The sequence below is a fragment of the Thalassophryne amazonica genome, chromosome 1 (genome assembly GCF_902500255.1).
Source record: "Thalassophryne amazonica chromosome 1, fThaAma1.1, whole genome shotgun sequence".
Classification (NCBI taxonomy): domain Eukaryota; kingdom Metazoa; phylum Chordata; class Actinopteri; order Batrachoidiformes; family Batrachoididae; genus Thalassophryne; species Thalassophryne amazonica.
The window spans coordinates 58,146,841-58,203,484 of record NC_047103.1 but is presented as its reverse complement, the minus strand read 5'-3'; the positions used below and the strand labels follow the sequence as shown (position 1 = coordinate 58,203,484).

The following is a 56,644-nucleotide window of genomic DNA, read 5'->3' as shown; positions in this document are numbered from 1 at the left end:
CCCTGGTAAAGTCTACTCCAGGGTGCTGGAAAGGAGGGTTCAGCTGATAGTTGAACCTCTGATTGAAGAGGAACAATGCAGGTTCCATCCTGGTCGTGGAACAACCAACCAGCTCTTTACTCTCACACGGATCCTGGAGGGTGCCTGGGAGTATGCCCGCCCAGTCTACATGTGTTTTGTGGACTTGGAAAAGGTGTATGATCAGGTACCCCGGGAGATACTGTGCGAGGTGCTGCGGGAGTATGGAGTGAGGGGGTCCCTTCTCAGGGCCATCCAATCTCTGTACTCGCAAAGCGAGAGCTGTGTTCAGGTGCTCGGCAGTAAGTCGGACTCGTTTCCGGTGGAGGTTGGCCTCCGCCAGGAATCCTGTTTGTAATATTCATGGACAGGATATTGAGGCGTAGTCAGGGGGAGGAAGGCTTCCGGTTTGGTGTGCTCAGGGTCTCATCACTGCTTTTTGCAGATGATGTGGTCCTGTTGGCTTCATTGGCCAGTGACCGCCAACACTCACTGGATTGATTCGCAGCTGAGTGTAAAGCGGCTGGGATGAGGATCAGCACCTCTAAATCTGAGGCCATGGTTCTCAGCAGGAAACCGATGGATTGCCTCCTCCGGGTAGGGAATACGGCCTTGCCCCAAGCGAAGGAGTTCAAGTACCTCGGGGTCTTGTTCATGAGCGAGGGGACGATGGAGTGTGAGATTGGCCAGAGAATCGGCACAGCAGGGGTGGTATTGCATTCGCTCTACTGTTGTGACGAAAAGGGAGCTGACCCAAAAGGCGAAGCACTCGATCTACTGGTCAATCTTCGTTCATACTATCACGTATGGTCATGAGGGTTGGGTCATGACCGAAAGAACTAGATCGCGGGTGCAAGTGACTAAAATGGGCTTCCTCAGGAGGGTGGCTGGTGTCTCCCTTAGAGATAGGGTGAGAAGTTCGGTCATCCGTGGGGAGCTCAGAGTAGAGTCGCTGCTCCTTCTCATTGAAAGGAGCCAGCTGAGGTGGTTTGAGCATCTGGTAAGGATGCCTCCTGGGCGCCTCCCTAGGGAGGTGTTCCAGGCACGTCCATCTGGGAGGAGACCCCAGGGAAGACCCAGGACTAGGTGGAGAGATTATATCTCCACACCGGCCTGGGAACGCATCCGGATCCCCCAGTCAGAGGTGGTCAATGTGGCATGGGAAAGGGAAGTCTGGGGTCCCCTGCTGGAGCTGTTGCCCCCGTGACCCGAACCCGGAAAAGCGGTTATATGATATAGCCTAATCATATATTACATTACAATCAAATTACTAAAATTGTTGACTTTACTGCCACTATCTTCTTCTCTATCATATATATATATATATATATATATATATATATATATATAGGGATTTTATTAAAAAGAAGACCTGATAGTTCGGCTAAAATTTGCCAGAAGGTACATCTGAGCTGCAAGCCTAGATTTAATGTTTTCGTGAAAAAACCCTCCTCTGTACCACTTCATCACAAAGCTGTATAACTGGGGATACAAAATGCAAAACATGCAACCCATCATCTGGGCTATTATATTTTTAATTGATTTATATCAAGTTGTAGAGATTTACTTTCAGTTTAAGGAAGATCATTTTAAAAATGTGTATATTGAATAGCCTGATTTACTTTTTGTGTTTGAAATGTCATAAACAAATTAAAATGCTTGAAATACCAAGGCATATGAATACTTGTGCAATCCACTGTAGTGTGTTTAACAAACTGATGGTATTATTTTATCTGGACTGGGAGACGAACAGTCCCAGTCTATTATATAAATGTCTGATCCTCTTCTGTATTTGTTTGACAAATATTGGCTGTACAAATGTGGGACTGAGTTTGAACAAATGTAACAGCACAGTAATAACACGGAAAATGCAGATTTATGGTGAAACTCTCTTAAAAACATTGATCATGCCCACATTGATTTCTATTTATGTCTGAGTGTCTGACGTTAACCAAGATGGTGGTGCTCTGGCAACAGTCAGCAGATGAGGGGATTGCTGCGGCTCTCTTTTACCGAGTAAAAGAAACTGATGGCTTCGCTACACCCCGTAATCTGACAGGTCTCGGTAAAGTAGTCTTCTTTTTCTTTAGTTGGCATCCTTATTGGTACATTACTGTCACCTTTTGCATCGGTCCATTACAGTTGTACTAAATCCTCTTGAGTCCAGTGTTGTTCAGGTATTTAAAAATCCTAACCCTTGACCCTATGGCTACGGTACATTCGTCATCATACACTTGGTGTTTTTAGTGACAGTGAAGCATAAGACACAATCAGTGGCATTTCTTCTGACAAGTTTGGAGTAATTGTACAACTGATGGCAGAAACAAGACTTTTTATTTTTATTTTTTTTAAGGGGTTGAAGCAACTGTTTTGTTGAATCTATAAGCCAGTTTCGAGTTTAAGCGCTGCAGGGGCTGCTGGATAAGTTCAAAGGTCAACCCACCTAAACATTGCACATTCCCAAGATCATGGCGGCAAATTATGGACAGGCATGCCTGTGGAAACGGGAAAGACTACAGCAGTTCCTTCATGAAAGTGCTTTGTCAGTGACATGGACAGTGGAGGAGCTTAAGTATACGGTGCTCAGTTCTTCAGTGTACCACTAAAACCCACGGAAAATAAAGAGAACCAACTTCAAGCAGATCACCCCCGTGAAAATATTTTCCCATTCTCGAAATATATCTGTGCATATAACTGCTTATGATATATACCAAATGCATAATACAAGTGTACAATTTGAGAATGAATTATTGCATAATAGGGACAACATTATTATTGTATGAAAATACTTTATGATAATTATGTCATGCAGTCTTTTCAAAGATTGTATGTTGGTAATAGGAGGGAAAAGATTTCATGATAATTAAGTCATAAGTTTTTCCCGTTCTTTGGGCAAAAAGAATAATTACAGTACAATGGATTCAGGTGGACCAACAAATTTTGTCGGTTATAATTGAAATCGGCTACATGTATAAAACAGACAAAATCTGATATGTATAAAACTGATCTGTTATACGTATAAGATGGATAAAATCCATTATATACAGTGAGGAAAATAAGTATTTGAACACCTTGCAATTTTGCAAGTTCTCCCACTTTCATGGAGGAGTCTGAAATTTTCATCTTAGGTGCTTGTCCACTGTAAGAGACATAATATATATATATATATATATATATATATATATATATATATATATATATATATATATATATATATATATATATATATATATATATATATATATATATATATATATATAAAAACGGAAATCAATGTATGATTTTTAAAAAAATAATTTATTTGTATGTTACTGCTACAAATAAGTATTTGAACACCTGTGAAAATCAGTGTTAATATTTGGTACAGTAGCCTTTGTTTGCAATTACAGAGGTCAAACGTTTCCTGTAGTTTTTTCCACCAGGTTTTCACACACTGCAGCAGGGATTTTGGTCCACTCCTCCATACAGATCATCTCTAGATCTTTCAGGTTTGGAGTTTCAGCTCTCTCCAAAGATTTTCTATTGAGTTCAGGTCTGGAGACTGGCCAGGCCACTCCAGGACCTTGAAATGCTTCTTACGGAGCCCCTCCTTAGTTGCCCTGGCTGTGTGTTTGGGGTCATTGTCATGCTGGAAGACCCAGCCATGACCCATCTTCAATGCTCTTACTGAGGGAAGGAGGTTGTTTGCCAAAATCTCACAATACATGACCCCCATCCATCCTCCCTTCAATACAGTGCAGTCGTCCTGTCCCCTTTGCAGAAGAGCACCCCCAGAGTATGATGTTTCCACCCCCATGCTTCACATTTGGGATGGTTTTCTTGGGGTTGTTCTCATCCTCTAAACATGGTAAGTGGAGTTGATTCCAAAAAGCTCTATTCTGGTCTCATCTGACATGACCTTCTTCCCATGCCTCCTCTGGATCATCCAGATGGTCACTGGTAAACTTCAAACAGGTCTGGACATGTGCTGGCTTGAGCAGGGGGACGTTGCTGCTCTGCAGGATTTTAAACCATGACAGCATCATGTGTTACTAATGTAATCTTTGTAACTGTGGTCCCAGCTCTCTTCAGGTCATTGACCAGGTCCTCCTGTGTAGTTCTGAGCTTTCTCAGAATCATCCTTACCCCACAAAGTGAGATCTTGCATGGAATCCCAGACTGAGGGAGATTGACAGTCATCTTGTGTTTCTTCCACTTTCTAACAGTTGCTGTCTTCTACCAAGCTGCTTGCCTGTTGTCCTGTAGTCCATCCCAGCCTTGTGCAGGTCTACAATTTTGTCCCTGGTGTCCTTTGACAGCTCTTTGGTCTTAGCTATGGTGGACAGGTTGGAGTGTGATTGATTGAGTGTGTGAACAGGTGTCTTTTATACAGGTAACAAGTTCAAACAGGTGCAATTAATACAGGTAAAGAGTTCAGAATAAGAGGGCTTCTTAAAGAAAAAATAACAACAGGTCTGTGTGAGCCAGAATTCTTGCTGGTTGGTAGGTGTTCAAATACTTATTTGCAGCTGTAACATACAAACAAATTATTAAAAAAAAAAAAAATCATACATTGTGATTTCCGGATTTTTTTTGTTTTTTTAAGATTATGTCTCTCACAGTGGGCATGCATCTAAGATGAAAATTTCAGGCCCCTCCATGATTTCTAAGTGGGAGAACTTGCAAAATCGCACAGTGTTCAAATACTTATTTTCCTCATTGTATATGTAACAGATTAGTTAGTCAGGAGGCACTGAACAATCTACGGGGAATCCCCAGCCCTAATTTGGCTTGTGTTTATTCTTGATTAATCACCTGACCTTGAATAGGTCTGGGCCAAAACTTCATCTGAAGAAAAAAAAAACAAAAAAAAAAACCCACAAATACCTGCCTTAAACGCTGAACATGATGTCCATTAAAAAGATGACATTTGGTCGTGTCACTCTTTTATAAGCTGCGGAGTGGTACCTTAAAATCCTAATGCCTGATTTATGCTTCTACAACTTAACTCTGTGACCATGCAATGGCACTGATGTGTGCGAGACCCTTTTAAATTTCTCCATTGTGTCTTTATGCAATTTACCACAGGAACAGTGGATTTTTTGGGATTAATTTGTCCCTCAACGAGCTCCCCCCCCCCCCTTTTTTTTTTTTTTTTTTTAAATACAATCATCAACCTCCAAACCAACGACACGGTACGTATAATTTCCTCCATGAATTGCGGGTCATTTGAGTGTCTTTTTCTAAATCAGTGTTGTAAAATTGGTCATATTCGCGAACTTCTCTGCCAAACATATTTGATCTATGATTAAAATGTAATCAGCAAGCACACTGCAAAGACTATTAAAATATGCCGCAAGAACAGGAGTGAAAATGTAAAAGTGACCACTCACAACCCTTTGTGGTCTCAGTCACTGAGCAGGTGTGCGAGTTCTTAGCCACGCAGAGGGCTCTGATCTGAAGCGGTTGTCTTTGGTTCACCACTGTGAAAATTAACACCATATTACAGTGCCTGCCTCATTTAGCTGCCAGTGTCGCAGACCGAATGGTCCCCCATAAAATTTAGTCCGCCCTGCTTCCACTGCACATCCATCATTTGTTAACCATCAGATGACAAGGTAAAACCTCTTAAATCATTTTGAAGTCAGTTTTAAGCCAAAATTAGGCCATTTTAAGCAGAAACAAGGCAATATTCAATGACACTTTGAAATGACGGACATGTAGTGAACCCAGCAGCTAGCAGCCCATGTAGCTGTGGTGCTCTGATCGCTTCCTCAGTCGTTTATGATGAAATAATGCTGAATGTATGTGGAAATGATTGTTGTACAAAAGCTTCAGATATCTGTCGCTGAGACAGATGATGACTGTTGTGCAGTTTTAAGTAGAAATGAGTTGATCGGTGAACTGCGGCTGATGACAGATGCGCAGTGAAGGCAAGGCAGGCCGATTTTTAGGGGGGGACCATTCGGTCTGCAACACTGGGCCTGAGCACCATTTGCAAAACATAAATGCCCGGTCTTTTAATCAAGGAACTATGGTACCTCAAATCGACAAGTAGAGTGTCAGTGCTGAACTTCTTTTCTTACCTCTAGGCACAACCAGACTGCTCTGTCCAGTACATGTGAGGTGTTATTAATGGAAGTGCATTGTGATAGGACAGGACGATGTGTCACTGCCAAGGCGTTGACTCATATGTCCAATGATTGGTTCAGAGAGGTTGAAAAGAAGAATATAGTTGGTACCGTGTTTCTCGATTTCTTTGCTGCTTTTGATATCATTGACCATGAATTGTTATTGGAAAAACTTGCTTGTTACAGTTTTGAGCCACCATCTCTTACTTGGTTTTATAGCTATCTAACACAACACAGTGTTTTTTAATGGCAGCTTCTCTAGCACAAGGAGTGTTGTAGTTGGAGTGCCACAAAGGAGTTGCCTTGGTCCATTATTAGTTACAATTTTCACGAATGATTTACCATTTACTATTTTAGATTAAGCTAGTGTTGTGATGTATGCTCATGATTTAGCCATTTATACATCAGCACGCTCACACAATGAATTAGAAACTGTTTTAAATATGGAACTGCACAATGTAGTGGACTGGGTAACATCTAATAAGGTAGTGTTAAATACAGTAAAGACTAACTGTATGATTATTGGCTCCAGTTGTGTTATGAAAAACCCCATATTAAACATTAAAATTAATAATACAATAAATCATGTACATGAGACCAAGCTGCTGGGCGTAACAGTAGACTCAAAATTATCATGGAAAAAATCATATAAATAATATTTTTGTAAAAATGGGCAGGGGTATATCGATTAGAGAAGACATGCAAGGTTTTTAAGTTGTACTACAACGAATTATGCTACTAAAGCATTAATATCAGTATACCTGGCCTATTGTCCAGCAGTTTCGTCAAATGCCACTGGAGAAACGATAAATGAATTTCAGATTATTCAAAATAGGGCTGCTTGTACAGCACTAGTGCAGTTATAGGACAATTATTACAATGCATAAAAAATTAAACTGGCTGTTAGTCAAAGGCAGACTTTTATATTCACTGATCATTTTTACTAGAAAGATTACTGTCACCAAGTCACCTTGTATTTTGTTTAGGAAGTTTTCTTTTAGTTCAGAAAATCATAGATACACAACCAAACATGCTGTGGCAGGAAACTTGGCAGGAACTAATGCCATTCAGAACACTTTCATCTTTAGGGGTATGAGTGACTGGAATTTATTACCTGATCACATCAAACTCACTTCAAATGAATGTTTTTTTTTTTACTTCTAAATCTGCATTTATAACAAGTAATCTGGGTTTAATCTGTTTATCTCTACATGGAGAGGTTGTATCTACTGATGCAGGTTTACACATATATAGACTATTTTTTCATATGTGTATAGACTTGACCATGTATGATGATTAATTTGACGGTAATTTTTTTTTTTTACTTTTCATTTTATTTTATACTTTTGAATACATTTTAATTTATGTTCATTGTGTTTGTAAATATGTGTGGACCCCAGGAAGAGTAGCTGCATCTAATGGGGATCCTAATAAATAAACGATGTGAGCGAAGATCAGTTATATAAAACCCGGTTTATACAATGACTGTTTTGGCAGGTTTTACTGTATAATCAAACAATATTTCGCCTTTGGGGGAAAAGATTGTATGCTGATAATAGGGGTAATAAAGTATGTGAGACTGGCCTCCCGTACGGTTGACTAGGTAAGTTACTGCAAGGCTGGCACTTCCAATAACTCACACGTCTTGTGTTGTAACCCAGCAAACTGCATACCAGGACAGGGCTGTCTCTTACTCGGAAGCTAGTCAACTTACACACATTTTCAGTTTAAATGTCTTCTGCAATATTCACTGTTCAGTTTGTATCTGAACCAGACTACATGCATGGTGATAAATACCAGACTTCATTTCAACAGTTTATATGTGGACTGATAAATCAGTGTTTCTGACAACGTTCATTCATTCATTCATTCATTTGTTGCACGTTAATCATGTCCATGATGCTATGCTAGTAGTGCTATGTGACTAGAAAGATTAATCCAGGTTTTGAGTATATTTCTTATTGTTACATGGGAAACAAGGTACCAGTAGATTCAGTAGATTCTCACAAATCCAAGAAAACCAAGCATTCATGATATACACACTCTTAAGGCTATGAAATTGAGCTATTAGTAAAAAAAAGTAGAAAAGGGGGTGTTCACCATAATAGTAGCATCTGCTGCTGATGCTACAAACTCAAAACTATTATGTTCAAACTGCTTTTTTAGCAATCCTGTGAATCACTAAATAAGTATTTAGTTGTATAACCACAGTTTTTCATGATTTCTTCACATCTGCGAGGCATTAATTTTGTTGGTTTGGAACCAAGATTTTGCTCGTTTACTAGTGTGCTTGGGGTCATTGTCTTGAAACACCCATTTCAAGGGCATGTCCTCTTCAGCATAAGGCAACATGACTTCAAGTATTCTGACATATCCAAACTGATCCATGATACCTGGTATGTGATATATAGGCCCAACACCATAGTAGGAGAAACATGCCCATATCATGATGCTTGCACCACCATGCTTCACTGTCTTCACTGTGAACTGTAGCTTGAATTCAGAGTTTGGGGGTCATCTCACAAACTGTCTGTGGCCCTTGGACCCAAAAAGAACAATTTTACTCTCATCAGTCCACAAAATATTCCTCCATTTCTCTTTAGGCCAGTTGATGTGTTCTTTGGCAAATCGTAACCTCTTCTGCACGTCTTTTATTTAACAGAGGGACTTTGCGGGGTATTCGTGCAAATAAATTAGCTTCACACAGGCATCTTCTAACTGTCACAGCACTTACAGGTAACTCCAGACTGTCTTTGATCATCCTGGAGCTGATCAATGGGTGAGCCTTTGCCATTCTGGTTATTCTTCCATCCATTTTGGTTGTTTTCCATTTTCTTCCACGCGTCTCTGTTTTTTTTTTTGTCCATTTTAAAGCATTGGAGATCACTGTAGATGAACAGCCTATAATTTTTTGCACCTGCGTATAAGTTTTCCCCTCTCCAATCAACGTTTTAATCCAACTACAGTTCTTCTGAACAATGTCTTAAACGTCCCATTTTCCTCAGACTTTCAAAGAGAAAAGCATGTTCAACAGGTGCTGGCTTCATCCTTAAATAGGGGACACCTGATTCACACCTGTTTGTTCCACAAAGTTGACGAACTCACTGACTGAATGCCACACTGCTATTATTGTGAACACCCCCTTTTCTACTTTTTTTTTTTTTTAAACTAATAGCCAAATTTCATAGCTTTAAGAGTGTGCATATCATGAATGCTTGGTCTTGTAGGATTTCTGAGAATCTATTGAATCTACTGGTACCTTGTTTCCCATGTAACAATAAGAAATATACTCAAAACCTGGATTAATCTTTTTAGTCACATAGCACTACTATTATTCTGAACACTACTGTATATATACACGAGGTCTATTAGAAAAGTATCCAACCTTATTATTTTTTTCAAAAACTATATGGATTTGAATCACGTGCGATTACGTCAGACAAGCTTGAACCCTCGTGGGCATGCAAGAGTTTTTTCACACCTGTCGGTTGCGTCATTCGCCTGTGGGCAGGCTTTGAGTGAGCACTGGTCTACCCCTCCCGTCGGAATTCCTTTGTCTGAAAACTTGCTGAGAGACTGCCGCTTTGCTTGATCAAAATTTTTTCAGAAACTGTAAGGCACATCTGAGGGGACACCATTCAAGCCACAGAGAAACACCTCCGTTGGAAGCCTTACGGGAAAGTTTGAACATGCCCATCTGTTAAACAATTTCTCGGATACTCACTCGACTGAAAACCATCGAAAGCCGCCTGAATTTTACGAATGGTTATCAACACGGAGGTGTTTCTCTGTGGCGCCGGGCCATGAGCGGCTGGGTGCCGACGCACGAATCCGTCCGCACGTCTTTCATTACAAAATCTCCTTTAACAGTGGAATGTCCGGATAAACTACTGATCCCGACCTCTTCTGAAACTTCTCTGTTCTCTCACGACGTCCTGGGTCAACAGAGGCTTAAATTTGTAAGTTTTCAGCTCAAAACAGGCTGACGACGGCGGCTCGGAGCACAGCGCGCCGTCCGGCTCCGTGGGTTGTCCTTAAAGCGACAGTAACACTCCATAATCTCTTATCAGCCCTTAAAATTTTCACCGAAAACCAGCTGAATTTCTCGAATGGTGTCCACTCGGATCTGCCTCACAGTTTCTGAAAAAATTTTGAAAAAGCAAAGCGCCAGTCTCTTAGCACGTTTTCAGACAAAGGAATTCCGATGGGAGGGGTGGACCAGTGCTCACTCAAAGCCTGCCCACAGGCGAATGATGCAACTGACAGGCGTGAAAAAAAACTCATGCATGCGCACGAGGGTTCAAGCTTGTCTGATGTAATCGCACGTGATTCAAATCCATATAGTTTTTGAAAAAAATAAAAAGGTCGGTTTCTTTTCTAATAGACCTCGTATATATATATATAAATAAGTTAATAAAAAGCAAAATTAATAATTAAAATAAGATATCATAAATAAAGTTTATGACACGCTTAGAACAGTCATTCAAATCCAACCAGCCTGTAAACCTGCCTCAGAGCAGGTTTGGCTTAACCTTGATTTAAACTGGTTGAAAAGGAGATTAACATCAAGTAAAGTGATATTCAGATTAAGAAGTTAACAAAACTTATAAATTTAACACGAAATGAGTTTTTAGCCAACAATAGTAAAAACAGCCATTTGACCAGTTCAAGTCAAGTTAAACCTGCTCTGAGGCAGGTTTCCTGGCTGGTTCAACAAATGCAACTGATGACTGCATAAAACATATAGGAGCGATGAGTGTTCTCAGCAGTTCATAAGATTTATTTCCATCTATGTCTATATTTTAATGATGATTTTTGATTATATTTTTATCCTTTATTCTTATTTCCGCTTCTGTTTACATTTTATGTATATTGTCGTGCAGCCATTTACATACAATGAAAGAAAGAATGAAGTCAAATCAAAATTTTCAATAAGATATTGTATTTGTATCTTTTTTAAAATCTTTCTTGTCTTTTAGGGAATCTATAAGCATTTAGTGGATGAGGAAACAGATTAGGAAAAAACTAATAAAATGTTTATCTTGTTAACCTTGATTAAATTTCATCTTCAGTTCCACACAAGCAAGAAGACAAATATTTATGCTTTAAATAAAAAGTTAATATCAATTATTTTAATTATTCAAGCAAGTATTTTCCAGCTGCTAGGCGCCTCAGCTGGCGTCTAGCAGCTTAGAACTGGTGCGGACCAGGGGAATCTGTTTAATTAAAGCAAAGCATCATCATTCTCATTTTTTAAGGAAAAAATAACCATCAGCACATGGATTTGAACCTGGGTAGTGTTTGGATTACTCATCAATCACACATAGTGTATGTACTCTAAACACATGGATTACTGCTCACAAGGTTCAAGGTCTGACCTAAATTTTACTGCCAGAATGGCCAAATTTTCAACATTACATAATCAATGAAATTTAATTGATTCGAAAGTGAAAACTTCTTAGGAATTCAGATCTGAAAAGAAAAATGCAAAAATGTTGGTAGTTTAATCGCCATTAACGATTTATTAAAGGCACTGACAATATAACAAATGTAAATGCACATCTCTCCTTTTAGATCAATAAATGTCAATACATGACAACTAGACACATTTAACATACTTGATAGAGGAAGAGAAGTAAGAGTAAGCATTAGGTTAAAAAAAATGAGTTAATCTATTCTTAAATCAGACAGTGCTTCTTGATGCAATAGCATGTATGTGACTTAGACGCACAAGGAGTCTACATGATTCTCCGACAAAGGATCCAGTAGAGAAACATCCTTCCTACTGAATCTTTCCTCCCCATACCACTTCACAACTAATTCATTAAACTTGTTCCTAAACAGAGATTTGTTTCTTAGCACAATGTGAGAGATACTAATGATAGTACATATATTGTGATTTTTTTTTTCAGGTGGGCGTCACAACCCAAAATTCAATTCTAAAAAACAAAAAAAACAAACAAACAAACAAAAAAAACACCTTGCATTTTCCCCCTCAGGACTAGATAACAATACAATAATCTAACTTGTGATACAGCATATTGTTGGGTTCATCATGTTAGGTTTTCAGGCATCTATGATAAAAATTGACAAAATGCAAGTTTTTAAGAAAATGTCATTTTTTTCCACACATTTGCATTTCACAGTCGGTGGTGTCACTCTTTGGACTCCAGCTTTTACAAAACTCGGGCTACATCACTTCCCAATGGCTTATCTGCTTTATCTTTTGTTGATTAAAGGGGTATATAACACATGCATGTCAGTACCATACTTAGTGCCGCCACTTTTGTCATCAGACTTTATGAGACACCAGGTCATTTAGAAATAGTAAAGTTAGTGGAATCCTTAAAAACTAGATACCATGCAAAACAAGATCTTATACACAATAGGTTAAAACCTTAAAATACATCAATGTTTGATGATGCTGTGTGATACAGACCTTCTGACATCATGAAGTGCAAATCTTTGTTACAAAAAATGCAATTTTTTGCCTTTTTTTTTTTTTTTTTTTTTTTACATAAATTGCCAATTAATGAGTACAAAAATGCACCATACATACTTTTTACGCACACCATTGGAAAAAAAAAAAAAGTTTTTTTTTGCTCTAGATAAGCATGTTGATTATTAGTTTGGTCTATTTATATCACACAGAATTTTTTTTTTCCACACTTGTGGCAGTAACTTCTCAGACCTTGAACCTTGTCATCTGTGGAAATGGGGGGAAGGGGCAACTTATATGAGCATGTTAGACATTCTTGTGTTTGGATTATAATATACAGTAGTGTTAGTACCAACCACCCACAATTCAGAAGAAAAGGTCCAAAGCACAAACGACAATGAAAATCAAGATGATGTGTCCCATCTACGTTTGCCAGGTATGTGAAGACCAGTGCAAAGAATAACAGTCCATCACAGAATCTGAGGGCTACATTTTTGGCTGTGACAAATGTGGTTTCACTGGGGTTATGTTAGTTTTGACACTGAAGTGGATGCGCTTTGATTACCAGCCAAGCGATTAAGAACTGTAGTACAATTTGCTGTAAGACTCTGCTTGCCCAATCGCCCATTGTTGTCTCCTGCTTCCACGGAAATGCTGATGTACAACTATAATATTCCATTCCAAATTATATGTACAGTACAATGAAGGTGTAAAGACGATCGAGATCTCACCAGCTTGACCTTCTTGCAGACCTCTCCCCCATCGTCATGTAAATAAAAACAGTTATGATAAATATTTCTGACTTTCTATACAGTGCTAATAAGAATGCGTGAACTCAGTTTCATTGAAATGGGGCCACAAAATATCTCTTGGACTGTAAACCACTATCTCTCACATTCAGTATGGCAAGCATGAAATGTACAAAAAAAAAAAGACAAAACTTTGTGGGAAGACAAGTTTTAATGAATGGGGCTTTTACTTACATTTAGGCAAAAAAATTTCTGTATTCCATTAATGTTATATTGGGTTATGCCTGTATAGCAAAACCTGGGCATTTAAAAAATTGCAAGACAATGCAACACCATGTAAACAAGAATAAATGTCTTTAAAATAAGATAAGAAACATTCTATTTTTTAATGCAACATATGTTGTCATTTGTTAACAATTGTACAAATATCATTATTAATAAAACCAAGGCCAGTCAATCATAGAATTCCCACACTCAACTTCCACAATCCGAATCTTAGTCCTTGGGAGATTTTATTTACAGGGGTAGTCATCCTTAATTATAGTGTTTAAAGTCTCAGCACACGAGTGGGGGTAGCAAATTACAAAGTGCTGCACAGACTAACACAGTGTCATTCAGGAGTGGAACAAAAGTAATTGGCACAGTGTTTCTTAATATGGCAAACCATTTCATCCTCCCAATAGCCCGTTTTACGTGAATCCTGGCATTTGCAATTTTTCTTGTCTTTGCAACATCAGCAGTAGTTTGTTGATCAATGCTTAAGCTGGGAGGAAGGATGTGCAGTTTAGCATGGTGCATCAGAAGTTCACCGTTTATAATGAAACCACGGTCAGCAAGGATTTCATCACCAGGATCCAAAAGGTCCAAAAATCCAGAGGCAATGACAATGTCTTTGTCTGATCCTCCCCCTCCGTAACCTTCAGACAAGAAAGTAATCATGCCATTAGGTGCAATGGCAATGAGGTATTTCACCGTACTGTGCTTTTTGCAGTCTGACCATGTCATAGCCTGCAGTTCTAAATGGTTCGGTCTTTCAATGAACACTTCCATACAGTCCAGTGTGCATCGTAATGATGAATATTTTGATGCCAGGCTTGGTGGAAGCAATTTCCGTATTATGTCTCCGGATGGCCAATAAATCAGTGGTTTCAGTTCTTTAGCAAGGAAGCGTATCCATGTGTTGAATATCTTGGAGCAGGTACTCACGCTAATGTTAAACAGGTCACTCAGGAATATGTTTGAAAGTCCCAGTCTAAGCTTCATTAACACAAGCACAAATTCACTCTTCCCATTCAATTTTCTCTGTGGCTCACGCTTATTTGATGATTTTTTACATCTCCTGAAAATCTTGGTACTGGTCACTTTTTTCACTCCACCCCAATACCGCATTTCTTTCAACCTTGGCTCAAGGTGACTGTATAATGAGTCCAAAGTACTTTGATTTGGCAACCCTGTATTTTGGCGTACCTTCTTATCAGTTCTGATGAATTTGTTTATCACAGTAGTATTACGAACATTCTTGTTCTTAGACTGGATTTCCAATTGATCTGTGAGTGTTTCAAATTCTTGAACTGCGCACTTCAGCTCTTTGGCTAATTTGTTGCATCCTTCACAGCCCTTATCATGAATACAGTAATTATGCCAATTGTGCTCACTGGCATTCTCAGGGACTTTGTGATCATCTACTGGCACTGAATCAAAAGTGTCTTCAACCTTGATTTTTATGGGTTCTTCTGGTTCCGTCTTCTTAACTTGTAACATGTGTCGTTCTGCTAGTGGCTTACGTGGTTTGCCCCCCCTCCCTCGGGTGACATAACCAAGATTCAGGGTGGGGTATGGGTGCGTGTCTGTTGGGCTGCCATCTGGAAAGTGAACAGAACACACTCTGGAGAAATGTCTTGGCATCCAGTTTTTTCCCGTCTTTATATCTTTCCTATTAATGAGTCGAATCCAGTGTTTGCGGGCATTTGGGTCCTTCCTCTCTGTTGGAAAGGGGTATAACACAAAAGGGGGAGGGCAAATACAGCTTCCACATCCCTTTTTTGTCCCTGGATGAACATCACATGCATTTAATTTCCATTTGTCAAGCTTGTATTTCCCATTGCTACATCCCTGTACAGCACAAATCACCATTTCTGTAAAAAAAAAAAAAAAAAAAAGTGAAAAACATTAGACTTCACTTAAACCTCTAGAACCTCAAGGGATAGACAAGCCGCAGCTGGCAATGGGTCAACCCAACCTTTGTTTTAGTCAACCCTAAATTCGTGGTCAATTGTTATATATATGAAAAAGAGCAACACTCAAAACAAAACCACACTAAACTTTCAGTTCTGATTGTTACGGGTCTGTTACAATTCTCAGGGTTCTCCCCAGACAATGGAACAACAGCGTTACACCCTTATAGTGTTATGACAGTGCCGTTATACTGTGCCCTGCTCTCAGGTAGTTTTTTTTTTTTAAATCCAGCAAGGCTGTGTTTGTGCTGGACTGCCTGCTTGCCCCTCCCCTACCGGCAGAGAAATGAGCAGAACAGCGCTGCAGCTCAGAGTAAGAGATCACAGCATTTCAGTGAAAAGAAAAAAAAAAAAACTCAATGTCTTCCAATAAAAAGAGCTCCTTCTGCCTGCATAGCCAGCGAGAGAGGGAAGGAAGGGAGGAGGAAAAAGCGTGAACAGCAAAGCTACATGCTGTAAAAAAGCAGCAATGCAATTTTACCATACAGCCTCAGTGAAACATTAAAGTGTGGAAAAACTGATTCAGCAAGTTTTTCATCCAGGGTTTCATCATTAAAGAGCAGATTTTCTTCTTTACTTCTTCCTGTTACATCTTGCAGAATATTTTTTGTTTTCTTTTTATTATTGTTGTTTATGCACCAATGACCCCACATCAAATTACTTGTATGTGAGAACTTACATGGCAATAAAACGGATTCTGATTTGACAATAAAATCAGTGCAAATTTAGCTCTTGTTCAAACAAGACAATTCGGGGTTATATTGTTTTTTAAAAAAGTGTGCAATCCCACTCAAAAATGTTGGAGGAAAAAACAAACCCTAAACTGTCAACATGACATTAAAACCTCTGCCTGTCTTACTGGATTAAAGGTACAGTGTGTAATTTTTGAAGAAGAGAGCAAATGCTATGTCCATCAAATAATGTGTTTTTAAACTTTTCAACGTTCTTTATTTTCTTAACTTAGACTGGAAAAATGCAAAAAAAAACTTTGATATTACAACATAAGTGTCATTTTTTTTATCTATTATTCTTGCTTTCAATGCATCTAAAACCAGTCAAAATGACTCACTACGCACGCCATCTCTGGTATTAACTGCCAACAGCACCGCCATACTAAAGATTTCTGGGGAAAACCCTGATTCTACATTCTCTGATTCCTAATTCACTTTACACGTTGACCAGGTTGGGTGCAAGATGACTAAGGTGGGAGTGTGCCAGGTGCGAGTTGACTTAAATTTGAAAGCATTCATACTACCACTGAAAATGAAACATCCTGTTTAACTTAATATGGCTAAAAAGGAACAAATTTGTTCCTCTGTGTTGTGAAAATGCAAACATTTTTTAATGTTTATAAAACTAAAAGAAACAGATTAAAAATGTAAAAAGTGTGATGTGCTATGTTTTGGAAATGACACCAATCTTATTTCAATGTAACTATAGGAAACAGACCAGGATTGTAGAAATTCTTGACCACTCATCTGAAAGTGAAGCAAGCTTCTTATTTCAACAACACAATGTCACAATTAAATGTGGCTCTCAATGTTTTAAAAATAAAACATCCTTTTAATTTTTCTCATCTGTTTCTTTTAACATAAGAAAAATGCTTCCTTTTTCATAACATTCAAGTATGTTGTTAGTAGAAAAATTTCCTTGCATAAGTGAAAAGCTAGACTGAAAGAATATATATATATATATATATATATATATATATATATATATATATATATATATATATATATATATATATATATATATACACACACACATTTTCAACATTAAATAAGCCAGTTTCGAGTTTAAGTGCCGCAGGGGCTGCTGTTCAAAGGTCAAGTCATACAAACCATGGATTCCCAGGACCACAAACAAAGTGAACGCATGATAAATAAATAAATAAATCCCAAAACACTGTTATCTTTATCAAAAGCAGTAAATCACAGTATTAGAAGCCACAGTTTCTCTCTATATGATATTTATAAACCATTAACAGAGCTAATGACACAAAAAAACACAAGAAAAATTAACACCACAAAGTAAAATCCCAAACATGGTCATCATCTTTATCAAAAGTGGTAAACTGCAGTATTAATAGTCACAGTTTATCACTGTATTATATTTAAAAACTGTTACAGGAACAGCTCACCTATGTTGTGTTCGTAAACATTACACAAATTGAATGCACAAAAAATAAAATCCCAAACACTGTCATCTTTAACAAAAGCAGTAAACTGCAGAATTAATAGTCACTGTATCACATTTATAAACCATTAACAGAGCTAACGGCTCACCCATATTACATAAGTCCTTTCCTGGGGCCCGTTCCATAAAACAGGATTACCAAACAAGCCAGGCTTATTTCATTAGTCTGTCTTATTTTCCAGTGCACCCGGTTCCATAAAGCAAAGCATAGTTAAAACTAAGTTACCACGGTAACATATGCTGGCAAAGTAACCTGGCCCGGACCAGGCTAACTGTCAGGCTTAGACTGAGTTGCTGCTTAACCATACCTGTCAACTCTGGGAAACAGAGAGAATTTTTGTTTTTTTGCCATAAATGTATCATGAATGTGCAACCCACCCTTGAGCCCTGTAGATCGCTGCACATTTTTTCCCCCCTTTCTTATTAATTAATCCTTATTACTTATCAAATCCTAATTAATGAATTTACTTAATGCACAGTATGTAAAACTGTAATTCCAGTAGAGCTAAATGCCAATCTTTCATAGGTTTGAAGTCATTGTCCATGCAATCTGAGTTGAGTCTGAATCAAAATCAGAATCAAAATTCATCGGCAAGTAAGTTTGCACATGTAGAAGGAATTTGATCTGGGGTTACTGGAGCAATAAGAAAAGAAAAGAAAAACACATATATAAGAAGTAAAAGAGTCAAATAGACAAAACCATATTCACTGTTAAATAAATAAAATGTAATGGAATGGGACAGGAGAGTACAGGTGCAGCTAAGAGCACATGCAGTGCCACTGGATGAGTCTGTTCTGCTCTGTGTTGCAATCTTGGGAGAAGTTCTTTCTCTTGAAGCATTTGAATGAGGGATGATCATGCACAGAAGACCCTCTACCTGGAAAGCTGCTGCTGCTGTCCCCTGAAGTGTGCGCTCTTAGCTGTCCACCCAGTCCATGTCAGGGCTGCGAGGGAGCGAATGGAGATAACAGTGACGTCCGCCCGCCTGCCGCCACTGCTTTTTAACCACACAATATGCGATTTTATTTTTTTGTTTGAGTCTTGTAGTCACAATTAACCAGCGAGATGAATATCTCCATTTTACAGACTCAGCAGCCTCGCAGGCAAGTATTTTATTCGTAGGATATTTCTGGTAGTATGTAAATTCTCAGTCAATCAGAAAATCAGTACCCACTACGTCATTCACACGATTAGCATACAATTAAAATACCAATGCACAAGCGCCGAAAGGTGAACAATAACTGGCCACCACTTCAAGTTGGACCAATGCAATGCATTCTGGGCAAAATGTACTGATAAATAAATTTGTCCTCATTCTGCAGATTGCAATGCTTTAAGCTACTGCTGTGGTGAACATATTGAAGTTTCTTGGAGCTTGTTAAAATTATGCCCGTAGGTGGTTTTGATGTTAAATTATGAAACAACATGATTAATTACTTTTATTTAATTATGTCATCTCCCTCCCAACTCTTCTGTACTTTGCTACACAGTGAAACTGTCTGATAAGACCGTAGTCTCTTGCTACCAGATACTATAAACTTTGCCGCTAACTTTGCCCACTCTTGAGGCCAACTGTTAATTACTTTTCCAGTCGACGGAGTTTGTATTCCGACCTCCCCCTGAGGTCGGGGTAAGCACGACTGTCATGTGTCTATAGGTGTCAGAAAAGGGTGATTGATGGGGAGTAACATTTACACTGGAGACAGTCCCTGCCCTAGGGGATCAAGGACAGAACAGTTTTCCCCACATGCCCATACAGTCAACTTATCTCGGCTTTCAGTGCTTACCAGTCGAGTGAGTATAAGAGAAATTGTGGAGAGCTGGGCATGTCCCAACTTGTCCTTCAACACTCCGAAACAGAGGTGTTCCTTTGTCTCACTTCATCAGCGAATCGGTCGTGATGCGCGAAGCCTCCGCGCAGCTTTCCATGACAAAATCTCTTGTTAAAAGTGAAATCTGCCAGAAAATGGCTGATATCCAGCTCTTGTGATAAGCAGAGAAATTGCACATGACGGTCCCGGCTCCATACAGCGATCCGTTTATAAATGATGTGGTGGTTTCTGCCTCTCGATGGCGGCTCGGAGCGCCGTGCGCCATTGTGGGCCGTCCTTAAAGCTATAGTAACAAATAAATACACAATAAATAAAATAACAAATAAATACAATTCTGATGGGAAAAAAAGCCCAAATCATTCCGCCATTTCCTCGCAATGAAACAACGACGAGAGGGGTGGACCAGTGCTCACTCAAAGCCTGCCCACAGGCGAATGACGCAACCGACAGGCGTGGAAAAACTCACGCATGCGCACGAAGGTTCAAGCTTGGCTGACGAAAAAAACATATGAATCAAATCCATATATTTTTTGCCTAAAATAAAAAGGTCGGATACTTTTCTCACAGACCTCGTATACATACACATACATACATATGCAGATATATACACATATACATACCTACATGTACATACATACATACGCACACACGATGACAATACCAAAAAGAAAAAATGTGCAAACTTAGTCAATGAACTCAAATTTACAAAATATAACCAGACAATACTGGCACATAACACACAAACCTGAAAGTAATAACAAATCAATAGACCTAAGTCTTCAACTATAACATGCAATTTTGTTATTCTTGTAATGTCTTTTAAAGCCTACTAACGTACCAAGTACTTTAATGTTGTCGGGACAGTTGTTCCAGATGTTAATACCTTTGACAGATACACAATGACTTTTTGCAGTAGCTCGGATCCTTGATTTTTCAAACAATAAAATTTCTCTCAAATTATAACTGGAGTCCCTCAGTTTAAACAGATCCTGGACATGTTGTGGCAGCAGTTTATTTTTAACTTCATACATAATTTGTATTGTAAAGTAATCAACCAAGTCCCAGAATTTTAGAATATGTAAACAGGCAAACAATGGATTCGTTGGCTCACAATGTGATTTGTTACAAGTAATTCTTACAGCTTTCTTTTGCAACAAAAATACTGGATTAGTATTAGTTTTATATGTATTTCCCCATACCTCAATACAGTAGGTCATGTATGGAACAAGCAATGAGTGATAGAACATAGTTAATGAGTGTTGGGAAATTAAATCTTGTGCTTTATGCAGAATTGCAATGGCTTTTGACATTTTGGATTTAACAAAATTAATATGCATTTTCCAGCTCAGTTTATCATCAATAACATCAAGAAATTTTGTATCAGTTATAGTTTCAATTTCAATATCATTTAATAATAAATTTCTGCAGGAAATTCTGGACTTGTTTCCAAATATAATACACTTTGTCTTACAAAGGGGAGCGATAATTTGTTTGAATCAAACCATTGTTTAAACTTCTGTAGTTCCTTCTCCATCATGTCGGCCTGTCCCAAGTGATCCCCACTACAAAACACAGTCGTATCAGCAAACAAAATACAACTGACGGACTTGGAAACCAAACATATGTCATTAATATACAGAAGAAACAACAACGGCCTTCCCTTTGATCACTTTGGGTGTAGAGAGTCAGACTCAAGACGGGCTGCTCTGGCGCTCTAGTCCCTCCCCCATCTTATTATGAAATAATGCTGAAATGACTGATGGACAAAAGCTTCAGAAATCTGCTGCTGAGATAGATGGTGACTGGAGTGCAATTTTAAGCAGAAACAAGGTGATAATCGGTGACTCTCTGGAAATGACACACATGCAGTGAAGGCAGGGGGAGTGCTCAGAAGGGGGCAAATGGATGAAAAATAAATAAATAAAAATACTAACTTTGAACTGTTTACATACCACTTTTGTCCAGTGCAACCTATTTGGGCTCTTTAAGCTGTTGTGTTGCTTCAAAAACAGTGCCTTTTTACCAGCGTGAACGGCGTCGACAACTCGTTTGTACGCACTGACCTCTGAACCATGTTCGCTAGCTCTCCGCGCAGGCGCGCTGATAAACTCGAAACTGGCTTACAGACTTTGTTCGAAGGAGAACATAAAAACACAGGCCTTGCATGGAGAAGTGTTTACAGTCCTTTCTTGTCTTGTTATGCCACCAGTAAAACATAAAAAAAAAATCAACAATAATACTCCCAACCACATAGGATTGAACACTTTTAGCTAGCAGATAGGCTAATAGCCCAGTTGTGCGATTGCGATAATTTTGCTTCTTTGTTAACAACACTGGAAGTAGCTTGGCAGAAAATAGCGCATACAACGACTGACTTTTAAACTGTTTACATACCGTTTTTTGTCGACAGTGAACTTCTTTCGGCTCTTTAAGCTGTTATGTTGCAAGAATAACAGCGTCTTCGTTCGAGCGGAAATAACGTCGGCAATTCCTTTATGTGAGTTGACCTGTGAACCGGAAGTATTAGCTAGCTCTCCTGAAACGCGCACTGATACCCACTGATCTGTATATTTTGAAGCAAATTGGCCGCCATATTACCACTCGCATATACTGCTCCTGAAAGGTCTTTTCCACCGGGCTTTAACCAGACGCACGCAATTTTATTCTTTATGATTTTGCCAAAAAATGCCTTCGTGTGCAGCTATAAACTGCAAATTGCCAGTTCAAAGACAAACATTTCACTTGTGAGCATGATTGAAATGGAAAGTAATTAATAATTTAAAGAGTTCTATCCCTTATTCCATCAAAAAGACAGATAATAATAAAATAATAATAATAATTAATAATTAATAATACGTGGCTTGTGTGTAGCCACATGTTGAGTTTCGTGTTGGAAGAACTATTTTGACATTTATTAGGTCTACTTGTGCATAGTTTTGGAGCTTTAGTTGTTGTTGCTACGAGCTTTATTCCTATATTAGGCTGATTGTGTAATAAATATTGTCATTGCTCTCTCTCTCTCTCTCTCTCTCTCTCTCTCTCTCTCTCTCTCTCTCTCTCTCTCTCTCTCTCTATATATATATATATATATATATATATATATATATTAAGCTTGCTGATTAAAGAATCATCATTAGCTAATCATGGCAGACAGATTAGGAGGGATGAAGGTTAGAACAAAAATAAGGAAATGAGAGAATCAGTTCGGTTATTCCTCTAAATTGTTGCCGTGTATCTGCGGTCCACGTAACTTGTGAGTGGTAAGATGGCCGCCAGTTTGCTTCAGCGACTTGAACGGATACAGATCAGTGCTCGAAACTGGCTTTGCGTTGGTGACATCTAGTGGACTAATGTATGTAACGTCTGAAATTGATCATTTCTTTGGAGTAACATTATTTTAAAAAAGAAGCCTTAGTTGGTACCAGGACACTGCAATTTCCACGTAGACTTAAAAATAAATAAATCACATGCAAATAAAAGGCTTAATTTGTATGGAACAAATTCAATGTTAAAGTTGTGAAATTGCCGTATGAGCATCGCCTTCTTTATAATTTGCAGTTGTTTAATTGGTATCCCAGTGCAAACTCTCTCTCTCTCTCCATCTCTATATGTATATATATATGTGTGTGTGTGTGTGTGTTTAGTTTAATTATACGCCTGTTGTTATTTACATTAATTATTACGATCCTGTTGTCTTATGTACAACTTATACATGTTCAATCAAGCTCCTCTATTTTGTCAAGTGATAATTTCACAAGAACCACAATGGAAATAAGTGTTTATGCTTTACTTGTTACCTGTTCTACGCATGGGTAATAGAGATGCATTTTAGCTATGTCATTGTATATTTCAAGTTACTTAAGGTGTAGTTAGAGTCTCTTAATTCAGAGTAGTGACATGAGTTGAAACAAAAAAAATGGCCACGTGATTTGTGGTGCCATCTTGGGTTCAAAATAACATTCGCTGTTAATCTGTCTGCATGTAAATCCAGCTATTTTATTTATTTTTTCACTGAAAATGTGGGTTGTTGTGTATTTGGATGCACAAATAGACACAAGGGCATCAAGACATTCAGATTCCCTTCAGATCTGAACAGAAGACAAATTTGGGTAAATAAAAGTCAGCGATGTGGGATAGAAGCAAAGTTCAAAGTTCTTCATTAATTGTCACCTTTTGGAGAAATTTGGTTTTGTGAATGGGGGGGGGGGGGGGGTTCTACTGCACAACCAATAAAACAAGACCAACGTTTAAACAATAAAAAACACAAAAAATACAATCAACAATAAAATAACCTTTAAAACTGTGAAAATGAACATAAAATCACTACAACCAACCTGCTATAAAATTACTAAAACAACATAGCCATATAATAACTTAATTATTTCAGCCAGAAAGATGTGGAAAAATGTGCAAGCGACTTCATCGTCAAAGTTCTGAGAGGTAAATTTATTGTTCAGTCCCATGTACAGTAAAACTCACCTAAACCCTCATCGTATAAACCAGATATTCGCAGTCAGTGGACAAAAAAGTCCCAATGTTTTTGTATTGTTTTCCATGTAATAAACACCGTACATAACAGATTTTGTATCAGATTTTTTGCTCACATTGGATAAAAGGTCTCGTCCGATCGCAATGTATTTCCATTAAAAAAAAACCTCGCATGTGGGACTGGAGTCATTTCTGTCATTAGAAAATTACCGTTTATTTTTTTCACATCGTGCTAAGACTCGGACCCGCAGTCTGGACGTACACTTGTTAAATCAGACAGTGCAAAAGGCTGTGATTTGACACTTTTCTGCTCACTCTTTTGTCTCTCATGTTTTAATAGTTTTTGCAGTGCAGATGCTGATTACATTTCGGGATCACATACTTTTGGCAGAGAAGTCACAACTTTAAAACACGGGGTTGGAAAAAGAGGAAATTGTACAGCTTATCTTTGAAATGGAGGTGATGATTGGAGAAAGAAAAGCTTGTTGACGGTCAAATTAATTCATAATAAAGCATTATCAAGTGATAGAGAATCTTAAAACTGTCACGTCATTGCAGAACACAGAGTTACAGAACTGCAGAAGCATAAAACAGTTGAAAACATAATAGATTTATTCAGTAGTTCAGCGCAGTTGGCCCCCAAAAGGCACCATGTTCTTAGTTGACCCTACTCTCTCAATAAAGAGACCCTAGGTGTAGACTCCTTTGAACCAAAGGAGCCAACATTGCTCACACTTCAGTCCATAGGTCAAGGGTCAGAGGTCCCAGAGCAGTTACAGGTTCAGGGGTTTCTTCAGCAGGGATGGACTTCAGACTCAGCTGGTCTTAGGTGTTGCATTGTGTGTATGTGGTCATCAATTTTCAGAGAGCAATTTGTGACATTCATGAGAATCAAGTGAATGATGATAAAAAGTTGACAGTATGTCATATTACTGCATTGCTCTGGGATACGTTTTTAGTGATTGCTTAATTACTGTGGCTGTGCATAGCAAACACACACTCACGGTCAACTTTATATATTAGATTATGTTATCTGTGTGTCACTGATATATTCACCTTTGTGTATTTATATTGATGTTGCAGAATAAACTCAATCTGTCATAAATAATATTTTATTTAGGTTTTAACATCCTCTGTATGTCCCAGAATCCAAAATTTCAAGTCTGAATACAGAGTTTTTGCCCCTATGAACCAAAATTTTATGTCCCTGCTCAGTGGATCCATTATGTGTATGCTTCACCTGGGAACTGCGGGGATTACACACACACACACACACACACACACACACACACACACACACACACACACACACACACACACACACACACACACACACACACACACACACACACACACACACACACACACACACACACACACACACACACACACAAATAATTCTCATATCTACAGTTATTTGTGCAATTCTTTACTTTGTAACACAAATGCATAAGACAAAAGAAATATTAAAATTAAAACAGTGAAGAAAACACAAAGCGCCCCGCCACACTAGGTACTTATATGTACCGTATGCTGGGCAATGGCAGTAAATCATTTTGTAATGAAATACCCAAATTATCAAAATGGGCAACCTTTGTAATTGACAGGAGTCCCATTAGCTCACCTTGAAGACATGAAATCAGAATTATTTCATGCACATCATCATATGGTATGCTCCCACTGCGCAACATTAACATTCACCATATGCTTTAGGAGTTCTGCTTGAGGTCAGTATCATGTGCTTTCTCTTTATGCACATCTGCCTAAATTAGTTTCTTCAAAATCCATACAGGAGTTGGTGCTCTTGTCGTGGGTATAACAAGTCTTCACATTCATATACACACAGTCTAGATTTTTGCTCACTCTGTAGGATACTGGATTGGCTACAAAATCAGCTCAAACATGTCTGGGTCACATTCATGAGGTGGAAGTCAGGAAGGAGTTGATGTAAAATCATCAAATTCAAGATGACAAAATTGGGGTCACCCCCTCAATGTTGAAATCATAAGCTGTGCAATGTCTTAAAAAAAATCACAGAAACAAACTTTTTATCTCAAACTACAAGGTATTTATTAATGCTCCAAGTTTGCATCTTTAAGTTCAGCTCTCTAAAGGTACCTTCACACTGTGTGCGCAGTGTGATCATTTTGTTACTTCTGCATGCGTACAACCCCTGGCAAAAATTAAGGAATCACCGCTTCGGAGGATGTTCATTCAGTTGTTTAATTTTGTAGAAAAAAAGCAGATCACAGACATGACACAAAACTAAAGTCATTTCAAATGGCAACTTTCTGGCTTTAAGAAACACTATAAGAAATCAGGAAAAAAAATTGTGGCAGTCAGTAATGGTTACTTTTTTAGACAAGCAGAGGGAAAAAAATATGGAATCATGAAAAACAAAAGAATGCTCCAACACATCACTAGTATTTTGTTGCACCACCTCTGGCTTTTGTAACAGCTTGCAGTCTCTGAGGCATGGACTTAATGAGTGACAAACAGTACTCTTCATCAATCTGGCTCCAACTTTCTCTGATTGCTGTTGCCAGATCAGCTTTGCAGGTTGGAGCCTTGTCATGGACCATTTTCTTCAACTTCCACCAAAGATTTTCAATTGGATTAAGATCCGGACTATTTACAGACCATGACATTGACCCTATGTGTCTTTTTGCAAGGAATGTTTTCACAGTTTTTGCTCTATGGCAAGATGCATTATCATCTTGAAAAATGATTTCATCATCCCCAAACATCCTTTCAATTGATGGGATAAGAAAAGTGTCCAAAATATCAACGTAAACTTGTGCATTTATTGATGATGTAATGACAGCCATCTCCCCAGTGCCTTTACCTGACATGCAGCCCCATATCATCAATGACTGTGGAAATTTACATGTTCTCTTCAGGCAGTCATCTTTATAAATCTCATTGGAAGGGCACCAAACAAAAGTTCCAGCATCATCACCTTGCCCAATGCAGATTCGAGATTCATCACTGAATATGACTTTCATCCAGTCATCCACAGTCCACGATTGCTTTTCCTTAGCCCATTGTAACCTTGTTTTTTTCTCTTTAGGTGTTGATGGCTTTCGGTTAGCTTTTCTGTATGTAAATCCCATTTCCTTTAGGCAGTTTCTTACAGTTCGGTCACAGACGTTGACTCGTTTCCTCCCCTTCGTTCCTCATTTGTTTTGTTGTGCATTTTCGATTTTTGAGACATATTGCTTTAAGTTTTCTGTCTTGACGCTTTGATGTCTTCCTTGGTCTACCAGTATGTTTGCCTTTAACAACCTTCCCATGTTGTTTGTATTTGGTCCAGAGTTTAGACACAGCTGTGAACAACCAACATCTTTTGCAACATTGTGTGAGTTTGATAATCCTCTCCTTTGTTTCAATTGACATCTCTCGTGTTGGAGCCATGATTCATGTCAGTCCACTTGGTGCAGCAGCTCTCCAAGGTGTGATCACTCCTTTTTAGATGCAGACTAACTAGCAGATCTGATTTGATGCAGGTGTTAGTTTTGGGGATGAAAATTTACAGGGTGATTCCATAATTTATTCCTCAGAATTGAGTGAGTCCATATTTTTTTCCTTCTGCTTGGTCTAAAAAAGTAATCGTTACTGACTGCCACAATTATTTTTCTTGATTTCTTATAGTGTTTCTTAAAGCCAGAAAGTTGCCATTTGAAATGACTTTAGTTTTGTGTCATGTCTGTGATCTGCTTTTTTCTACAAAATTAAACAACTGAATGAACATCCTCAGAGGCCGGTGATTCCATAATTATTGCCAGGGGTTGTAGAATGCGTACAGGTGCAGAGTTTATGTTTCTGTGCCGGAGGTTGAACAAGTCTTGCAGTCGCCATGTTTATGAAGTCGTATGAACCCCCCCCCCAAAAAAAAACAAAAAAAAAAAAACTGAAAATAAAAGTTAAACACTCACTCAGAGACATAACCACAAGATTAGGAGGAGGGGAAAAAAGCAGAATAATGCGTGAAGGACATCATCCTGCTAGGAGGAGCTTTTTCAGCGAGTGTTTGGCGTGGGGCAGAGCTGAAGCAGCTGACCCAGAGAGTGAGCGAGCGAGAGAAGCCAGAAGACGCATGTAGTTCGGAATTCTTCACTTTTGGATATACATTGCCTTTCAGAAGTATTGTAACAATTGGTATTTCACACATTTTGACTTGTTTATTCCATTTCAAAGACAAAAAAAAAAAAAAAAAAAAAAAAAAGAACAAATAAACACCAAAACATCAAATCTAGGCTTGCATCTCAGTTGTACCTTCTGGCAAATTATACCTGAACTTTCAGATCTTTTTAATAAAATCCTCCTCTATACCACTTCATGAAGCGGTACAACTGGGGATACAAAATACAAAACATGCACGATGCACAATTTCTCCAATCACAGTCACAGATGCGTAGCTTAGTGGCTTTCTTCACTCCTCTTCTTGCAGTCACTCAGTTTTAGAGAACTACCTGCTTCATACAGATTTACTATACAGTGCCATACTGTTTATATTTCTTCATAATTGATGCAAAAGTCGCAGACATATTCAGGAACTTAAATGTTCATGTATCCATTTTCTGACTTGTCAGAAGAAAACTGGCAATAAAACTGATTATGTAAATGAATTATACCAAAGTGTTCCATTACAGTAGTGTTCAGAATAATAGTAGTGCTATGTGACTAAAAATATTAATCCAGGTTTTGAGTATATTTCTTATTGTTACATGGGAAACAAGGTACCAGTAGATTCAGTAGATTCTCACAAATCCAACAAGACCAAGCATTCATGATATGCACACTCTTAAGGCTATGAAATTGGGCTATTAAAAAAAAAAGTAGAAAAGGGGTTGTTCACAATAATAGTAGCATCTGCTGTTGACGCTACAAACTCAAAACTATTATGTTCAAACTGCTTTTTTAGCAATCCTGTGAATCACTAAACTAGTATTGAGTTGCATAACCAGTTTTTCATGATTTCTTCACATCTGCGAGGCATTAATTTTGTTGGTATGGAACCAAGATTTTGCTCATTTACTAGCGTGCTTGGGGTCATTGTCTTGTTGAAACACCCATTTCAAGGGCATGTCCTCTTCAAGTATTTTGACATATCCAAACTGATCCATGATACCTGGTATGTGATATACAGGCCCAACACCATAGTAGGAGAAACATGCCCATATCATGATGCTTGCACCACCATGCTTCACTGTCTTCACTGTGAACTGTGGCTTGAATTCAGAGTTTGGGGGTTGTTTCACAAAGTGTCTGCGGCCCTTGGACCCAAAACGAACAACTTTACTATCATCAGTCCACAAAGTATTCCTCCATTTCTCTTTAGGCCAGTTGATGTGTTCTTTGGCAAATTGTAACCTCTTCTGCACGTCTTATTTAACAGAGGGACTTTGTGGGGGATTCTTGCAAATAAATTAGCTTCACACAGACATCTTCTAACTGTCGCAGCACTTACAGGTAACTCCAGACTGTTTTTGATCATCCTGGAGCTGATCAATGGGTGATCCTTTGCCATTCTGGTAATTCTTCTATCCATTTTGATGGTGGTTTTCCATTTTCTTCCATGCATCTGTTTTTTTTTTTTTTTTTGTCCATTTTAAAGCATTGGAGATCATAGTAGATGATTAGCCTATAATTTTTTGCACCTGGTATAAGTTTTCCCCTGTCCAATCAACTTTTTAATCAAACTACGCTGTTCTTCTTAACAATGTCTTGAACGCCCCATTTTCCTCAGGCTTTCAAAGAGAAACGCATGTTCAACAGGTGCTGGCTTCATCCTTACATAGGGGACACCTGATTCACACGTTTGTTCCACAAAATTGATGAACTCACTGACTAAATGCCACACTATTATTGTGAACACCCCCTTTTCTTTCTTTTTTTTTTACTAATAGACCAATTTCATAGCCTTAAGAGTGTGCATATCATGAATGCTTGGTCTTGTTGGATTTGTGAGAATCTACTGGTACCTTGTTTCCCATGTAACAATAAGAAATATACTCAAAACCTGGATTAATCCTTTTAGTCACATAGCACTATTATTCTGAACACTACTGTACTTATGCAACACATCATCTTGGCTTTTATATTTTGAATTAATTTGTATCAAGTTTTGCTTTCAGTTTGAGTTTAAGGAAGACAATTTTTGAAATTTTTATTATCTGAGGCCAAAATATGGCCATGTGGTATTGTGAAGGCCTTGCATCCGTCCATCTGTGCTCAGCATAAGTCCAGTCCTATTACTGCCAGGGTCTTTAAATTCACAGGGAACATTCTTGGGACAGAGACCTTGGACAAGTTAAATGATGACTAACTTTGACCTTTTTCAAGAGATTAAAAGGTCACATTCCATTTCCTATTTTTATGCTCATATGGGTTAGGGTATTTGTATTTGAAATGGCATAAACAAATTAAAATGTGTGAAATACTAAGTGATCCAATACTTTTGGAGGGCACTTTATACACACCCAATTTGAGCAATTGGCACTTCTGCAAATTTGTCTGAGATGAGTAATCTGAAAATTAAACGCAATGTTAGTGTATCACTGAACGCTGTGGTTTTATCAGCTGTTAGCTTAGCCTTTTGTTGAACCACTGTCGAGCTGAATGAACATTTTATATTTTAAAATTGTTTATTTTTTCCAAATTACAATTACAACAATCTAGTTGTAATTGTTACTGCTAACTACAAGAACAGTCTACTTTAAATAAGATTTTTTTTACTATCTAGTCATCAAACTTTAAAGAATATAGCACAGAACTGTTTGTTTCTTTATATTTTAAGAAACATATTTCTTCACTTGTCCCAAATCAGGAACATTTCAACTTTTGCTGTGCAGAGAACCTTGTAAATACAGATGTACTTCAGAAACTTCCAGTGATGGAAGTGAACATCAAAACCTGAAATCAAGAAGGAAGAAGAGACTCCGCTCTTCAAAATGTGGGGAAAGTGGTTCCAAAAACTCCAAGAGGTTGAAGCTGCAGGGGAGACCTTCATTTGGTTAAAGGTCCTGAGGGTCCAGCTCACCTGTCGTCTCTGCAAACTCACACCTGCTTCTAAATAAAACAAAGGCTCTTTAAAGAGCAACTACTTTATTATTTGGAAAAAAAAAAAAAAAAGGTTTCCTTTTGTATTTTAACATGAAATGAATGAATGAATAAACATCCATGTAGTCAAAGTTAAGTCAGTAAGACACTTGCACAGGTAGAAGAAGCCCTGCCCAGACTGAGCATAATTTCCAAGCGTTCACAATCACGAGAATAGTAAAATTCATATTTTAGTAATTCCTCTGTCCTGATTACATTTTAACAATGACAGTCAACGAGTACGTAATTAAATGTTGAAATGACTAAATTAAAAGAAGTTTATCATGAGGATTATGCCACATTGAGGAATCGTAATTAACAGACGATGCAGTCATTGTTACATCATCTACTGTTGTGTTTATATTTCTATTAATTTACAGTGTCTTTTTCCTGGTTGAAATGCAGATATGAATGAATGAATCTACCAGCCTTAAAAATGTACACATTACTTTCCATGCCTTTTTGTCTAAAAGTTAATGTCCAGGGTTCATTATATTAATCAAGAAATCATACAGATGAACTTCAAATATTTCGAAAGAATCTTTTATTTGAATCTATTTTAATTGAAAGCTTTCTAATGTAAGAAACGTATAACTTAAAATGTACAGTAATCAGAAATTAATCTTGAGGTAAAAAAAATATTTTCTTTAGAAAACTGCTGCGTAAATGATGCTTCTAATTGAAAATAAGGGGTTTTAGAGCGATGCGCACCACATTTACTCACTCTGTGTGAAAGGCCCTTAACACAGTGTAGGCTTAATAAACACACACATGTAGGATTCAAGTGAGAACATTTACACCAAAGAGACAGTGTTTCACCTCTTCAAGAAATTAAAGACAATTTACTCAAATGCACTCAATGTTTTGGTGATGAACTGAGTATCCAAGTTCGTCATCTTTCAGATCGATTGTCTTCCACACTGATGGTCCGTCTTGGATATGTGTCTATGTCCACAAATATGTAACGAAACTCATATTTTCCTGTCTCAGGATTCTGCAAAGTGAAGAAAAAAAAAAGTCATCAGATATTGTCAAAGATAAAAGTGTTATCAATAAACCAGTAGAGGATACATACGGTGCATCCAGAAAGTATTCACAGCGCTTTACTTATTCCAAAATGGAGTAAATACATTTTTCTCCACAAAATTCTACTCAACACCCCACTACTCATATCTGTGCCTTTCCAAATCATGTCCAATCAACTGAATTGACCCCAGGTAGACTTCAGTTAAGCTGTAGAAACATCTCAAGGATATAAGTGGAAACAGGATGTAACGGAGCTCAATTCTGAGCTTAATGGCAAAGGCTATGAATATTTATGTACGTGATTTTAGTTTTTTCATTTTTAATTAATTAAAAACAAAAACACCCTTATTTCACACTGTCATTATGAGGCATTTTGTGTCAAATTTTGAGGAAAAAACACAAGTTTCATCTATTTTGGAATAATGCTGTAACAAAAGTTGCCGAAAAAGTGAAGCCATGTTAATACACACACACACACACACACACACACACACACACACACACACACACACACACACACACACACACACACACACACACACACACACACACACACACACACACACACACACACACACACACACACACACACACACACACACACACACACACACACACTCAATATATATATATATGTATCTGATCCTCTGTCAATTTTGCAAGTTTTCCTACCTACAAAGAATGGAGATTTATTTGTTATTGTAGGTACACTTCAACCATGAGAGAATCTTAAAATCAGAAAATCACATTGTATGATTTTTAAATAATTAATTTGCATTTTACTGCATCAAATAAGTATTTGACACAATAGAAAAACAGGCCTTAATATTACACTATGTAACAATTTTTGTTCCTGGCTTCTAAGTGTTATATTTCAACTGCTTATGTCTAAAGTCTATGGAAAAATTACTACATTCAGCACAAACTTAGATTTTTTTTTTTAACGTTCTAGAAAGTTCTAAAAGTTTCTTGAAATTTCTAGATAATTCTGGAAACTTCTAGAAAATTCTGGACAGTTCTAGCAGTTAAAGAATATTCTAGAAGACTACTCAGTAGTAGTGAAGGCGAATCGAGAATATTCTTAAAAACAGACAAATTTCAAAATATTTTTGTCCTGATCACAGAAGCAAAGTTTCTGTGGAATAACAGCTATTTTCTATTTATTTAAGGCATAACAGGTTAGAAAAAACACACTGTGTACCCAGGAACAAAACAAAAATAAAAATTTGTTACATAGTGTTATTGTTGTTTGCCAAAACCCCCCTTCAATACGGTGCAGTCATTCTGTCCCCTTTGCAGGAAAGAGACCTAAAAAAAAATGACATTTCCACCACCATGCTTCACGGATGGGACGCTGTTCTTGGGGTTGTTCTCATCCTCCAAACACGGCGAGTGGAGTTGGTACCAAAAAGCTCAATTTTGGTCTCATCTGACCACATGACCTTCTCCCATGCCTCCTGTGGATCATCCAGATGGTCAGTGGTGAACTTCAAACAGGCTTGGAGATGTGCTGGCTTGAGCAGGGGGACTTGCTGCCCTGCAGGATTTTAAACCATGATGGCGTAGTGTGTCATTTGCGACTGTGGTCCCATAACTTCAGGTCATTGACCAGGTCAATCAATCAATCAATCAATTTTTTTATATAGCGCCAAATCACAACAAACAGTTGCCCCAAGGCGCTTTATATTGCAAGGCAAGGCCATACAATAATTATGTAAAACCCCAATGGTCAAAACGACCCCCTGTGAGCAAGCACTTGGCTACAGTGGGAAGGAAAAACTCCCTTTTAACAGGAAGAAACCTCCAGCAGAACCAGGCTCAGGGAGGGGCAGTCTTCTGCTGGGACTGGTTGGGGCTGAGGGAGAGAACCAGGAAAAAGACATGCTGTGGAGGGGAGCAGAGATCGATCACTAATGATTAAATGCAGAGTGGTGCATACAGAGCAAAAAGAGAAAGAAACAGTGCATCATGGGAACCCCCCAGCAGTCTACGTCTATAGCAGCATAACTAAGGGATGGTTCAGGGTCACCTGATCCAGCCCTAACTATAAGCTTTAGCAAAAAGGAAAGTTTTAAGCCTAATCTTAAAAGTAGAGAGGGTGTCTGTCTCCCTGCCTGAAAGCTGAAGGCTCTGCCTCCCATTCTACTCTTACAAACCCTAGGAACTACAAGTAAGCCTGCAGTCTGAGAGCGAAGCGCTCTATTGTGGTGATATGGTACTACGAGGTCCCTAAGATAAGATGGGACCTGATTATTCAAAACCTTATAAGTAAGAAGAAGAATTTTAAATTCTATTCTAGAATTAACAGGAAGCCAATGAAGAGAGGCCAATATGGGTGAGATATGCTCTCTCCTTCTAGTCCCCGTCAGTACTCTAGCTGCAGCATTTTGAATTAACTGAAGGCTTTTTAGGGAACTTTTAGGACAACCTGATAATAATGAATTACAATAGTCCAGCCTAGAGGAAATAAATGCATGAATTAGTTTTTCAGCATCACTCTGAGACAAGACCTTTCTGATTTTAGAGATATTGCGTATATGCAAAAAAGCAGTCCTACATATTTGTTTAATATGCGCTTTGAATGACATATCCTGATCAAAAATGACTCCAAGATTTCTCACAGTATTACTAGAGGTCAGGGTAATGCCATCCAGAGTAAGGATCTGGTTAGACACCATGTTTCTAAGATTTGTGGGGCCAAGTACAATAACTTCAGTTTTATCTGAGTTTAAAAGCAGGAAATTAGAGGTCATCCATGTCTTTATGTCTGTAAGACAATCCTGCAGTTTAGCTAATTGGTGTGTGTCCTCTGGCTTCATGGATAGATAAAGCTGGGTATCATCTGCGTAACAATGAAAATTTAAGCAATACCGTCTAATAATACTGCCTAAGGGAAGCATGTATAAAGTGAATAAAATTGGTCCTAGCACAGAACCTTGTGGAACTCCATAATTAACTTTAGTCTGTGAAGAAGATTCCCCATTTACATGAACAAATTGTAATCTATTAGACAAATATGATTCAAACCACCGCAGCGCAGTGCCTTTAATACCTATGGCATGCTCTAATCTCTGTAATAAAATTTTATGGTCAACTGTATCAAAAGCAGCACTGAGGTCTAACAGAACAAGCACAGAGATGAGTCCACTGTCCGAGGCCATAAGAAGATCATTTGTAACCTTCACTAATGCTGTTTCTGTACTATGATGAATTCTAAAACCTGACTGAAACTCTTCAAATAGACCATTACTCTGCAGATGATCAGTTAGCTGTTTTACAACTACCCTTTCAAGAATTTTTGAGAGAAAAGGAAGGTTGGAGATTGGCCTATAATTAGCTAAGATAGCTGGGTCAAGTGATGGCTTTTTAAGTAATGGTTTAATTACTGCCACCTTAAAAGCCTGTGGTACATAGCCAACTAACAAAGATAGATTGATCATATTTAAGATCGAAGCATTAAATAATGGTAGGTCCTCCCATGTAGTTCTGGGCTTTCTCAGAATCATCCTTATCTCACCAGGTGAGATCTTGCATGGAGCCCCAGACTGAGGAAGACCGACAGTCATCTTGTGTTTCTTCCATTTTCTAATAACTGCACCAACAGTTGTTGCCTTCTCACCAAGCTGTTTGCCTGTTGTCCCGTAGCCCATCTCAGTCTTGTGGGGCTCTACAGTTTTGTTCCTGGTGTCCTTAGAAGGGTCTTTGGTCTTGGCCATGGTGGATAGGTTGGACTGTGATTGATTGAGGGTGTGGACAGATGTCTTTTATTAAGGTAACAAGTTCAAACAGGTGCAATTAATAAAGGTAAAGAGTGCAGAATAAGAGGCTTCTTAAAGAAAAACTCAGGTCTGTGAAAGCCAGAATTCTTGCTGGTTGGTAGGTGATCAAATACTTCATGCAAATCAATTATTTAATCATACAATGTGATCTTCTGAATTTTTATTTTTTTAGATTCTGTCTCTCACAGTTGAAGTGTACCCATGATAAAAATTACAGACCTCTCCAATCTTTGTAGGTGGGAAAACTTGCAAAATTGACAGTGGATCAAATGCTTATTTACCTCACTGTGTATATACATATACAAATACAGGGCGTCCCAAAAAAGTGCCACAAAATCATTTGACTAATTCTACAACGGTTACTCTGAATTCTGTTTTTTTCTTCAGAAATCAAGAGATATGTGAGGAATTTCTTATGATGTAGTTGGAGACTGATCCAACGAGGATGCCGCTTATAACTGAGCAAAAAAGGGAAACTGCTGGAATTCTACTTTGAGACCAAACTGATTATGCAAACCCAACAACACCAATGTCATTTTGCAGTTAGAAAAGCTCCAGACAGAAAGACAATATGGAGGATTGTAAAGAAGTTTCAAACTGACAGAACTGTTCACAATGTTAACAGAGGGAGAGCTGGCCGAACCAGAGGAGCGGTGCACATACTGAGTACAGCTTGTGAATGCCAAAACTCTTACAAACTGGGGTGAAATTAGAAATGACCACCAGAGATAAAATTTTCTGAGATATGCTACAAGATGACGTATGACAGATATCAGTATCCAAAAATGTATAGATTTTCTATGGCTTTATTTTTGTGGCACTTTTTTCGGACACCCTGTGTGTGTGTGTGTGTGTGTGTGTGTGTGTGTGTGTGTGTGTACACACACACACACACACACACACCTGTATGTAAAAATTTGGGCACCCCTAATGATTTCCATGATTTCCTTTATAAATCATTGGTTGTTTGGATCAGTAATTCCAGTTAAATATATCATATAGCAGACAAACAGTTATATTTGAGAAGTGAAATGAAGTTTATGGGATTTACACAAAGTGTGCAATAATTCGTTAAAATTAGGCAGGTGCATAAATTTGGGCACCCCAACAGGGGAGGGGAAAAAAAAAAAAAAAAAAATCATCAATATTTAGTAGATTCTCCTTTTGCAGAAATAACAGCCTCAAAAAGCTTCCTATAGCTTCCAATGAGAATCTGGATTCTGACTGAAGGTATTTTGGACCATTCTTATTTACAGAGCATCTCCAGTTCAGTCAGGTTTGTTGGTTTACGAGCAAGGACAGCCCACTTAAAATCACACCACAGATTTTCAATAATATTCAGGTCTGGGGACAGAGATGGTCATTCCAGAATGTTGTACTTGTTCCTCTAAATGAATGCCTTAGTAGATTTTGAGCAGTGTTTAGGGTCGTTGTCTTGTTGAAAGATCCAGTCCGGGTGCAATTTCAACTTTGTCACTGATTCTTGAACATTGCGCTCAAGAATCTGCTTATACTGACTGGAATCCATGTGACCATCAACTTTAACAAGATTCCCAGTACCTGCACTGGCCACACAGCCCCACAGCATGATGGAACCACCTTCAAATTTTACTGTAGGTAGCAAGTGTATTTCTTGGAATGCTGTGTTCTTTTTCAGGCATGCATACCCCCTTGTTATGTCCAAATAACTCAATTTTAGTTTCATCAGTCCACAGCATCTTATTCCAAAATGAAGCTGGCTTGTCCAAATGTGGTTTATCATACCTCAAAAGACTCCGTTTGTGGTGTGTACACAGAAACGGCTTCCTCTGCATTACAGCATCATACAGCATCTCTTTGTGCAAAGTGCGCTGTATAGTTGAACGATACACAGAGACACTATTTTCAGCAAGATCATGTTGTAGGTCTTTGAAGCAGGTCTGTGGATTGACTATGACTGTTCTCAGCATCCTTTGCTTCAGCTTATCTGAGATTTTTCTTGGCCTTCCACTTCGGGCCTTAAGTAGTACTGTGCCTGTGGTCTTCCATTTCCTCACTGTGTTCCTCACAGTGGAAACTGACAGCTGAAATCTCTGAGATAGCTTTTTGTATCCTTCCCCTAAACCATGACGTTGAACAATCTTTGTTTTTACGTCATTTGAGAGTTGTTTACAGGCTCCCATGTTGCCACACATTAGAAGAGATGCAAAGAAGGGAAACATCTGCAAATGGCCACCTTAAATACCCTTTTTCATGACTGGATTCACCTGTGTAAGGAAGTCAAGGGTCAGTGAGCTTACCAAACCAATTTTGTGTTCCAATAATTAGTGCTAAATGTATTCAAATCAATAAAATGACAAATTTATGCACCTGCCCAATTTTGTTTAAATAATTATTGCACACTTTCTGTAAATACTAGAAACTTCATTTCACTTTTCAAATAGTGTGTTCATCTGCTATATGATGTATTTAACTGAAATTTCTGATCCAGACAATCAATATTTTATAAAGGAAAATCATGAAAATTATCAGGGGTGCCCAAACTTTTGCATACATCTGTATATATGGACAGATAGATAAATATACAGAACTCCAGCATACAAATATTTTTCATGTATTAAAAATCCTGCTTTTACAGTCAGTTAAGATGTGTCATAAGTTGCACTTTAACAAAGACCAAGAAGAACAACAACCTCTTTTGATTCTGAATGTACAGTTCCTTTGAGACCTGGTTCGGCGCCTTCAATGTAAAACCTAAGTCTCATGTGCTTCACTCCGTCCTTCAGGTACTCCAAATGACTAAAACACAGGTAAAAAAAATGTCACAAAAATACAACTTTACACGTTGGTCCTTAAAACTACAATATACAGGATGTACTGCCATCTAGCGGTGATGCCTCCATTATTCCATCACCATTTGATATTGTTTTACCTCACATTTTCACTTCTTTAGCAACAGGGATGCTCCCTTGCCATGTCTTGTGATAAGCAATATACGTGATCCTCCATTTCACAAAACTGAGGGTGCTCAAACATATTAGCCTGCACTAGCAACTACCAGACAGTGTGTAGAGGAGCAACCACTGATTCCCCCTATTATTTTTTTTCTACATTCCTTGAGTCGCACTGCAAAATGCTCAAGCCTGAGTGCGTATGTCTCTTTTGGGCTCGAGTATTAACATGGTGGCCTCCATGACGAGGTCCAATCCGTTGTAGATATTTAGGACTTATTCAAGCTCATTAAAATACACCAGTTTGTTGTTGTAGGTAATTACACATTAATGAACAGATGGTTATGAATGCTACAGTGCATCAGAAAGTGATCACAGCACTTCACTTTTTCCATATTTTGTTATGTTACAGCCTTATTCCCAATGGAGCAAAATTAATTTTTCCCCACTCATAATTCTACTCACAACACCCCTTATTGACAACATGGAAAAAGTTTTCTTTTTTTTGCAAATTTATTAATAAACACAAAACTAAGAAATCACATGTACATAAGTAGTCACAGCCTTTGTTGATGCACATTTGACAGCACTTCCAGCCTCAAGTCTTTTTGAATATAATGCCACAAGCTTGGCGCACCTATCTTTGGGCAGTTTTGCCCATTCCTCTTTGCAGCACCTCTGAAGCTCCATCAAGTTGGGTGGGGAGTGTTGGTGCACAGCCATTTTCAGATCTCTCCAGAGATGTTCAATTGGTTTCAGGTCTGGGCTCTGGCTGGGCCACTCAAGGACATTCACAGAGTTGTCCTGAAGCCACGCCTTTGATATCTTGGCTGTGTGCTGAGGGACATTGCCCTGCTGAAAGATGAACCGTCACCCCAGTGTGAGGTAAAGAGCCCTCTGGAGCAGGTTTTTAATCCAAGATGTCTCTGTACATTGCTGCATTCATATTTCCCCCCGTCTTAACTAGTCTCCCAGTTCCTGCTGCTGAAAAACATCCCCACAGCATGATGCTGCCACCACCATGCTTCACTGTAGGGATGGTGCCCAGCTTCCTCCAAACACGATGCCTGGCATTCACACCAAAGGGTTCAATCTTTGTCTGATCAGACCAGAGAATTTTATTTCTCATGCCTTTTGGCAAACTCGAGGCATGCTGCCATGTGCCTTTTACTAAGGAGTGGCTTCCGTCTGGCCACTCTACCATACAGGCCTGATTGGTGGATTGCTGTAGTGATGGTTGTACTTCTGGAAGGTTCTCCTCTCCACAGAGGAATATTGGAGCGTTGACAGAGTGACCATCAGGTTCTTGGTCACCACCCTGACTCACGCCCTTCTCCCCAATTGCTCAGTTTAGAGAGGCAGCCAGCTCTCGTAAGGCTACTGGTGGATCCAAATATCTTCCATTTATGGATGGAGGCCACTGTGTTCATTGGGACCTTCAAAGTAGCAGAAATGTTTCTGTACCGTTCCTCAGATTTCTGACTCGAGACGATCCTATCTCAGAGGTCGACAAACATTTCACAAAAATGAGGGTGAAGTCAGAGAATTCCTCTGACTTCATGCTTGGTTTGTGCTCTGACATGCACTGTCAACTGTGGGACCTTATATGTAGACAGATGTGTACCTTTCCAAATCATGTGACATCAACTGAATTTACCCCAGGTGGACTCCAATTAAACTGTAGAAACATTGTAAGGATGATCAGTGGAAACAGGATGCACCTGAGCTCAGTTTTGAGCTTCATGGCAAAGGCTGTGAATACGTGCGTACATGGGATGTCTTAAGTTTTAAATTTTTCAAAAATGTGCAAAAATCTAAAAAAAAAAAATCTTTTCCACATTGTCATTTTGGGGCACTGAGTAGAATTTTGAGGAAAAAATAAAATCATTCATTTTGGAATGAGGCTGTAACATAAAATGAGGAAAAAGTGCAGCGAGTACAAAGTGAGTATTTTCTGGATGCACTGTACACCCTTAAACCCAACAGTATACAACCCCTGGCAAAAATTATGGAATCACCGGCCTCGGAGGATGTTCATTCAGTTGTTTAATTTTGTAGAAAAAAAGCAGATCACAGACATGACACAAAACTTAAGTCATTTCAAATGGCAACTTTCTGGCCTTAAGAAACACTATAAGAAATCAGGAAAAAAAAATTGTGGCAGTCAGTAACGGTTACTTTTTTAGACCAAGCAGAGGGAAAAAAAATATGGACTCACTCAATTCTGAGGAAAAAATTATGGAATCATGAAAAACAAAAGAACGCTCCAACACATCACTAGTATTTTGTTGCACCACCTCTGGCTTTTATAACAGCTTGCAGTCTCTGAGGCATGGACTTAATGAGTGACAAACAGTACTCTTCATCAATCTGGCTCTAACTTTCTCTGATTGCTGTTGCCAGATCAGCTTTGCAGGTTGGAGCCTTGTCATGGACCATTTTCTTCAACTTCCAAAGATTTTCAATTGGATTAAGATCCGGACTATTTGCAGGCCATGACATTGACCCTATGTGTCTTTTTGCAAGGAATGTTTTCACAGTTTTTGCTCTATGGCAAGATGCATTATCATCTTGAAAAATGATTTCATCATCCCCAAACATCCTTTCAATTGATGGGATAAGAAAAGTGTCCAAAATATCAACGTAAACTTGTGCATTTATTGATGATGTAATGACAGCCATCTCCCCAGTGCCTTTACCTGACATGCAGCCCCATATCATCAATGACTGTGGAAATTTACATGTTCTCTTCAGGCAGTCATCTTTATAAATCTCATTGGAAAGGCACCAAACAAAAGTTCCAGCATCATCACCTTGCCCAATGCAGATTCGAGATTCATCACTGAATATGACTTTCATCCAGTCATCCACAGTCCACGATTGCTTTTCCTTAGCCCATTGTAACCTTGTTTTTCTGTTTAGGTGTTAATGATGGCTTTCGTTTAGCTTTCTATATGTAAATCCCATTTCCTTTAGGTGGTTTCTTACAGTTCGGTCACAGACGTTGACTCCAGTTTCCTCCCATTCGTTCCTCATTTGTTTTGTTGTGCATTTTCGATTTTTGAGACATTTCTTTAAGTTTTCTGTCTTGACGCTTTGATGTCTTCCTTGGTCTACTAGTATGTTTGCCTTTAACAAATCTTCCCATGTTGTTTGTATTTGGTCCAGAGTTTAGACACAGCTGACTGTGAACAACCAACATCTTTTGCAACATTGCGTGATGATTTACCCTCTTTTAAGAGTTTGATAATCCTCTCCTTTGTTTCAATTGACATCTCTCGTGTTGGAGCCATGATTCATGTCAGTCCACTTGGTGCAACAGCTCTCCAAGGTGTGATCACTCCTTTTTAGATGCAGACTAACGAGCAGATCTGATTTGATGCAGGTGTTAGTTTTGGGGATGAAAATTTACAGGGTGATTCCATAATTTATACCTCAGAATTGAGTGATTCCATATTTTTTTCCCTCTGCTTGGTCTAAAAAAGTAACCATTACTGACTGCCACAATTTTTTTTCCTGATTTCTTGTAGTGTTTCTTAAAGCCAGAAAGTTGCCATTTGAAATGACTTTAGTTTTGTGTCATGTCTGTGATCTGCTTTTTTTCTACAAAATTAAAAAACTGAATGAACATCCTCCGAGGCCGGTGATTCCATAATTATTGCCAGGGGTTGTAGCTTTAATTTACTGCAAAAGAAAAACAACTTCATGACTTTAACTTTATATACCACAACCCTCTGCACAGTGGTGCTTCAGCTCCACCGTGAAAGGGCTCACGGGCACGTGGACATCCCATGTCTGGATAAACTACAAGCATCAATGCTTTATTTTTCATCCAGATCCAGCAACATAATTCTAATTTAACACTTCCACAGGCCTGAGGATGAAGGCAGCTTTGTAATGGACCATTTTTCTGCAACAGACACCTGAAATGTTTCAGACAACCTGACAACTCCATTTCTCTATTTTCTATCTACATTTTCTGTACTCAGAATATTCACATCCATATGTGAATGGAATCAGAATTACAGCCCTCATACTCTTAAATATTTTCTCTGTTCTTTCCGTCGTTCAATCAAAACTTGTTCATATTTGTACCAGATCATTCTGGGTTTATTTCTGGTAGGTTGACAGGGATCTATTACATTTCACAGAAGAAGTTTATTTTATTTTTCTGTGGCAACCCCTAACGGGAGCAGCCGAAAGAAGAAGAGCCATTATTTATACAGGTAGTCTCATTGAGAAACAAAGTCTCATTCTCAAGAGAGACCTGTTTCAGTCAGACATACAATAAAACAAACAAGAAATAGTTACAGATAGACAGAGATATAATACGCAATATCAGTATAAAACAGTGACATCAAAGTGCCAAACGGAAGCAGATTAAAATACTAAAAACAGGAACAAGTTTCCAGGGATTTTTCAAGGGCCCTAAAATAAGTTTGAAATCCCCCACTGGAATCAAACTGGATAACTTCAGATCCTGTTGAAGACTGGTCCAGGTTGAAGGGGCAGAGTAAGAAAAAGCCTTTTTGCCATACTTTGTACATACTGAAGGAACACTGAAAGTAACAAAGGCCTGGAAGTGCAGGTTGTGACCACACTGTCTGCGGAACATGGTGGAGGAGATATGTGAGGGCAACAGTCCAAGAATTGATTCGTAAATTAAATTGTACCAATGCAAAGTCTACGTATGGGTAGCGATGACCAGTTGACCAGAGAATACAAAGTATAGTGGTGAGTGAGATGTTTACAGCCAGTTATGAATCTTAAAGCTCCGGCATTCATATAAACATGATCACTATAATCAATAACTGACAAGAAAGTGGCAGCTACAAGCCAAATAAATAGTTATTACAATTTTTTTGAGAAAATTAGACTTTTCAAAATTGTTATTTAATTTTAGTTTTTGAGACTATTTGCATGAGTGTGCATGTTGACTTGCAGTTAGATTGTATCTCTGATGGATCAATTAATATAAAAAAGGCATTTTTAGGATTCCGGATAAAAGTGGTAAACAAAAAGCTAGGATAGCCCTTATTTCATCATTTGGCCACCTGACTAAATGCAGTGCTCAGTGCTGTTGCTTCATTTTGCTGTGACAGAACATCTGAGCTGGTAATACTTAAACATGATATCTGTGTCTCTTGGTGCTAAATTTGATGCTTTAGCAACTTGTTTGAGATATGAAATTGATCAGTACTGAGAGTCATGGTGACCTAGTGTCAGTCACGGAGCTCACTGAGTGACAGTTGGAAAAAAGAACTGGGGATTCATGGAAACCAAGCGACAAAGCCTCACTAATGCCTGGTTCATATATTAAGATAATTATGCTGATTTCGGACCAGATCTTCCCCCTCCGACAATCTTAAGAAAGCCCAGACTATCGTGACGGCTGTAAAGATAATCTTATCAGATATTCCTGCTGTGTTAAGAGTGCTCCAGTCTGCTCTGAAGGACGTCAGGACTGCTCAGACCTCAAATCGTGAATATTCAACATGTTGGATTATCTTGGTCTGATATCCCAGTGTGTGAGGCGTGCCCCACACACAAACGAGCATGCAGCCTGTTGAATGTGACATGTAGCCAATCAGAAAGTGAGGTGATGTAAGCATGCAGGGGAATCAAAAATTGTCTACTCCAAAGTCACATTTGATCTCAAGAGGTTTTTGCAAGATTTCCTGTCTAACCTGGTAATATTCATGAGTGAAATCTATTGGTGTGTGGTCTTTGCCATCTAGCCACGCACCACTGTACGACCAAAACTGTTATATTTATGTTTTTTTTTTTGTTTGTTTGTTTTTTAAATCGCCATGTGTGGGGTTTAAGGTACTGAAAACCTACCCATAATTAAAATCTTGCCATGTGAACCAGGCATAAGCAGGTTGCCAAAAAGAGTGAGGATTTGGAGGGGAGGCCATGCAAAAACAATTTGAGGATCATTGGCCTGTGTGAGGACACAGAGGGACTTTGCCTGACTGATTTTATCACTGACCCACTCAAAGACGCCATACAACTGAAATGATGTCTGCTGCAAGACAGAGCGCACTGATCCCTGTAACCACGCTCCATTTATTGATTTATTTTCATTTGAAGTAGTGTTTCACTGTTAATTATCTTCCAAGATCAACTCTATCCACCAGATGGAATTTCTAGAACTGTTTTCAAACAAGTTATTATTCACAAGTAAGAGCATTCTAATCAAACATAAAAAGTTCTCACCTGACTTGCTGCCGCCTCCCTCGACGGGTAGTCTCACCATAACACTTGATTGGTTCCCCAAATGCTCCAATCACCTGTTTATTCAAAATTAATTGCAAGCACGAGCTGTTTTCTCATTTATTGATTTTTAACAGCAGATGACCTTGTGAAATTCTTGTATGTCAAAATTCTCACAACTTCATAGTATTAACATGAATGGATCTGAAGTACATACAATAGAGCAGTAATCACACTGTGTATCTACTGTAAATATTTGAGTTTGTGCTAAGTGAGTATACAGTGTCACAGAATCCTTTTAGGGGTGAGATGTGACCTCATTCTTACCTCTGGGTGTAATCTGACTTTATCAAAGGCTTTGCCGTAGATTTTATTTGGACTTGAGGATGAGAATAATTCATGGAACACCACGTAAAGCAACCCACCTTAACAAAACACACAAATACATTGTTGTACCCAACTAAATTAGCACTCAACCTAAAATGAGATGAGAAATCTGACTGTGCTTGACAGTTTAATCGAGTTTTCACCTGTCACTCCAAGCCCAATGAGAACAACCATGAAATACGTGAAGTCTCTGCCAGCTTCCTTCACTGCAAAAGATTTGAAGGTGAACAATTACTGCACAGACAAAATGCTTACGCAAACATGTACATTTTGGTGCTCTACGACTCTAAGCTCTAACCCTCATTCCATGGTCATTTCGTTCCTGAACAAATAGTGGGAAATGAAATTTCTGACATATAGTGGAATCATCAAAGGTACGTAAAGGACTCTGGCTTGATCGCTAACAATCTTTTATTGACAAACGCTCTGAAAAATAAACAGATCTTTGCAGTTAGGTCTACCTGCTATTCATTTTTGTTTTCCTGATTTGTAAATTGCTCTGTAAAAAAGCATCTGCTGAAGGCAAAAATGATTAATTGGTACTGGTGAGGGGCAGGGAATCAAAATGGCCAGAACAGGGCTTACCCACTGCTTACAGGAAGTGTTGGTATGTGAAACATCTAAGTCAGAGCTGTAGCTCCAACTAAGCCTTAATGTTGTCTGAGTTGATAGTTATAATAATGAAAATGAAACAAAAACAAAATCTAAATAATAAAAAATAACAGCAAGTAATTAATAAAGTGCATCTCCAGTAAACTCAAATTTCTCCATACATGTATATATGTCTAATGCATCTGATTCACAGAAATGCTTCAAAACTCAGCTGCATGCTGCTAACCACCTACTTTTTGTATTGAATTCAGCTTCCAAGATTCACCCCCTAGTGGCCCAAACGGGAAGTACCACATTCACAGATATATGGACAACATTCGTCAAAGTGTTTTGAGATTTAATTGTAATAACAGCTATAGCTCGTATTCACCAGCTACTTCATTATTCACAATTAATCCATTTTCACAATGCAATCAATCACATGAGAGAAAGTGAACGCATTTAGCCTCGGACATGGCAACAGGATCTGCTGAAGGTCAGTTCAAGAATTAAATTTCTGGCTAGTAAATCCAAATCCAAAGTGGATTGCCAGCTGCAAACAGGAAAGCGCTCCAGAGGGTGCCCTCAACCCACACTAGGGTACCTTCTTGGCTGTCTCAGGACAGCCAACACCATACGAAAGAACTCATCCCACTCGGGCCACTCTTTGTTTGAGCTACTGCCACCAGCCAGACGGAACAGGGCCATTAACCCTCTGGGGTCCGAGGGCATTTTTTGGACAGTTCACTAACCTGGCATAAATGTTTTATTATTGCTGTTAACAGCTCTCCCTGCATCCCACAATTAAGTTTTATGTCTCTTTTTTTTCCAGACAACCTGTACTTTCAGAATATATATGCTATAGTTGTGTTTTATAAGTGTAATAAAGGTTTACAATCAGAAATAAGAAAGAAAAAAGTAAAGCGGAAAATAATTTTCCACACACATTTATTCAAAACACACAGTAAACTATAATAAACAACTGTTTTGACACTTTATAAAGGTAATTTGGGCTCTTGTGTGAAAGACTGTACAACAAAAAGGTTCAAACAAACACAAATGCACATTTTGAACAATATATACAAAATGGTCTATGCGACCCCAATCCTCCACCCAATCCTCTCTGCACCCGACCCCCATGGCCCCCTCTGCAGGTGGTAAACCCACAGGAGGGCGGGCCCACGTCGCTCTTTTGGGCTGAGCCCGGGTGGGCCCCTTGGGCTAAGGCCTGACCACCAGGCGCTCGCGCGTGAGCCACAACCCCAGGCCTGACTCCAGGGAGGGGCCCCGGCTCCGCCATACCGGGTGACGTCTCGGTCCTTGATTTTTTACTGGTCATGGAGGTTCTGAACTGCCCTTAGTCTGACCCGTCACCTAGGACCTGTTTGCCTTGGGAGACCCTACAAGGGGCACAAAGCCCCCCGACAACATAGCTCCTAGGATCATCCGTATGCAAACTCCCCCACCACGATAAGGTGACAGGTAGAGGGGGAGTGGCGGTTGAGGGCGGGTGGTCCGGAGGACCGGTCCATGCTCACAGCCCCTCGCTGCTGGGACGTGAAATGTCACCTCGCTGGGGGGGAAGGAGCCTGAGCGTGTGCGGGAGGTTGAGAGATACCGACTAGAGATAGTCGGGCTCACCTCCACTCACAGCTTGGGCTCTGGTACCCAACTCCTGGAGATGGGCTGGACGCTTCATTTTTCTGGCGTTGCCCACGGGGAGAGGCAGAGAGCTGGGGTCGCATTGCTTATTAATCCCCAGCTCAGTCGCCATGTGTTGGAGTTTACTCCAGTGAATGAGAGGGTCGCGTCCCTACACCTTCGGGTCGGGGACAGATCTCTCACCGTTGTCTCGGCCTACGGGCCGAGCGGCAGTGCAGAGTACCCGACCTTCTTGGAGTCCCGGGGAGGGGTACTAGATAGCGCTCCGACTGGGGACTCCACTGTTCTCCTGGGGGATTTCATCGCCCACATGGGCAGCGACAGTGAGACCTGGGGGGGGGTGATTGGGAAGCACGGCCTCCCCGATCTGAACCCAAGTGGTGTTCAGTTGTTGGACTTCTGTGCTAGTCACAGTTTGTCCATCACAAACACCATGTTTGAGCACAAGGGTGTCCATAAGTGCATGTGGCACCAGGACACCCTGAGCCAGAGGTCGATAATTGACTTTGTAGTCGTATCATCTGACCTTCGGCCACGTGTCTTGGACACTTGAGTGAAGAGAGGGGCAGAGCTGTCGACCGATCACCACCTGGTGGTGAGTTGGATCCGCTGGGAGTGGAGGAAGCCGGTCAGACCTGGCAGGCCCAAACGTATTGTGAGGGTCTGCTGGGAACGACTGGCGGAACCCTCTGTCAGCAAGGTCTTCAACTCCCACCTCCGGGAGAGCTTCTCCCAGATCCCGGGGGAGGTTGGAGACATGGGGTCCGAGTGGACCATGTTCTCCACCTCCACTGTTGATGCGGCCGCTCATAGCTGTGGTCACAAGGTCTCTGGTGCCTGTCGCGGCGGCAATCCCCGACCCCGGTGGTGGACACCAGAAGTAAGGGATGCCGTCAAGCTGAAGGAGTCCTACTTATCTTTGTTGGTAGGTGGGACACTGGAGGCAGCTGACAGGTACCGGCAGGCCAAGCGTGCCGCAGCCCGTGCAGTCGCAGAGGCAAAAACTCAGGTCTGGGAGGAGTTCGGGGAGGCCATGGAGGAGGACTATCGGTCAGCCTCGAAGAGATTCTGGTAAACCGTCCGGCGCCTCAGGAGGCAGAAGCAGCTCTCCACCAGCACTGCTTACGGTGCGGGTGGGGAGCTGTTGATCCTGACTGGGGATGTTGTCGGGCGGTGGAAGGAATACTTCGAGGATCTCCTCAATCCCATCGTCACGTCTTCCGAAGAGGAAGCAGAGACTGGGGACTCAGAGGCGGACTCATGCATTACCCAGGCCGAAGTCACCGAGGTGGTTAGAAAGCTCCTCGGTGGCAAGGCTCCTGGGGTGGATGAAATCCGTCCTGAGTACCTTAAGTCTCTGGATGTTGTGGGACTGTCTTGGCTGACACGCCTCTGCAACATCGCGTGGCAATCGGGGACAGTGCCTCTGGATTGGCAGACCGGGGTGGTGGTCCATCTGTTTAAAAAGGGGGACCGGAGGGTGTGTTCCAACTATAGGGGGATCACACTCCTCAGCCTCCCTGGTAAGGGCGATTCCAGAGTACTGGAGAGGAGAATTCGACCAATGGTCGAACCTCGCATTCAGGAGGAGCAGTGTGGTTTTCGTCCTGGTCGCGGCACACTGGACCAGCTCTACACGCTCCATCAGGTGCTCAAGGGTTCATGGGAGTTCGCCCAACCAGTCCACATGTGTTTTGTGGATCTGGAGAAGGAGTTCGACCGTGTCCCTCTGGGCACCCTGTGGGGGGTGCTCCGGGAGTACAGGGTCCGGGGTCCGTTGCTAAGGGCTATCCAGTCCCTGTATGACCGCAGCAGGAGCTTGGTTCACTTTGAAGTCAAACCTGTTTCCAGTGCACGTTGGTCTCTGCCAGGGCTGCCCTTTGTCACCGGTTCTGTTCATTATTTTTATGGACAGAATTTCTCGGCGCAGCCAGGGTGGAGAGGGGGTCTGGTCTGGGAACCACAGAATCTCGTCTCTGCTGTTTGCGGACGATGTGGTTCTGTTGGCTTCGTCAAATCAGGACCTTCAGCGTGCACTGGGGCGGTTTGCAGCCGAGTGTGAAGCGTCCGGGATGAAAATCAGCACCTCCAAATCCGAGGCCATGGTTCTCGACCGGAAAAAGGTGCTTTGCCCTCTTCAGGTCGGTGGAGTGTCCTTGCCTCAAGTGGAGGAGTTTAAGTATCTTGGGGTCTTGTTCACGAGTGAGGGACAGATGGAGCGTGAGATCGATAGACGGATCGGTGCAGCATCTGCAGTGATGCAGTTGCTGTATCGGACCGTCGTGGTGAAGAGAGAGCTGAGTAGGGGGGGCAAAGCTCTCGATTTACCGATCGATCTACGTTCCGATCCTCACCTATGGTCATGAGATTTGGCTCATGACCAAAAGAACGAGATCGCGAGTACAAGCAGCCGAGATGAGTTTCCTCCGCGGGGTGGCTGGGCCCTCCCTTAGAGATAGGGTGAGGAGCTCGGTCACTCGGGAGGAGCTCGGAATCGAGCAGCTGCTCCTCCACATCGAAAGGAGTCAGTTGAGGTGGCTCGGGCATCTTTTCCGGATGCCCCCTGGACGCCTCGCTGAAGAGGTGTTCTGGACACGTCCCATTGGGAGGAGGCCCCGGGGAAGACCCAGGACACGCTGGAGGGACTACATCTCTCGGCTGGCTTGGGAACGCCTTGGGGTTCCCCCGGAGGAGCTGGGGGAGGTGTGTGTGGATCGGGAGGTCTGGGCGGCTTTGCTTGAGCTGCTGCCCCCGCGACCCGACTCCGGATAAAGCGGAAGAAAATGGATGGATGGATGGTCTATGCGTTTTGTTTGTCTTCATCTCAAAGCAATTTCTGTCTGCTATTACACAAAGGTCACATCACAAACTTCTACTTCTACTGTGTTTTGGAGTGTTCTGTCCTGCTCTGAAAGTATCTTTGACACTTTGACCCATTTACACTCTGACGAGCAGCCCCTCCCCGTCGTGCCATTGATATGGTAAACAGTGCTTTACGCCGGAGCGACAGAGCTTGCCACAGGCTTATTTGATAACATTCACAGGTAATGAGGAGTGAAGCATCTCTAAAACTCACACACACTGTGTTTGAGCACGTGAGACTGTCATCAGAAGCCCTCCGTCTGCTCCCTCTGCTCATTTTCACTGATCGCTGTGCGCAATGGCGCAGGGTGCATTGGAGCAAGCAGCCAGATGGCTATTCAAACGGGCCAACTAGTAACACATCACTGCTAAAAACGATCTTTGGTTTATCACATGAGGTAAATCTGCCTTACGATTGGATTTTGGAAAACCATGTGACGGTGAACCAATTCTGATTGTACACTCACATTGGGCACGTCATCACACAGCTTCTATGAGAAGTACAAAGATGGACGATGGCTGGCTCAAAAGTCTGTGGAGTTAACTTTTCAGAAAAAAAAAGTAAGTTTCTATCTCATATCATTAAAAAGTTATTTATAGTTTAGTAAAGCTTGGTCTCAGCTGTTGTATACGACGACGTCGGCCCAAGAGGGTTAAAGCAAGAACAAATTTATTGAAAAACAGTTTTTACCCAACTATTGTTGGAGCTATGAATGCCACTGGAATCAAATAGGCATGTCACATGCCACACTTAAGATAAGTGCAATACTTGTTTATGTGCAATATCCATGGCCACTTAAATATCCAGTGTCATACTTTTCTCATTTTTATATGCAATGCTGTCTCTTTTTTGCTAGTATGTTCTTATATTTTTTCTTTTTTAATTTGTCCTCTGGACATACCTCTTTCATTCAGTTAAATTTTATGTTTATTTTTCTTTTCTTCTCCAGACCTTTCAAGTCTGTGCGTGATTTACTCTGGTTTATATTTGCATTGAAATCTTTGCACCTCACCTTTCATTGTACCTATTACAATGACAAAGAATCTGTTATCTGTTTTTATTTAGATATGGATACAATGAAACTACTTGCAGCAGCATTGGTCCAGAGTCATGTAGACTATGCTTGTACTTCATGGTATACCAAGTTTTCACAGGCTATCAAGAACAAACTAGAGGTACAGTGAGGAAAATAAGTATTTGAACACCCTGCGGTTTTGCAAGTTCTCCCACTTAGAAATCATGGAGGGTCTGAAATTTTCATCTTAGGTGCTTGTCCACTGTGAGAGACATAATCTAAAAAATAAAAATAAAAAAAAAATTCCAGAAATCACAATGTATGATTTTTAATAATTTATTTGTAGGTTACTGCTGCAAATAAGTATTTGAACCCCTACCAACCAGCAAGAATTCTGGCTCACACAGACCTGTTAATTTTTCTTTGAGAAGCCCTCTTATTCTGCACTCTTTACCTGTATTAATTGCACCTGTTTGAACTTATTACCTGTATAAAAGACACCTGTTCACACACTCAATCAATCACACTCCAACCTGTCCACCATAACCAAGACCAAAGAGCTGTCTAAGGACACCAGGGACAAAACTGGACTACAGGACAACAGGCAAGCAGCTTGGTAGAACACAACAGCTGTTATGATTATTTATTAGAAAGTGGAAGAAACACAAGATGACTGACAATCTCCCTCGGTCTGGGATTCCATGCAAGATCTCACTTTGTGGGGTAAGGATGATTCTGAGAAAGCTCAGAACTACACAGGAGGACCTGGTGAATGACCTGAAGAGAGCTGGGACCACAGTCACAAAGATTACATTAGTAACACATGATGCTGTCATGGTTTAAAATCCTGCAGGGCAGCAAGGTAACCCCTGCTCAAGCCAGCACATGTCCAGGCCCGTTTGAAGTTCACCACTGACCATCTGGATGATCCAGAGGAGGCATGGGAGAAGGTCATGTGGTCAGATGAGACCAGAATAGACCTTTTTGGAATCAACTCCTCTTACCATGTTTAGAGGATGAGAACAACCCCAAGAAAACCATCCCACCCATGAAGCATGGGGGTGGAAACGTCATACTCTGGGTGTTCTCTTCTGCAAAGGGGACAGGACGACTGCACCATATTGAAGGGAGGATGGATGGGGTCATGTATTGCGAGATTTTGGCAAACAACCTCCTTCCCTCAGTAAGAGCATTGAAGGTGGGTCATGGTTGGGTCTTCCAGCATGGCAATGACCCCAAACACACAGCCAGGGCAATTAAGGAGGGGCTCCGTAAGAAGCATTTCAAGGTCCTGGAGTGGCCTGGCCAGTCTCCAGACCTGAACTCAATAGAAAATCTTTGGAGGGAGCTGAAACTCCAAACCTGAAAGATCTAGAGAAGATCTGTATGGAGGAGTGGGCCAAAATCCCTGCTGCAGTGTGTGCAAACCTGGTAGAAAAAAAACTACAGGAAACGTTTGACCTCTGTAATTGCAAACAAAGACTACTGTTCCAAATATTAACATTGATTTTCACAGGTGTTCAAATACTTATTTGCAGCAGCAACATACAAATAAATAATAAAAAAAAAAAATCACATTGTGATTTCTGTTTTTTTTTTTTTAGATTATGTCCCTCACAGTGGACATGCACCTAAGATGAAAATTTCAGACCCCTCCATGATTTCTAAGTGGGAGAACTTTCAAAATCGCAGGGTGTTCAAATACTTATTTTCCTCACTGTATATCAAAACTACTTATGAGAACTGTACTCCATCTTCCAGCCAGAACTCATTTGGATTACTCGCACTTTGCTCAACTTAAATGGTTGCCTGTAGAGAAACGTGCAACTCAGCTTAATCTACGTAATGTTCATCAAATTGTTCATGGTAACTGTCCCAAATATTTCCAGAGCTATTTTTGTTATGTCTCTGATGTATATAACAATAGAACTCAATCTAGTCACTCATCTTTATTCAGTCCAATGTACACCACTAACACTGGTAAAAAATATTTTAAATATATTGGTGCTTTTAGTGCAACTGCCATCTGGTATTCAAGCTTGTGATAATCTTAACTGTTTCTTAACAGACATTTCTTAATAGTGTTTTAGAAATCCAGTCTAGTCATTGTAAAGTCATGTGTAAATTTGTGTTATTTTAATTGCTTTCTCTGTTTTCGTCAGTATTTTTGTTTTTTGTCTTTTTGGTAATTTATTTCATTCTTTTATTGTGTATTTATTTTTAATGTATCTAGATGTTACTAATCGCTGTCATCTGTTTTGTATTTGCTTTATGTAAAGGACCACAATGGAAATAAGTCTTGACTTTTTTGTGTTATCCTCAAAACTCCAACATATGTTTTAGTACATTGCATTTTATTGTACGTTTTATGTAGAAAATCTAAATAAATCAATCAAAGTACAAATATGGTTTGAGCATTTCAGGTGATCTTGGATTGTCACGATTATGAAATAGCAACCAAATTATTTTGCACTTTATTATACTTGCCGTTTGTGTGGTGCCTGTCTCACCTTTCTGTCCAGCTGAAGGCTTTGGAGCTCTTCTTTCATACCTGGACACTGACTTCTGCCCACCTCCCCTGTGCTCTGCGCCGCTTTTGTTTCTCGCCGAGAAATCCACATAAATACCCCGCTGTCTCTGCGTGAAACATGCCAAAAGAGGCCACGGAGCCTGGGCTCTCTTGTGGAAAGCAGTTTGAGTTAGGATGCAGGTGTGTACAGCGTACCGTGTGCGCTGCAGCGTTGTGAGGAGCTGCGTGTAAAACATTACCGCGTCTCTGCCAACTAGCTTAACTGTTAGCAAACGTTAGCCCGTCCTATAGCACCGCTGAAATATATCAGCCTGTTGAAAGTTCACATTTTGTAACGCAGGCTGTAGTAATGTAAAAGTAATTCGACACACCATATATATATGTGTGTGTGTGTGTGTAGAAATTACAACGTTGCCTTCCGTGCGTGAGTGACAAACACTAAACTTCGCTCAGGTCAGTCAGGGAGTGTTTCAGAGGCGCATCTTTATTTCGTCCGTCAGCTGTGGGGCTGATGGGAAGTTGAGTTTTTAATGTCACACTAACTCCACACCAGTTATTTCAAGAAAATCCTTTTCATAAGTAGCTACGATTTACAAATAAATTTAACTGTGGGCACTTTTCACCTTCATATTTATTTTTAGTGATGAACCTACTTAATTTATTATGGTCGGTAGCGGTCTTCTGAGTTGTTAATAAAACCTGGTGATTAAGTTTTACTCTCTCTCTCTCTCACACACACACACACACACACACACACACACATATATATATATATATATATATATATATATATATATATATATATATATATATATATATATATATATATATATATATATATATGCAGCCGAGTGTGAAGCGTCCGGGATGAAAATCAGCACCTCCAAATCCGAGGCCATGGTTCTCGACCGGAAAAAGGTGCTTTGCCCTCTTCAGGTCGGTGGAGTGTCCTTGCCTCAAGTGGAGGAGTTTAAGTATCTCGGGGTCTTGTTCACGAGTGAGGGACGGATGGAGCGTGAGATTGATAGATGGATCGGTGCAGCATCTGCAGTGATGCGGTCACTGTATCGGACCGTCGTGGTGAAGAGAGAGCTGAGTAGGGGGGCAAAGCTCTCGATTTACTGATCGATCTACGTTCCGATCCTCACCTATGGTCATGAGATTTGGCTCATGACCGAAAGAACGAGATCGCGAGTACAAGCGGCCGAGATGAGTTTCCTCCGCAGGGTGGCTGGGCGCTCCCTTAGAGATAGGGTGAGGAGCTTGGTCACTCGGGAGGAGCTCAGAGTCGAGCTGCTGCTCCTCCATGTCGAAAGGAGTCAGTTGAGGTGGCTTGGGCATCTTTTCCAGATGCCCCCTGGACGCCTCGCTGGAGAGGTGTTCTGGGCACGTCCCATTGTGAGGAGGCCCCGAGGAAGACCCAGGACATGCTGGAGGGACTACATCTCTCGGCTGGCTTGGGAACGCCTTGGGGTTCCCCCGGAGGAGCTGGGGGAGGTGTGTGTGGATCGGGAGGTCTGGGCGGCTTTGCTTGAGCTGCTGCCCCCGTGACCCGACTCCGGATAAAGCGGAAGAAAATGGATGGATGGATATATATATATATATATATATATATATATAGCTACACAGAAATCACATTCATTTATTCACTTGACAGATTACGTTCTTCGATGAAACAAAAAACAAAATAGTATTTTGTTGGAAAAGGGAAACGTCATGTTTCAAATAAGATATGATCAATATTTCAGCTAAATCTTTTCCACACTGCTGCATTTCATTTTATACGGAAACATTTCATTTTAATATTGCAGGCACAGATCTATACTTGACATAAAGCTTGATAAGTGTTACACAAAAGCACATAAAAAAAAATAATTATTAGAAACTTGTACATGTAAATTCATTTCCCCTCATTACCATTTCTATTTAATTTACATAAAGAACCGACTGTAGAACAAAATCGTAAAATAGAATATGGCTACTAATTCTTTAATAATGCTATAATTTGAGAAATGTTTGTCTGTCTGTCCATTTGTGTCCTTGTTCTTCTCAGTTCATTGACCCAGTTTCCAACAAACTTGATCTGTGGCTGAATTACCTTTCAAAATATTTGTTTTGTGAATTCCTGAACCAAACCTGACACACATATGCAGATGGGTTCTGGAACTGCACAGCCAACAATAAATTCATCAAAGGTCGGACATTGGGGTCAAGGTCATATATGCTTGTCTATTTGTTGTCCTTTTGCTGAGTTCTACACAACTTGGTATGTTGGTGAATTTTGACCCCTAAACTGCCCTTAAAGAATTCATTTTGGCAATGATCAAGCAATTTGAGTTTGAACCAGATTTGGACTAAACGTGGAACAAATTTTAACTGATTCCTTAACTGGCCTCGCAGTCAGTGACAGTTCAGTCATTTTGGAGTCAAATGTTATGGCCACAGCTGTTGAGTCATCTCCGGTTCTGGACATCACA

General features: G+C 39.9%; 1 protein-coding gene across 5 annotated transcripts; it reads right to left on the bottom strand.

Moving 5' to 3' along the window:
• Positions 1 to 13,527: 13,527 nt before the first annotated feature.
• Positions 13,528 to 54,629, bottom strand: timm21 (translocase of inner mitochondrial membrane 21). Of its 5 annotated transcripts, none has more exons than XM_034170478.1 (6): positions 54,148 to 54,629; positions 45,650 to 45,712; positions 45,447 to 45,544; positions 45,123 to 45,196; positions 38,646 to 38,751; positions 14,041 to 15,451 (listed from the first exon to the last, which is right to left on the bottom strand). In XM_034170478.1, the coding sequence occupies exons 1-6, from the start codon at positions 54,401 to 54,403 to the stop codon at positions 15,443 to 15,445; spliced, it is 606 nt and encodes a 201-aa protein (XP_034026369.1). In that variant the 5' UTR covers positions 54,404 to 54,629; the 3' UTR covers positions 14,041 to 15,442. The 5 variants fall into 5 exon arrangements, with proteins under 5 accessions (XP_034026353.1, XP_034026345.1, XP_034026337.1 ...); XM_034170470.1 differs by lacking the exon at positions 14,041 to 15,451 and adding an exon at positions 32,055 to 32,162 and having other exon boundaries at positions 54,148 to 54,626; XM_034170446.1 differs by lacking the exons at positions 38,646 to 38,751; positions 45,650 to 45,712; positions 54,148 to 54,629 and having other exon boundaries at positions 13,537 to 15,451; positions 45,447 to 45,459.
• Positions 54,630 to 56,644: the final 2,015 nt, after the last annotated feature.

Coding starts and splice junctions, on each gene's coding strand:
- timm21 (XM_034170446.1), bottom strand. CDS start 45,162: ATGGTGAGACTACCCGTCGAGGGAGGCGGCAGCAAGTCAG. Junction 15,452..45,122: donor GGGAGGCGGCAGCAAGTCAG/GTGAGAACTTTT, acceptor TTTTTTTTACAG/AAATGGTGATTTGTGCTGTA.